At 39.8% G+C, this 72,089-nt stretch overlaps 1 protein-coding gene across 1 annotated transcript; it reads left to right on the plus strand.

Annotated features, from left to right (window-relative positions):
- The first annotated feature begins 8,946 nt into the window (after positions 1 to 8,946).
- On the plus strand, positions 8,947 to 60,453 carry LOC121442719 (fibronectin type III domain containing protein 3C1-like). The gene is made up of 25 exons (XM_041644324.1): positions 8,947 to 9,139; positions 30,094 to 30,170; positions 31,848 to 32,004; positions 32,122 to 32,226; positions 34,727 to 35,422; positions 36,812 to 36,867; positions 37,187 to 37,329; positions 44,699 to 44,758; positions 45,195 to 45,333; positions 45,860 to 45,913; positions 46,643 to 46,764; positions 46,851 to 47,025; positions 48,061 to 48,147; positions 48,529 to 48,667; positions 49,283 to 49,354; positions 50,316 to 50,434; positions 50,556 to 50,661; positions 51,236 to 51,342; positions 51,554 to 51,667; positions 52,659 to 52,808; positions 54,842 to 55,116; positions 55,430 to 55,642; positions 56,090 to 56,256; positions 59,158 to 59,279; positions 60,133 to 60,453. The coding sequence occupies exons 1-25, from the start codon at positions 8,947 to 8,949 to the stop codon at positions 60,451 to 60,453; spliced, it is 3,969 nt and encodes a 1,322-aa protein (XP_041500258.1).
- Positions 60,454 to 72,089: the final 11,636 nt, after the last annotated feature.

Consider the following 72,089-nt stretch of genomic DNA (forward strand, 5'->3'; position numbering starts at 1 on the left):
CAGGCAGGGCTGGTTCAAAATACAAAAATCTATCAAAGTAATCCATCATAGAAATAAACTGAAAGAAAAAAATCATATGATCATTTCATTAGATGCTGAAAAAGCATTTGACAAAATCCAACATCCCTTTATGATAAAAGTATTGGAGAGATTAGGGATACAAGGGTCATACCTAAATATAATAAAAGCTATATACAGCAAGCCGACAGCTAACACCAAATTAAATGGAGAGAAACTCAAAGCCATCCCACTAAAATCAGGAACACGACAAGGTTGTCCACTCTCGCCATACCTCTTCAATATAGTGCTTGAAGTTCTAACAATAGCAATAAGACAACATAAGGGGATCAAGGGGATTCGAATTGGAAAGGAAGAAGTTTAACTTTTGTGATTTGCAGATGATATGATAGTTTACATAAGCGACCCCCAAAACTCCACCAAAGAATTCCTACAGCTGATAAACAGCTTTAGTAATGTGGCAGGATACAACATCAACTCCAAAAAAAAAGTCGCCCACTTATACACAAAGAATATGGAAGCAGACAGGGAAATCAGAGAAGCATCACCTTTCACGATAGCCACAAACAGCATAAAATTTCTTGGGGTAACTCTAACCAAGGAAGTAAAAAGATCTATTTGACAAGAACTTTAAGGCATTGAAGAAAGAAATTGAAGAGGATACCAGAAAATGGAAGGACCTCCCCTGCTCTTGGATTGGGAGGATCAACATAGTAAAAATGGCAATTCCACCAAAGGCTATTTATAGATTCAATGCAATCCCCATCAAGGTCCCATCAAAACTCTTCACAGATCTTAAGAGGACAATAATCAACTTTATATGGAAAAACAAAAAACCCACGATAGCCAAAACAATCCTATACAATAAAGGATCTTCTGGAGGCATTACCATCCCTGACTTCAAACTCTATTACAGAGCTACAGTAATGAAAACAGTGTGGTACTGGCATAAAAACAGAGAAGTCAACCAATGGAATCGTATAGAAGACCTGGATTTTAACCCACAAACCTATGAACACCTCATTTTCGATAAAGGAGCTAAAATTATACAATGGAAGAAAGAAAGCATCTTTAACAAATGGTGCTGGCACAACTGGATGTCAACCTGTAGAAGAATGAAAATAGACCCATATCTATCACCATGCACAAAACTCAAGTCCAAATGAATCAAAGACTTCAATACCAATCTTAACACACTGAACCTGATAGAAGAGAAAGTGGGAAGTACCCTACAACATATGGGCACAGGAGATCATTTCCTATGTATAACCCTAGCAGCACAGACATTAAGGGCAACATTGAATAAATGGGACCTACTAAAACTGAGAAGCTTCTGTAAAGCAAAGGACACTGTCACTAAGACAAAAAGGAAACCTACTTACTGGGAGAAGATCTTCACCAACCCCGCAACAGACAAAAGTCTGATCTCCAAAATATATACAGAACTAAAGAAACTAGACCTTAAAATGCTAATTAACCCAATTAAAAAATGGGGCACTGAACTGAATAGAGAATTCTCAACAGAAGAAATTCAAATGGTTAAAAGACACTTAAGGTCATGCTCAACCTCCTTAGCAATCAGGGAAATGCAAATCAAAACAACTTTGAGATATCATCTTACACCTGTCAGAATGGCTAAAATCAAAAACACCAATGATAGCCTTTGCAGGAGAGGCTGTGGAGGAAAGGGTACCCTCATCCATTGCTGGTGGGAATGCAATCTTGTGCAACCACTGTGGAAGTCAGTGTTTCGGTTTCTCAGGAAATTCGGGATCAACCTACCTCTGGACCCAGCAATACCACTCCTGGGAATATACCCAAGAGATGCGCTATCATATGATAAAAGCATTTGTTCAACTATGTTCATAGCAGTATTATTTGTAATAGCCAGAACCTGGAAACAACCTAGATGCCCTTCAATGGAAGAATGGATGAAGAAAGTATGGATTATATACACACTAGAGTACTACGCTGCGGTAAAAAACAATGACTTCTCGAATTTTGCATGCAAATGGATGGAAATAGAAAACACTATCCTGAGTGAGGTGTCCCAGACCCAAAAAGAGGATCATGGGATGTACTCACTCATAATTGGTTTCTAGCCATAAATAAGGGTCACGGAGTCTACAGTAGGTGAACCTAAAGAAGCTAAATAAGAAGGTGAACCCAAGGAAAAACATATAGTTATCCTCTTGGCTAAGGGAAGTAGACCCAATTGCCGGGGAGAAAATTGGGATCTTGGAGTTGGGGTGGGGTGGGGGTAAGGGGAGATGGGGATAGAAAAAGTAGAAGGGAAGGAGGGGGGGACTTGGGGAAATAGGAGGATTGGGATAAAGGAAGGGTGGATAGGGGAGCACGGAACCACAATTCTTAGTTAAGGGAGCCACATTAGGGTGGGCAAGAGACTTGACCCTAGAGGGGCTCCCAGGTGCCCAAGCTGAGGTTCCCAGTTAGTTCCTTGGGCAGCTGAGGATAGGGAATCTGAAATGACCCTATCCTAGAGCAATACTGACGAATATCTTGCATATCATCATAGAACCTTCATCTGGTGATGGATGGAGATAGAGACAGAGACCCACACTGGAGCACTGGACTGAGCTCACAAGGTCCCAATGAGGAGCAGAAGGAGGGAGAACATGAGCAAAGAAGTCGGGACCACGAGGGGTGCAACATAAGGGGATCAAGGGGATTCGAATTGAAAAGGAAGAAGTTAAACTTTCGTTATTTGCAGATGATATGATAGTCTACATAAGCGACCCCCAAAACTCCACCAAAGGAATTTTACAGCTGATAAACAGCTTTAGTAATGTGGCAGGAAACAAGTTCAACTCCAAAAAATCAATCGCCCTCTTATAAACAAAGGATATGGAAGCAGAGAGGGAAATCAGAAAAGCTTCACCTTTCACGATAGCCACAAACAGCATAAAATTTCTTGGGGTAAATCTAACCAAGGAAGTGAAAGATCTATTTGACAAGAACATTAAGGCATTGAAGAAAGAAATTGAAGAGGATACCAGAAAATGGAAGGATCTCCCTTGCTCTTGGATTGGGAGGATCAACATAGTAAAAATGGCAATTCTCCCAAAGGTTATTTATAGATTCAATGCAATCCCCATCAAGGTCCCATCAAAACTCTTCACAGATCTTGAGAGGACAATAATCAACTTTATATGGAAAAACAAAAAAACCCAAGATAGCCAAAACAATTTTATACAATAAAGGATCATCTGGAGGCATTACAATCCCTGACTACAAACTCTATTACAGAGCTACAGTAATGAAAACAGTGTGGTACTGACATAAAAACAGAGAAGTCGACCAATGGAATAGTATAGAAGACCCGGTTTTTAGCCCACAAACCTATGAACACCTCATTTTCGATAAAGGAGCTAAAAGTATACAATGGAAGAAAGAAAGCATCTTTAACAAATGGTGCTGGCACAACTGGATGTCAACCTGTAGAAGAATGAAAATAGACCCATATCTATCACCATGCACAAAACTCAAGTCCAAATGGATTAAAGACCTCAATACCAATCTTAACACACTGAACCTGATAGAAGAGAAAGTGGGAAGTACCCTACAACATATGGGCACAGGAGATCACTTCCTATGTATAACCCCAGCAGCACAGACATTAAGGGCAACATTGAATAAATGGAACCTACTAAAACTGAGAAGCTTCTGTAAAGCAAAGGACACTGTCACTAAGACAAAAAGGAAACCTACTGACTGGGAGATCTTCACCAACCCTGCAACAGACAAAGGTCTGATCTCCAAAATATATAAAGAACTCAAGAAACTAGACCTTAAAATGCTAATTAACCCAATTAAAAAATGGGGCACTGAACTGAACAGAGAATTCTCAACAGAAGAAATTCAAATGGCCAAAAGATACTTAAGGTCATGCTCAACCTCCTTAGCAATCAGGGAAATGCAAATCAAAAAAAACTTTGAGCTATCATCTAACACCTGTCAGAATGGCTAAAATCAAAAACACCAGTGGTAGCTTTTACTGGAGAGGTTATGGTAAAAGGGGTACCTTTATCCATTGCTGGTGGGAATGCAATCTTGTGCAACCACTGTGGAAGTCAGTGTTTCGGTTTCTCAGGAAATTCGGGATCAACCTACCCCTGGACCCAGCAATACCACTCTTGGGAATATACCCAAGAGATGCCCTATCATATTACAAAAGCATTTGTTCAACTATGTTCATAGCAGCATTATTTGTAATAGCCAGAACCTGGAAACAACCTAGATATCCTTCAATGGAATAATGGAAAAGAAAGTGTGGAATATATACACATTAGAGTACTACTCTGCCATAAAAAACAATGACTTCTCGAATTTTGCATGCAAATGGATAGAAATAGAAAACACTATCCTGAGTGATGTAACCCAGACCCAAAAAGAGGATCATGGGATGTACTCACTCATAATTGGTTTCTAGCCATAAATAAAGGTCACTGAGTCTATAATTTGTGATCCTAAAGAAGCTAAATAAGAATGTGAACCCAAAGAAAAACATATAGTTATTATCCCTGCTGTGGGAAAGAGACAAGATTGCTAGGCAGTGGTTCTATCTTTTATAATCCTTTATAATCCATGTCTACCCGAGTTGATTTACTGGTAAAGAAATAGCACTGTTCTTTCAGAAGTGCACATATGGCCCTATGGTTTGCTTACAGGATAGGGGCATCCTACATGGACACAGCCAGGAATCAGATCTGGTCTGGAAAAGACAGGAGCTGATGCACAACATATTTGAGACTATAATACTTGTTTGAAAAAAAGTGTTAACTGGCAAAGGCTTACTCACAGGTTGGAGGTCCCCATACCTAAATTTATGAGAACCCCAAAGATTAATAAGAGGGAGACCAACTTCTTAGACCAGTGTGTACTCTCAGAGGTTAAGATATAGATTGAGATTTGTGTGTTGGGAGGGAAGAGTGAGATTGTGCGGGAGAGGAAAGCAAGAGTCCATACCTTTGTACATTTAACAGGAAGAAACATGGATGCCTGGGAGCTACAAATCCGAAAGATTACAGTGATGTACGTCAGACAGTGAAAAGGTCAAAGCAGAGTATCCGGAAAAGTGACTCTGAGTGTTCACATTTGGTGTTAAGAGTGAATGTGCCAGAGGGAGATGGACGGTCCATTGGATATGACTGTGACTGAATACCTAGGGGAGAACGATATTCTTGAGGGGACACATACAAGGTTAAGTTGAAGTTAATGGATTTTACAATAATAGGATTTCAGAGAAGTTGGGGGGAAGAATGAGATATCAGTTAGAAAAGGACAGAAGAGAAATAGGGGTGGGAAAGTAGGACATGAGGAAGGAAAGTCAGGACAGAGAGCTCTTTGTTGGAAGCTGAGGGGTCAGGCTTGGGTCTCTGATTGCTTAAAGGTTTGAGAGTTTGGTTCGTCTAAGGAGTGCACCAGACTGAAGAGAGAAAGGTGTGTTGAGTGGCTGGGCTTGGCGGAGCACACCTTTAACTCCAGGGTTCAGGGGGCAGAAGCACGTGGATCTCTATGAGTTGCTTGCCAGCTTGGTCTACACAGTGAGTTCAGGTAAAACCAGGAGTACATAGAGAGACCATGTCTTTAAACAGAGAGTGGAAGTTAATATAGTAGTAGGGAGCAAGCATGGTGAGGGTGAGCTGTAGAACAATGAGAAGAGGCCACCAAGTGTGACTTGGCATGCCAGGCAAAGGGCTTTTGCTATGGCCTCCTGAGAAGATATTGTGAGGATTGTAAGGAGGTAAGACATCTCGGAAAATGTATTACAGTGGCCTGATTTGAGAAATCTTTGCTTCAACTTGAGCCATGACAAAAATATAATCAATTTCATGGTTTTATCTACTGAGAATAGCACAGTTTCCATGTTAAAGTCAAGCAGATAGGGGGCAGGAAAGCCTGATCTGTCACCAGGTACATGTGAACACAGTACCAACATGAAGTGAACAGGCAGGAGTTATGGGTCTCCATGGAACTGCTGGGGAATAAGACAGTCTGTTTGAGGTATACAAGTAAGGAACCTTGTCTGATGGGGAGGGAGAATAGAATGAGCAGAGACAGAATGGGAAGGGTGATGGACAGGATTCAAACACTCCATCTTTTTATTATTGCTATTATTATTATTCATTCATTCATTCATTCATTTATTTATTTATTAAAGATTTCTGTCTCCTCCCTGCCACCACCTCCCATTTCCCTCCCCCTCCCCCAATCAACTCCCCCTCTCTCGTCAGCCCGAAGAGCAGTCAGGGTTCCCTGCCCTGTGGGAAGTCCAAGGACCACCCACTTCCTTCCAGGTCTAGTAAGGTGAACATCCAAACAGCCTAGGCTCCCACAAAGCCAGTACGTGCAGTAGGATCAAATCCCATTGCCATTATTCTTGAGTTCTCAGTAGTCCTCATTGTCTGCTATGTTCAGCGAGTCCGATTTTATCCCATGCTTTTTCAGACCCAGGCCAGCTGGCCTTGGTGAGTTCCCAGTAGAACATCCCCATTGTCTCAGTGTGTGGGTGCACCCCTCGTGGTCCTGAGTTCCTTGCTCGTGCTCTCTCTCCTTCTGCTCCTGATTTGGACCTTGGGGTTTGAGTCAGGTGCTCCAATGTGGGATTCTGTCTCTGTCTCCTTTCATCGCCTGATGAGCGTTAATATCCAGGAGGATGACTATATGTTTTTCTTTGGGTTCACCTTCTTATTTAGCTTCTCTAGGATCGCAAATTATAGGCTCAATGTCCTTTATTTATGGCTAGAAACCAATTATGAGTGAGTACATCCCATGTTTCTATTTTTGGGTCTGGCTTACCTCACTCAGGATAGTGTTTTCTATTTCCGTCCATTTGCATGCAAAATTCAAGAAGTCATTGTTTTTAGCGCTGAGTAGTACTCCAATATGTATATATTCCACACTTTCTTCATCCATTCTTTCGTGGAAGGGCATCTAGGCTGTTTCCAGGTTCTGGCTATTACAAACAATGCTGCTATGAACATAGTTGAACAAATGATTTTGTCATATGATAGGGCATCTCTTGGGTATAGGTATTGCTGGGTCCAGGGGTAGGTTGATCCCAAATTTCCTGAGAAATGGCCACACTGCTTTCCAAAGTGTTTGCACAAATCAAACACTTCATCTTTTCTTCTGGGATGCAGCCTAGGGATACAAAGACGGGGCCTTTGGTGAGGTTCCAAAAGGGATCCTGAAAATCAAACTCTGATTGAATTTCTGCCTCTGAGATGGGGTGGGGTAAGGAGAGAAGTGATGTGTGCGAAGGAAAGAGACAGTGGAGAATATCCTGGTCCTAGACTGCTAGGATAACACAATTATGGGTCACTCAATTCCCAAGGGTGCCAAAGCCTTTGACTGTCTGGTGGCCCTTGTTGTGTGTAATAGCATCACTTTGGATACTTCCAGGAGGCAGAAAAAATGCCTCACACTAATTAAGGTTGTTTTGTTTATTTCCTGCCTGCCAAGACTTCCAAATAATCACACACAAACCATATTATTTAAATCACTGCCTAGCCAATCACTTAAGCACATTGCTACCTAGCTCTTATATTCTAAATTAACCCATTTCCATTGTTTTATATTTTACCATGAGGCTCGTAGCTTACCAGAAAGTTTCCCTGGCAGCTAGCATCTTTCTCCTTTGGCAGCTACATGGCTTTTCACTGCCTCTGCCTAAGATTATATATATATATATATATATATATATATATATATATATATATATAGAGAGAGAGAGAGAGAGAGAGAGAGAGATCCTAATGCCTGGTTAAATTCTGTTAAGCTATTGGCCAAAAATCAGCTTTTTTATTAACCAATAAAAGTAACACTTATACACAAGGACTTCCCACACCAGATGGTAATGGTCTTTGATGTAAAGAAATGGGATTGTCTCCAAATTTAGGAGATTGAATGAATGATGCTATATGCATATAAGAGAGCCATAAAGCAAAGAAAACAAGCCTACAATCACAACCCCAAAGAACTTAGACAACAATGAGGACACTAAGAGAGAATTAATAGATCAGATCTACATGGGAAGTAGAAAAAGACAAGAAATCCTGAGTAAATTGGGAACATGGGGACCTTGCGGGAAAGTTAAGGGGGGAGAAGAGAGGCAGGGAGGAGAGCAGAGAGAAAAATGTAGAGCTCAATAAAAAAGTAAAAAAAAAATAAAAAGAAAGTCATGATAGATGATGATGACAGGGTACCAGGCTGAGAGTAGGACCTGGTGAGTACAGTGAGCTCTGCCTGCTGAGCAGTGCTCTTAGGATGGAGAAAGCTTGCCTCCTCCACTCACTGAGAATAGAAGTAGTTGATATTCATATGATATCACTCAACAATGGGAACACAACAAGGGGAACCCTTGAGGGCCTTAACATCAATCAGCTTATCCAGGGTCACAGAATTGGCAGTAGTATTATGTTAGTGAAGAACCTTAAGGGCCTCATCTACTGTCATGGAATAATTGTGAGGTGTGTGCGGGTCATAAGAAGCATGCTGCATGTGACTGAAAACAGGGTGGTAGGGATACCTGAGGGCAGAGCTGTACAGAGTTTGTAGGGGATAGATACCCCTTGGGACAAGACTTGAGGGAAAGGGAGGAAACAGGCAAGGACAGGAAAAAGAAGATTGATAAAACATAGTTTGAAGGCTGTGGGGAATAACTGTTACCAAAGTTAGAGACGTAAAGAGACAGGGCCTATATACAGCATCAGTTTCTTTACAGAAAGAGTCTACAGGTAGGAACTAATTCGAGCAGTGGGCTAGAAGAACTAAGACCTGATTCAGAGGCTGTGCAGGAGACAATGGTGAAAGGCACATGGTGAAGAAAGCACCCTTGAGATTAAGAGAGTGACGTGAGTTTTTGATGGTGTAGGGGCAGACAGGTAAGAAAGGATGAAATGAGGGATGGGAACCACTGGGTATGTGGGAACCAATGAACAGTTAACCCATCTAATGACCCTGTATGAGGGGGTAGAGAAGGAAGTACAAGAGCAGCTCTTCTATGTCTTGAAAAAGGCTGCTGATGGGAAAAGGGGGGTTTTAGTGAAGTTTGTCCAAAGCACTGGACCCTTAGAATGCCTGTGGGAGGTCAGTCAAGGTAAGTTGTTTTAAGAAATTTGAGTCAGAAGTGAGGGAAAATGTCACAGGACTTGAGGTAGAAGGCAATGGTAAAGAAAGAACCCTTGAGGTCCAAGACTGTGAAATGGTGACCAGTGGGTATTTGAGAAAGGAAGGACTCAGGCTTCAGGATAACTAGGTAGATGGGCTCACAATTTGGAGGAACCCTTGGCTTTCCAGTATATAAGGAAAGGTATACTTTGGAGGAAGTTCTGAAAAATGGTACTATCAGAAACAAGTAAATGAAAGATGATGGGGTTGATATCTATAGCCCAAGAAGGAGGGTTGGTAATGGACCATCAAAATATATTCAGAAGAATTACTGAGAGAGATGTGAGACTAAATGTGGTATTGGGTGATTCTGAACAACTTTATGTCTCAGAGAGTGATATCACCCTAGGAGTCTCAGTTAAGGTCAGGGAATGAATGGGGGTCTCCATCAGGTACAGCCTAGTATAAGAGGACAATTTGAAAGTCTTCAAGTTTATTGAGTAAGTCCCTCCTTGGTAAGCAAAAGGGAGAGGATGGAAAGACAAGAAATAAGTGCATGTAGATAATGTCGTGGAAGAAGAAAGTAAATAAGAGTGTGATGGGTGGAATCCCGTGTTCACGTTTCGTGTCAGCAAAATGAAGAAAACTCTGGTAGTGGTTCCCAGATAGTCAATTAGAACAGACTTAGACAATTGCAGCTGAATCCAAGAGAAGGGACATGGTCTTCTCATATGCCATCACAATTACCCTGTGTTCTGTGGACTCAGATGTTGTCGGGGCAAAGCATCCTGGGTACCTTCATTCATTACTTGACAGCCTCAACACAGAAGAAATCAAACTGGCTTTAAGACAAGTTTATCATTAGTCTTTTCACGCAATTCAGTCTAAAGGGAAACAGGACATCCAAGTCTCTAATTGTATTTCCTGCTGGGAAGAGGCAATAGTCCCAGAAGGAAGGGTTTCAAAAAAAAAGGACAGCTTTGAGGTGTCCTTATGAATTCACTCTGCTAAAAAGAAATTAAATTTGGTTTGTGAACCAAAATTTCTGGATGAATTTAATAAGCAAGGGAGACAGAGAAGAATAATGAGGATGAAAGAAGCAGCAAAGAAAAACAGCCAGGACAAGGAAGATTCATATCCTGTGTTGGGACCTGCAAAAATGTAGTGGCTCTATTCTTTATTCTTTTTTTTTTTATCCATCTCCACCAGAGCAGACTTCCTGATAAAGAAGTAGCACTGTTCTTTCTAAAGTGCACATTTAGCCCTATGGGTGGCCTCCAAAATACTGACATCCTGTGTGGGAGCAGCAGCCAGGAATCAGATCTGATCTTGAAATCCCAGGAGCTTATGTACAACATCTTTGAAACTTTCATATTTTTTAAATGAAGAGTTAGCTGGCAAAGGGTTACTCGCATGTTGAAGGTCTCCAAACCCACTTTCATCAGAACCCCCGAGATTACAAGGAGGAAAATCACCTTCACAGTCTTCAAAGTCCTAACAGGGGTCAAGATACGGATTGAGGTTTGTGATTTGTGAGTCCAGAGGGAAGGGTGTGATTGGGAGGACAAGGATGTTAAGAGTGCAAACCCTTGTACAAGGAACAGGAAGACACATTCATCCCTATGAGCTGAAAATCCTTAAGATTCCAGTGGTGTATGCCAGGTAGTGGAAAGGTCAAAGCAGTATATCTGGAAGAGCTTCCCTGAGTGCCCACATTTGGTGTTAAGAGAGGGTTACCTGAAAGAGTCCAAAGGCTAGGCTTGTGACAGGATACATAGGGGGTGAGGATAGCATGGATGAGACATCTCCAAAGTTAAATTGAAGTTAATGGATTTTAGAAATTGTAGGTAAGAATCAAATATCAGGTGAAGATGGAGTTGGAGAGGGACAGAGGAAGACCAGAGGGTGGAAAAGTAGCACATGGGAAAGAAAAGTCAGGACAGTGACCTCTTCCTTGCAAGCTGAGGCATCAGATTATGATCTCTGATTGATGAAAGCTTTGACAGTTTAGTGGGTGGAAGGATTCACCACACTGAAGAGATGTATTGACTGGCTGGGATTAGGGTAGCGCAAGTTTAATCCCAGCATTGTGGAGGCAGAGGCAGGTAGATCTTTGTGAATTCAGTGGCAGCCTAGTCTACATAGTGAGTCTAGGACAACCACAACTACACTGAGAGGCCGTCTTTTAAGAGAGAGTGGAGGTTCATATACTGGAAGGGATAAAGCACAGTGAGGGTGCAGTTGTAGAGAGAGGAGTAGACACCACCAAGGATGACTTGGCAAGCCAGCAAACGTGCCTTTGGTATGGACACCTGAAGAGATATTGGGGTGATTGTAGGCAGGTAAGACATCTCTGGAAATTAGTCATAGTGGCCTGATTGCAAAAGATTTTGCCTCAACTCTAGCCATCTCATGCATATAAGCAATTACAAAGTTTTTCTGCTGGGTGTAATGAAATTCTGCGCTTGAAAATTGCCAAAATTGAGAAAAGCCAAACAGATATGGGGCAGGAAAGCACTAGCTACCATCAGGGACACATGAACACAGTACCAACATGAGGATAACATGGAGAAGTTATGGGACATCACAGGATTGGGTGGGCAGTAAAACAGTCTAGTTGAAGTAAGCAAGTAAAGAACCCTGTCTGAGGATAGGGAGAGTAGAAACAGCAGGGACAGACTGGGAAGGGGATCAGAGAGTAAGCCTTCAGTCCTCCTTGTCCTCTGGGATGCAGTTGAGGCATACCAAAGTGTATACTTTTGGTGAGTTACACCAGAAGGGCTCCTGAAATTCAAGCTCTTGTTGAATTTCTGCGTGCATGATGGGGTGAGGTTGAGGAGAGAAAAATACTGAGAATTCAAGAACAATTGCAGTGGGTTTTTGATCCTACTGCACGTACTGGCTTTGTGGGAGCCTAGGCAGTTTGAATGCTCACCTTATGAGACCTGGATAGAGGTGGGCAGTCCTTGGGCTTCCCACAGGTCAGGGAACCCTGATTGCTCTTCGAGCAGATGAGGGGGGGGGGGGGACTTGATTGGGGGAGGGGGAGGGAAATGGGAAGCGGTTGTGGGGACGAGGCAGAAATCCTTAATAAATAAATAAATTAAAAAAAAAAGAAATAATGGAGGATTTCCGGGCCAGCGACTACTAGGACAAAATAGCGATGGGTCATTCAATTCCCAAGGATGCCAAGGCCTTTGTTGTCTGATGGCCCTTGCAGTGGAGGATAGCATCCCTTTGGGGAAATATGGATGCTTCATGGAGGGGGAAAATAGCCTCTTGTTGATGGTGGTGATGGCCTTTGGTGTAAAAAAATGTGAATTTCTCCAAATCTAGGACATGGAATGAATGATGCTATGGGTGTATAGAGAAAAAAGTGCAAAGTGTGCCAAACTGAAGGTAGGACACAGGCAGGTTTAGTAAGCTCTGCCTGCTGAGGGGTCCTCTTCAGGATGAGGAAGACTGCTTCCTCCACTCACTGAGAGTGAAAGCAGTTGACATCCTCATAATGCCATTCAACAACTGGAACCCAACAAGGGAGACTTTTTACCATCAATCAACTTATCCAGGGTCCCAGAAACAGGAGTGGTAAAAAACTTCAAGGGAATTGACTACTGTCATGGAGTAATGATGAGGTATACGTGTGTCAGAAGAAGAGTGTTGTCTGTGGCTATGAGCAGAGTGTCAGGGATACTTGAGAGCAGAGCTGTACAACCTTTGTAAGGGAGAGAAATCCAATGTGACAAGGCTGGAGGCAAAGGAGGAAATAGAGGAGAGGACAGGAAAAAACAGATGGATGACAGTTTGACAGCTGTGATGAATAGCAGTTGCTATGAGTTAAGGACAGAAGGCAACAGGTCAAATATATAGCGTCTGTTTGCATAAAGAAACAGGCTACAGGTTGGGACAAATTCCAGAAGTGGGCTAGAAGAACTAAGACCTGATTCAGAGGCTGTGCAGGAGGCCAAGGTGAAAAGCACATGGTGAAGAAGCCCCCTTGAAATTAAAAGAGTTAAGTGAGTTTTTGATGGTGTGGGGGCATATGTGTGAGAAAGGAGGGATGGGGACCACTGGGTGTGTGGGAACAACTGAGGAGTTAACCCATCTGAAGGCCCTGTATGAGGGGGTAGGAGGAAGAACTACAAAACCACTGGTCATGAATATAACTTAATATCAATGGACTCAATTCACCTATAAAAAGGCACAGGTTAAGGAAATGAATGGAAAACAGGATCCAACATTCTGCTGTTTTCAAGAAACACACCTCAACCACAAAGACAGATATTACCTCAGAGTAAAGGGTTGGGAAAAGGTTTTTCAATCAAACGGACCTAAGAAACAAGCAGGTGTGGCTATACTAATATCTAATAAAATTGACATCAAACTAAAATCAATCAGAAGATACGGGGATTGGCACTTTATACTCATAACAGGAGCAATTCATCAGGAGGAAGTCTCAATCCTAAATATCTATGTCCCTAATATAAAAGCACCCACGTACGTAAAAGAAACATTACTAAAACTCAAGGCAGCCATCAAACCGCACACACTAATAGTAGGAGACTTCAACACTCCTCTCTCACCAATGGACAGGTCAATCAGACAGAAACCTAACAGAGAAATAAGAGAACTAATGGAGGTAATGAATCAAATGGACTTAACAGACATCTACAGAAAATTCCACCCAAATAGGAAAGAAAATATCTTCTTTTCAACATCTCATGGAACCTTCTCAAAAACATACTCAGTAACAAAGCAAACTTCTACAGATACAAAAAAAAATTGGTAACTACCTGTGTCTTATCAGCTCGCCATGGAATTAAGTTAGAATTTAACAATAATTCTACCTCCAGAAAACCTACAAATTCATGAAACTGAACAATCAACTAGTGAACCACCCCTGGGTCAGCGAAGAAATAAAGAAAGAAATTAAATTCTTCCTTGAATTTAACGAAAATAAAGACACAACATACTCAAACCTATGGGACACTATGAAAGCAGTGCTAAGAGGAAAGTTCATAGCTCTAAGTGCCCACATTTTAAAAAAAAAATGGAGAAAGCTCACATTAGAGACTTAACAGCACAGCTGAAAGCTCTAGAAAAAAAAAGAAGCAGACTAACCCAAAAGGAGTAGAAGACTGGAAATAATCAAACTAAGGGCTGGAATCAACAAAATAGAAACACAGAAAGCAATCCAAAGAATCAATGAAACAAACAGCTGGTTCTTTGAGAAAGTAAACAAGAATGACAACCTTTATCCAAACTAATCAAAACACAGAGAGAGAACACGCAAATTAACAAGATCAGAAATGAAAGGGGGGACATAACAACAGACACTGAGGAAATTCAGAGAATCATTAGGTCTTACTACAAAAGCCTATATGCCACAAAGTTGAAAAATGTAAAAGAAATGGACTTGTTTTTAGATAAATACCATGTACCTAAATTAAATCAAGACCAGGTGAACAATTTAAATAGACCTATAAGTCATGAGGAAATAGAAGCTGTCATATAAAAAACGTCCCAACCAAAAAAAGCCCACGAGCAGATGGTTTTAATGCAGAATTATACCAGAACTTCCAAGAAGAGCTGATACCTATACTCCATAATGTGTTTCACATAATAGAAACAGAAGAGTCATTGCCAAACTCTTTTTATGAAGCTACAGTTACCCTGATTCCAAAACCACACAAAGACCCAACCAAGAAAGAGAATTACAGACGAATCTCTCTCATGAACATCGATGCAAAAAGTCTCAATAAAATACTGGCAAACTTTGTCTACTTCCAATACCCAGGAGGATAACTGTATGTTTTTCTTTGGGTTCACCTTTTTATTTAGCTTCTCTAGGATCGCAAATTATAGGCTCAATGTCCTCTATTTATGGCTAAAAACCGATTATGAGTGAGTACATCCCATGTTCATCATTTTGGGTCTGGGTTGCCTGACTCAGGATAGTGTTTTCTATTTCCATCCATTTGCATGCAAAATTCAAGAAGTCATTGTTTTTTATCGCTGAGTAGTACTCCCCGCCCCCCAAAAAACTGGCAAACCTAATCCAAGAACATATCAAAAAAATTATCCATTATGATCAAGCAGGCTTTATCCCAGAAATGCAGGGATGGTTCAACATATGCAATTCTATCAATGTAATCCATCATATAAATAAACTGAAAGAAAAAAAAACATGATCATTTCATTAGATGCGGAAAAAGCATTTGACAAAATACAACACCCCTTTATGATAAAGGTCTTGGAGAGATTAGGGATACAAGGGTCATACCTAAATATAATAAAAGCAATATGCAGAAAGCCAGCAGCTAATATAAAATATAAAATTAAATGGAGAGAAACTCAAAGCCATTCTACTAAAATCAGGAACAAGACAAGGCTGTCCACTCTCACCATATCTCTTCAACATAGTGCTTGAAGTTCTAGCAATAGCAATAAGACAACATAAGGAGATCAAGGGGATTCAAATCAGAAAGGAAGAAGTCAAACTTTTGTTATTTGCAGATGATATGATAGTGTACATAAGTGACCCCAAAAACTCTACCAAAGAACTCCTACAGCTGATAAATACCTTCAATGATGTGGCAGAATACAAGATCAACTCAAATATATCAGTAGCCATCCTATACACAAAGGATAGACCAGAGAGGGAAATCAGAGAAACTTCCCCTTTCATGATAGACACAAATGGCATAAAGTACCTTGGGGTAACTCTAACCAAGGAAGTAAAAGATCTGTTTGACAAGAAATTTAAGTCTTTGAAGAAAGAAATTGAAGAAGACACCAGAAAATGGAAGGATCTCTCATGCTCTTGGCTGGGTAAAATCAACATAGTAAAAATGGCAATTCTACCAAAGGCAATCTATAAATTCAACACAATCCCCATCAAAATCCCAACAAAATTCTTCACAGACCTTGAGAGAACAATAATCAACTTTATATGGAAAAGCAAAAAACCCAGGCTAGCCAAAACAATCCTATACAATAAAGGAACTTCTGGAGGCATTACCATCCCTGACATCAAACTCTATTACAGAGCTACAGTAATGAAAACAGCTTGGTATTGGCATAAAAACAGATACATCGACCAATGGAATTGAATCGATGACCTGGATATTAACCCACAAACCTATGAACACCTGACTTTCAACAAAGAAGCTAAAAGTATACAATGGAAGAAAAAAAGCATCTTCAACAAATGGAAGAACTGGATGTCAACCTGTAGAAGAGTGAAAATAGATCAATATCTATCACTATGCACAAAACTCAAGTCCAAATGGATTAAAGACCTCAATTTAAATCCAACCACACAGAACCTCATAGAAGAGAAAGTTGGAAGTAGACTGCAACACATAGGCACAGGAGACTACTTCCTATATATAACCCCAGTAGCAAAGACAATAAGAACAACATTGAATAAAAGGGACCTCCTGAAGCTGAGAAGCTTCTGTAAAGCAAAGGACACCGTCATTAAGACAATAAGGCATCCTACTGAATGGGAGAAGATCTTCACCAACCCCACATCAGACAAAGGTCTGATCTCCAAAATATATAAAGAACTCAAGAAACTACAGTTTAAAATTCTAATTAACCTAGTTTAAAAAAAATGAGGTACTGAATTGAACAGAGAATTCTCAACAGAAGAAGTTCAAATAGACAAAAGACACTTGAGGTCATGTTCAACTTTCTTAGTGATCAAGGAAATGCAAATCAAAACAACTTTGAGATACCATCTTACACCTGTCAGAATGGCTAAAATCAAAAACACTAATGATAGCCTTTGCTGGAGAGGATGTGGTGTAAGGGGAACACTCATCCATTGCTGGTGGGAATACAAACTTGTGCAACCACTTTGGAAATTAGTGTGGCGATTTCTCAGGAAATTGGCAATCAACCTACCTCAGGATCCAGCAACACCACTCTTGGGAACATACCCAAGAGATGCCTAATCATACTGCAAAAGCATTTATTCAACTATGTTCATAGCAGCATTATTTGTAATAGACAGAACCTGGAAACAACCTAGATGCCCCTCAATGGAAGAATGGAAAAGAAAGTGTGGAATATATACACATTAGAGTACTACTCAGCAGAAAAAAAAAACAAGGACATCTTAAATTTTGCATGTAAATAGATGGAAAAAGAAACTGTCCTTGCCCCATTATCACACTGATGATTATCTCAAATATGAACCATAGAATCTTCATCTGGTGACAAATGGAGATAGAGACCGAGACCCTCATCAGAGCAACGGACTGAGCTCCCAAAGTCCAATTGAAGGGCAAAAGGAGGGAGTAGATGAGCAAGGAAGTCAGGACCGTCAGGGGTTGGTCCACCAACTGAGACAGTGTGCCTATTCTTTTTTTATTATTTATTTATTTATTTGTTTATTTATTTATTTTTAATTTATTTATTTATTAAAGATTTCTGTCTCTTCCCCGCCACCGCCTCCCATTTCCCTCCCCCTCCCCCAATTAAGTCCCCTCCCCTCCTCAGCCCAAAGAGCAATCAGGGTTCCCTGCCCTGTGGGAAGTCCAAGGAACCCCCACCTCCATCCAGGTCAGGTAAGTTGAGCATCCAAACTGCCTAGGCTCCCACAAAGCCAGTACGTGCAGTAGGATCAGAAACCCATTGCCATTGTTCTTGAGTTCTCAGTGTGCCTATTCTAATGGGAGCTCACCAAATCCAGGTGGACTGGGACTGAACGAGCATGTGATCAAACCGGACTCTCTGATTGTAACTGACAATGGGGACTGACTGAGAAGCCATTGATAAAGGCACTGGGAGTTGTTTTTATGGCATGTTATAGCTTTTTGGGACCCTAGTCTATATGGATGCACAGCTTCCTAGGCCTAGATGTAGGGGGAGGACCTTGGACTTCCCATAGGGCAGGATTCCCTGCCCTCTCTCAAGCAGGAAAGGGGAGGGAGAAGGGTGAGTGGGGGAGCAGAAGGGGAGTGGGAGGAGGGGAAGAAGTGTAAATTTTTGAAAAATAAAAAAATAAAAATAAAAAAGTACACTGTTCTTTCAGAAGAGCACACATAGCCCTATGGGAGGCCTCCAATATATTGCCATCCTGCATGGGAGCAGCCAGGGATCTGATCTGGTCTGGAAATGCCGGGAGTTGATGTACAACATCTTTGAGACTCTAATACTTGTTTGAAGTGTTAACTGGTGAGGGCTTACTCACAGGTTGGAGGTCCCGATACCCACTTTCATCAGAACCCCAAGATTACTAAGAGGAAGATACCTTCACAGACCACTATGTCCTCTCAGAGGTCAAGGTATAGGTTGAGATTTGTGTGTCAGGAGGGAAGAGTGAGATTAGGAGGCAGAGAAATGTATGAGTGCAAACCCTTGTACTTTTAACAGGAAGAAACATGAATGCCTGGGAGCTACAAATCTAAAAGTTTCCAGAGGTGTAGGTCAAGCAGTGGAAACGTCAAAGCAGGATATCTGGAAGAACTTTCCGAGTGTTCACATTTGGTGTTAAGAGTGAATGAGCCAGAGGGTGAGGAAAGGTCCAAAGGCTAGGACTGTGACAGGGTACAAAGGGGGAATGGTATTCTGGACAGGGACACTTCCAATGTTAAGTTGAAGTTAATGGATTTTACAATAATAGAATTTTAGAGAAATTGTGGGGAAGAATGAAATATCAGTTGGAGATGGAGTTGTAAATGGGCAGAAGTGAAATAAGGGTGGAAAAGTACGACATGAGGAAGGAAAGTCAGGACAGAGCTCTTCCTTGGAAGCTGAGGGATCAGGCTTGGGTCTCTGATTGCTTAAAGGTTTGAGAGTTTGGTTCATCTAAGGAGTTCACCAGACTGAAGAGAAAGAGGTGTGTTGAGTGGCTGGGCTTGGTGGAGCACCACCTTTAATTCCAGGATCAGAACAGAGAGGCAGGTCGATCTCTATGAGTTCAGTGACAGCTTGGTCTACACAGTTAGTTCAAAGACAACCAGGAATGCATCGAGAGAGCATGTCTTTAAAGAGAGAGTGGAGGTTAATACAGAGGAAAAAAGAAAGCATAGTGAGGGAGCAGTTGTAGAGTGAAGACTAGATGTCTCCAAGGGTGACTTGGCAGGCCAAGCAAAGTGCCTTTGCTATGGCCTCCTGGGAAGATGTTGAAAGGTTTGCAGGCTGGTCAGATATCTCTGAAAATTTATTTCACTGCCTGATTGCAGAAATCGTTGCCTCAACTCAAGCCATGCCAAGCACATAATCGATTTCATGGTTTTTCTACTAGGCATAGCACAGTTTCCCTGCTGAAGGAAGCCAAGCAGATACGGGGTCAGAACTGATCTGTCACCGTGGACACATGAAAACCGTACCAACATGAGGAGAACAGGGAGGAGTTACAGGACTTAACAGGACTGGTGGGGAGTAAGACAGTCTGGTTAAGGTATGCAAGTAAGGAGCCCTGTCTGAGGGGGAGGGAGAGTAGCAACAGAACGGACAGAGAAGGGGATCAGACAGGATTCCAAAAGTCCTTCTTTTCTTCTCGATGCAGCCTAGGTGAGGTTCAATAAAGGATCCTGAAAAATCAAAGTCTGATTGAATTTCTGCCTGTGAGATGGGGTGAGGTGAGGAGAGAAATGATGTGTACAAAGGAAAGAGATAGTGGAATATCCTGGTCCTAGACTGCCAGGACAACACAGTGATAGGTCATTCAATTTCCAAAGGTGCCAAAGCCTTGACTGTTTAATGGCATTGCAGTACGTAATAGCATCCCTTTGTGGCAAATGGATGCTTCCAGGAGGAGAAAAGAAGCCTCTCATTGATAATGGTGATGGTTTTGGTGTAAGGAAATGTGATTCTCTTCAGATCTAGAAGATGGAATGAGTGATGCTATAGGTGTATAGAGAGTCATGATAGATGATGACAGCAGTGTTCCAGGCTGTGGTAAGACCCTGATGATTGACTGCAGGAAGCTATGCCTGCTGAGGAGTGGTCTTAGGAAAGAGGAAGTTTGTCTCCTCCACTCACGGAGAATGGAAGCAGTCGAGATTCTCATGATATCACTCAACAATGGGAACACAACAAGGGGGAACCTTGAGGGTTCTAACATCAATCAACTTATCCAGTGTCTCAGAATTGGAAGTGGTATTATGTTGGTAAACAAACTTAAGGGCCTCATCTACCATCAGGGATTAATTGTGAGGTATGTGAGGCTCATAAGAAGCATGCAGTCATGACTGGGAGCAGGGTAGTAGGGATACCTGAGGGCAGAACTGTACTGAGTTTATAGGGGATAGATAGCCCTTGGGACAAGACTGGAGGCAAAAGGAGAAAATAGAGGTGAGGACAGGAAAAAACAAATGGATGAAAAATAGCTTGAAGGCTGTGGGGAATAATAGTTGCCTGAAGTTACAGACTAAATACGCAAGCAATGACACATAGCATCAGTGTGTTTACAGAAGCAGCCTACAGGTTGGGATTAATTCAGTTGTTGACTAGACCTGATTCAGATGCTGTGAAGGAGGCAAAGGAGAAAAACACATGGTGAAGAAGCCCCCATGAGATTAACAGGGTGATATGAGGTTTTGGTGGTATGGAGGCAGACAGGTGAGAAAGGAGGAAATAAGGGGTGGGGACCACAGAGTTTGTGGGAACCAATGAACAGTTAACCCAACTGATGGCCCCATAAGAGGGGATAGGAGGAGGAAGAACAGGAGGAACCCTTCTATGTCTTGAAGAAGGGTGCTGGGGGGGAGAAAAGAGGCTTTGACAAAGTTAGTCCAAAGCAGTGGACTCTAAGAATCCCTGTGAGAGGTTAGTCAAGGTAAGTTATTAGAAGAAATTGAGTCAGTGTCAGGGAAAATATCACAGGACTTGAAGAGGAAGGTAATGGTGAAGAAGAACCATGTGAAGTAGTAACCAGTAGGTATTTGAGAAAGGATGACCTCAGGGCTGAGGACTACTAGAAGGTTGGGCGCACAAGGAGTAGGACCCTTGGGTTTCCAGAATGTAAGGACAGGCATGCTGTGGAGGGAGTTCTCAGAAATAATACTAACAGAAACAAGTTAATGAAACATGATGGCATTGATACCTAGAGCTCTAAGGGGAGAAATGAGTATTTTGTTATCAAAATGTGTTAAGAAAGGTTTGTGAGAGATGAGAGACAACTGGTGATGACGGGTAATTCTGTACAAATTTATGTCTTATACAAGGGTGGTCATGCTAGGAGCCTCAGTTAAGATCAAGGAATAAATGAGGGTCTCCATCATTACAGCGTAGCATGAGAGGACAATTTGAAATGCCCCAAGTTTATAGTGTAATGCCCTCCCTGGTAAGCAAAAGGGAGAGCAGGGAAAGGCAAGAAATGAGTCTATATGGATAAGGTCCTGGAAGAAAATGGTAAATAAGGGTGTGATTGGGGGAATTTCACATTGTCCTTTATTGACTTCAAAAGGAAGGAAACTCCTGTAGTTCTTCCCTGATAGTGAATTACAACAGGATTAATCAATTTCAACTGAATCCAAAAGAAAGAACATGGTTTTGACACATATCATCAAAATTACCCCGTGTTCTGTGGACTCAGATGTTGTGGGGGCAAAGCATCCTGGGTACCTTCATTCATCAGTTGACAGCCTCAAAACAGAAAAAATGGGACTGGTTTCAAGACAACTTGATCATGAGACTTGAAACTCAATTCAGTCTCAGTAGAAAGCCAGAGAAACCAAGTCTCTCATGGTACCTCCTGCTAGGCAAGGGCCATTAGTCCTCGAAAGAGGGGTCTCAAAGAAAAGCATAGTTTTGGGTGTTCTTGAGAGTTCACTGCCCTGGAAGGAACTAAAGTGGTTCTTTAAACTAAAACTTATGGAAGAGGTTCATAAGCAGGAAGGCAGAGGAACACAGGATGATGAGGATAAAAGAGACAGAAAGGAAAACATCTGGGACAATGAAGATGCTAACCCTGAGTGGGGACCTGCAGAAAGGCAGTGGCTCTATTCCTTATCCTTTATGGTCCATCTCTACCAGAGCTGACTTTCTGATAAAGAAATAGAACTGTTCTTTCAGAAGTGCACATAGAGACCTATGGGTGGACTCCAGGATACTGATACCCTGCACAGGAGCAGCAGCTAGGGAACAGATATGGTCTTGAAATGGCAGGAGCTGATATGTAACATCTTTGAGACCCTAATACTTGTTTGAAAAGAGGTGTTAACAGGTGAAGGGTTACTCGCAGGTTGGAGTTCCCCATACCAACTTTCATCAGAACCCCCAAGATTTCAAGGATGATGATCACCTTCACAGTCCAGTATGTATTAACAGATGTCAAGACATGGAAAGAGGTTTGTGTGTCAGGAGGGAAGGTTGAGATTGGGAAAACAAGGAAGTTAAGAGTACAGACCCTTGTACTGTTAACAGAAAGACACATGTGTCCTTGGGAGCTGCAAATCCTAAAGATTCCAGTGGTGTATGCCAGGCAGTGGAAAATGCATAGCAGTATATATGGAAGAGCTTCCCTGAGTGCCCATATTTGGTGTTAGGAGTGAGTGTGCAGAGGGGAGTGGAGGGTCCAAAGGCTAGGGCTGTGAGAGACAGCATATGGGTGGCAGGACAGTATGGAGGGGACAAATCCAAGGATAAGTTGAAAATATCTTAGGGAAAGAATTTAAGAGCCATTATGTGTATAAATTTAATAACAAGAGCAGAAGATTTTAGGGAAGAAAAGGACAGAAGATGAATAGAGGCTGGGGAAAGTAAGACAGAGGAAGACGTCAGAAAGCAAATCTCTTCCTTGGCAGTCAACTGATCTGGATTGTGGTTGGATGTTCAGTTGTTCTAAGTTCTTCAGATCAAACAAGGAAAGGTATGTTAATGCAGTGAGTTGGAGCAAGAGTGGTAAGTGTAAGGTCGCAATGATCAGATTCAAAGTTGCCGAAATCCAAGGAAATGGACGAGATTGGTCAGGAGTTGCATAGGCAGTCTTGGCAGGTCAGGCAAAGGCCTTTTTATTGCTGCCAATGAAGAGACACTGAGGAAGTTATGGAGAGGCAAATCTCTGGAAACTAATTTTGGTGGCCTATTTGCAGAAATCTTTATCTCCATTCCAGCCATCCTCATGCGTCTACTCAGATTCATCAGCTTCCTGTCGGGCATGGTGGAATCGCAATTCTGAAGAGAGCTAGGCAGTGATAGGTCTCAGGAAAGCCTTGGTTACTGGAGGCAAGTGATGTCAGAACCAATGAGATGAGTGGATGGCATCATTAAAGGTTTTCAGGAAATCTGCAGTGAAACAGTCAGGTTTAGGTCAGAACCCAGAATCCTGTCTGAGAGGGAGGGACATGACAAAGGTCAGCGACAGGGTTAGGGAGTAGACAGGAGTGGATGCATCACTCCATATCCTCTAGGATGCAGATGAGGCAGATCAAGGTAGGTCCTGTGCAGGTGGAAGATTATTTAGTAACTGTATTCAGATTCCCAGGGGCAGAGGGGACTTTCTTTATGGAGGACAACTGGTACCAATGGGAGCAATCTTAACATTTGGATGAGATAGGGGTGGTTAGAAGGAGCCAATGTGGACTCTCATATATGGGCTTTAGAGGGCTCACCGAAACAAAAATGAAAACAACATCGCAAGATACAAGAAGCAAGGAGAAGTCTAGTGGGTTAGGAATTGGATTGGGGGTGTGGGAATTAATAAAGGACTACAGCAGGGTCTTAAGAAAGTAAAATAGTGATGTGAAGAAGGAGGATCTTTTGATGGGTTCAAATTAGAAGGAGGTGTGGGCAAAAGGGAGTGCCTATACATTAAACTCAGAAGGACTGGGAATGAGGGGGTTATAGATAACCTCAGGAAATATGATTAATGCTGAGAGCAGGAAAAAAATCCAGTCTTTATGTAATTCGAGAAGCAGGCTAGATTGTTTTGAAGATGCCATTCTCTCTCTCGCACGCGCTCACACACACGCACACTCACTCCTTTCCCAAAGGAAAATAAGGGAATATAAGGACTATAGAAATGTTTAGGGCACAGCTGATCCATTGAGTTATTTGAAAAACTAATTCAGAGCCATTTTCAAATTAAATGGAAGGCCTGTACCCATAAGTGAGAAAGAATTTTGCTTAGTAGCCTAGAGGCACACTGGAAGTAAATTTGTTAGTAGTAGGGAAAGCCTCTACCCAACATTTGAAAGTGTCAACTCCAAGTACTACCAGGAAGTAATTGATATGGCTTTATGGTGTATGAACTTAACCATACATAGATGTTTTTGAAAAGGTGGGAGTCCCAATAGTAGCTCATGAAGAAACTTTATGACAGATGTTACACTGTTTACAGAGATCCTATAAGTATTCTTTCATATGAGGGTGAAATGAACACGTTTACTAAAGGACATTTCAGAAGGGAAAGTGGCCTCTTTTTAGGGCAAAGAAAAGGTTTTTCAGTTGAGGAGGAGGTACTAGGTTGTTAAGATACTAGTAGGCTTCTCAAAGGTTGGCTTTAGTGGATCTGAGCTGTTTCAATGCTATGAAAAGTTTGAAAAGGAGAGAAGAGGAGTCAAAGGGGAAAGACAGTAGGGTACATCCTAGCCCTTGGCCAGCCAGCAGGCCCAGGATTAGGCAGTCTTTGCCCCAAAGTAGAACATTTAGCAATGGGGCTGCTTCAAGGACACAGGACACATTTCCTGGTAATAACAAGGTGTCCTTTGAAGTAAGGAAACACTACACTCTCCACGTTGGAGCGCTTGAATGAATGATGTCATAAGTATATTTAGAGTGAGTATAGACGCTAACTGTGCTATATCTAGCCAGGTTTGCAACCATAATGAGTGCAAAGAACTCAGCCTACTGAAAATTAGCCTGATAAAGGAGAGGGCCTGCCTCTGCCACCAACTGGGGGAAGCAGTCAAGATCATCATGGTACCCCATGGTACCAGTTAAAATAACAATCTCAAATGGTTATCATAGCTAGCATAATAAGGGCCTTCCCTGAGAAAACTACCCTCAATGAACCAATCCAAAGGTCTAAGAATGGGAGGTAGTAAAAAACCTTAATGAGCCCTCCATTGTCCTAGAGTAATTGTGAAGTATTGAGCTACAGGAAAGAAGTTATCTGTATTTGAGAGAAGAGTAGCTAGGGTTGAGTGAAGGGCAGGACTGGAGAGAAACTACAGTTTAGAAAAGCATGGTGTAACAAGACTCGGAGCAAAAGGAAGAAGTGCAGGAGAGTGAAAGATGGCTACTCATGTTGCACACAGGTGAGAGGAGAGAAAAAAAAAGATGTTGAGGGAAAAGTAACTCTGAAAAGTCTAAGGATGAGCAGGATGGCAGTTTCTAGAACATTGTGGCATAAGGGGCCACGTTGATATATACTTCAATTTGTTTAAAGAAATACTGGTTGGGCTTGAAGAACTAAGACCTGGTTAAGATCACTACAGAGGTAAAGGTAAAGAAAGGTCAGGAGGGGTGGGGAGCCCAAAGGCAGAACTTCCTGAGGGCCTGTTTCAGGGTGATAAGACCTCTGAGTGTATCTGGAGTGGAAACCAGGTGACCATGAGATCATCTTTGAATGTAGCATAAAAAGGTTGGGAGAGGCGCACAACGCTGGAGACCTGTAGCAGGAAGTAGTCTCTGAGACTTCAGACTGCAAGAAGGGCTCTCTCAGTCTTAGGAACTGGTATCGAGTACACAACAATTCTACTATGTCATATAGTAGAACGTTGTCGGAAGACGAGAATACTTGGGAGGAGAAAGAGGGAGAATGGGAGCAAGAGAGAGGAGAGAAGACAGAACAGGAACAGAGTGCCCTTGAAGAACTCTTTCCAAGTGGTAGGAGCCATCCCCAAATCTCCGTGGAGAACAATCCAGGTAAGTCTCTGAGAGAAGTTAGACTCCGGGATGATCCATGTGAACGGAGAAAGTTCCAAGATTTGCTAGAGGATAATGGTGAAGAAGGCAACATTGAGCCCAAGACTAAAAACAGAATTGATGCCTGGGCGTCTGTTGGAAAATAGTAGAAGGGCCAGACAGTGGTGTCCAATGCCTTTCATTACAGCACTCAGGAGGCAGAGACAGCTGGATCTCTGTGAGTTTGAGGCCAGCCTGGTCTACAGGGCAAGTTCCAGGACAGGCAGGACTGTTTCACAGAGAAACCCTGTCTCAAAAACACACAAAAAAAAATAAAATAGAATAAAATAAAAAATAAATAGTAGAAGGTTGGGTATATGTGAGTAGATTAAGAACTGTCTAAAGGTTTTGTACAAGGTGATAGGGACATTGGGCTTTCAAACAGCAGGAACAGGCATGTTGTTGTTTGGGAATTTGTGGGCATGAGGATATTCACAAAGAGATAAGAAGTGATGGGTTTAAGTCCCTGACGCCTGGCAGAGGAAAATGGATACTTCAGAACTGAGATAAATCAAGAAGGAAGTCTGAGAGAAATGAGCTCCAGGTAATGGTATTGGGCAAATGTCAGGTGGCCTGTGTCCTATATAATAGGGCTGATTTTAGAGACAAAAACAGGATTGAGGGATGTGAGGGAGTCACCCTCAGGTGCCGTCTAACACAGAAGGATAAATTGAAGATAATTTGAGAGTCAAGAAATACATAGTACTGATGCAAGTTTATGAAGCAAGCCCCCTCCTAATAGAGGAAATTGACAGTGGGGTAAGATGAGAAATGAGTTCATAGGACTCACGTTATAGAAGGAAAAAATGAATAGGGGTATGAAATGTAGAAACTCGGCTTGGGCTTTCATGCTGGTGACAGAAAGAATGCTCTTGTGGCTAGGAGGGCAGTGTAGAGGAGTTAGACAACAGAAGCATTCTCCACTTTATTACCTTGTGCCAACCCTCAGAGAGCAAGGCACTGGGCTCAAGAGCAACTGGTAGAGCTACCGGATGGGAGATGGTTTGGGAGGAAGAATCAGCAGAAGCTCTAAAGGTGGAATCTCCAAGGGAGAATGAAGGGGGTAGACTCTTTCAAGAGAAATTGGGTAGGGGAAAAGGATTGACACAGGAAAAGCCATTGAGGAGGCAGAAAGATTGTACATTGAGAGCTTCCTGCCTCTTTCTGGTTCTCGTCCTAAAATGATCAAGGTCCCTGAGAATTTATCAAGTCAGGTGGCCATTCACCACAGGAAGATGTTGTTCAATTTACATTGGTGCCAGGCCATTTCCTGGGTTTTATTTCACTCTTAATGTCCCAATTAAGAGAGGTTAGACAAACAATACCTTAAAGGGGATGTTGAAGGTGTTTGGAGAAAATTTGGAAACCTATGGTGGTGAGGAGAGCCCAAGATGTTCTGAAGACATTGGACATTGTGTGCCTATTACCTATAGGACATTGTCTGGAGAGGTCATAAAAATAAATGACAGGCATCCCAGTAACAATTCCTTGACCTCTCAATCTGGGCAGTACCCCAGTTCTTTTCCTAGTCACCTTGAGAGAGAATCAGAGAGAAAGGGTCACTGAACAATACAAGTAGAGAGCAAGATGGCTCCACAGTGCCAGAGATGCTAAAGACGCTAAAGAAGAGAATATAAAAGGAAGTGATGGAGAGAAGGGAGGGGATGAAAGAGAGAGGGGGGGGAGAAAAGAGGAGAGGAGAGGAGAGGGGAGGGGAGGGGAGGGGAGGGGAGGAGAGGAGAGGAGAGGAGAAGAGAGGAGAGGAGAGGAGAGGAGAGAAAAGGAGAGGGAGCAAGAGCTATACTACCCAGAGGCCAGAGAGGGTCGGAGAGGGGCTAAAGATTGCAGAGGGTTTGGAGTATCCAGCAGGGAGTAACCCCTTGACCAGGATCCAATAACCTACAAAGTTGGCAACCATCTTTTCAATCTGAGGCCAAAGTTGAAAGAAAGGAGGGAAGTAGCATGGGGGAAAAAAAAACAAACACTCTCCAAGATCTAGACCAGGAACAGCTACCACTGTGAGCTGCTTCCTGGGATACAAAAAGATCCTCACTCTGAAAAGGTAAATTCACAGCTGTGTGGGCAGATAGAAAAGGAAACGGGAGATATTTTGGAAGGGTGAGGAGAGCTGGAAAGAAGGAGTTTGGGATATATATATATATATATATATATATATATATATATATATATATAGTGTGTGTATACATATATATGATCAAAGAAAATATGCTGCAAAAATAGAAATGCAGCAAGAAAATTCTGAAAGAATCACCACTTGAAAGAGAATAATAGTTTTTTTTTAAAAGGAAAGTTATTTATTCTTATTTCATGTAATTTGTGTGGGTTCATTTCTGAATAGACTAGTAAACATCTATTTTGTTAAGAAATAAACATTGTAGCACCAACTTTCATTCATGAGACTGACATTTGTGCTGAGGTTCCTCGGAAGTTATACTCAAAGAGGTCTGTTCGCTCTTGCAGAGGACCCAGGTTTATTTCCCAGTGGCCCACAAAGCGGCCCACAACCATTGTAACTCAGATTCCAGTGGATCCAGACATCCCATGGATCCAGTAGATCTGTTCTGCTCAGGTACCAGGCCAACACATGGCCCGCATACATACATGAAGTTAAACACCCATATACACAAAATAAAACTAAATCATGTTTAAAAGAAGTTAGAGACTAAATGTTTATCTAAGAGAGCTCAAGTCACTGATGTGACATTCTGATTGGTCAGTCTGATTTTGAAAGTGGGGGAATTTCTGTTTTTTATCTTGTCGGGCTTTTTGTCTCTGCACCCGTGTCTCCAGAGTTTCTGAAAATATCATCTGAGAAAAGATTTTAAATGGTTGGTATGTAATGTTCTTCATGAACCCACACAAATTACCATTCAAGGGTCTTAAAACCACATGTATTCTTACAACTAAATACTAATGGCAAAAATTGCAAATAGCCAGGTGGTGGTGCATGCCTTTAATCCCAGCACTTGGGAAGCAGAAACAGGCAGATATCTCTGAGTTGCAGGCCTGCCTAGTCTACAAAGAGAATTCCAGGACAGCAAGGGCTGTGATACAAAGAAACCTTGTCTCAAACAATGAAGAAAACACAGATAACCCAAAGAAAGAAGACACATAAGTATCTGTAATATAATTTTCAGCTGCTATGCAAATGTGTGGTTGAGATAATAAAATTTGTGGTATAGAAGTGCAGCATTGCATGTATAGTTCTGAGCTATTATTTATACTAGGTCATTTCCTAAAACCTGTTCACTTTTTTAGTTTTTGAGATTTCTTTATTTTTATGTTATGTGTATGAGTGTTTTACCTGCATGGATGTCTGTGCACCATGTGTGTGCAATGCTCGTGGACATCAGTAGTGAGCATCAGATTCCCTGGAACTAGAGTTAACCAAAGGCTGTGAGTCATCACGAGGGAGCTGAGAATGAAACCTAGATCCTCTGGAAAATCAGTGAGTGTTCTTACCCACTGATCCATCCCTCCAGTCCAATAGTTCACTTTTGTAATTATTTCCTTTCTTTTGAGATTATACTATAACTACGTCATTCCCCCTATCCTTCCCTCCCTCCAAACTATCCTATATACCCTCCTAGCTCTCTTACAGGCCGCTATCTCATTGACACTTGTTACACAATATATGCCTGTATATTCACTTTAATATTATTGGAAGGAAGCCCTAAAATTAAAAATTCCTTTCATTTTATTAGGCAATATCACTGCAAGAAATTATTTTATGATGCAGAGAAAAACTTTAGGCAATATAACCATGCTAAGTGAGAGAACACTAGCAGAAAGCTGATAGCTCATTTTCATTCATAGTGAGCTTGTCAACATTTTTAGAAGACATAATTTACAAGTCCTCATGATGTTCTTTAATGATGTTCCATTGGTTGAAATGAATTTCTAGTGATTCTTCAATACTTTGGCAATGGGTTTTGTGAATATGCGACAATATCCTTTCAAAGTAGCTATTGTTGAAGCTCAGTGCTGATTTTCACTATGCAAACATAGCTGGATTCTGTAATGGACTTTGTTTAAACTTCATTAATAATTTTCTAGGACCAGAAGACATACCCATGATAGCTCCAAACAGTAATTTGCAACCAATATACCTTCCTCCTGGTTACACATCTCAGGTATGCTAATGCGGTTTTTATTTGGTGTCTAGCACTATATTATCATCTAATATTTTTGCTATGCCAGTGTGTGATAAAAGGTTTTCAGAAATATTTATTTATTTATTTACTGTTGTCATTTCTTTCAATTTTGCTTTTAAATAAATCTTTAACTGTAATTATTTCAAGTGATTGGCTTTAACCAAGCCTCCCTTAGATTGCCTCATAAGCGATATCTCATTGTTTACTGAATTTATATCAAGGCATATCCAATAATCTTCCCTTGCTTTGTAGAGTTTGTTAATTGACCTTAAGTACCATTATAATTCTCACAGTAATGGCTTCTGAAAACGTACAATCGTTGGTCCTTAAAATGACATGGTATTTTCAACTCAGTAGTATTTCATTCTTAAAGGCCTAAGAAAAACTTTTAAAAAAATTCCTCACACAATTATTTGTGCACCTAAAACGAAAAGATGGATAACACTCCTACTGAGAATAAGAAAATATCCAATGGTCTTGAAAATATACACTTGAGAAGATGTCTTGTTATCCTTCCTCAAAGTCTTTGCTTCATGGCTTATTTATTTGTGTATATTGCATGGTGGTGTAGATGCAAAACATGCCAAAGGAGTCAATATAGTGTATTTTAATTCTAAACAAAATTACTTGTAAGAAATTGCCTAATCAGAGGGGAGGAGGTGAAAATTTGTAATAATAATAATAAATTGCCTAATCAAAATACGAGAGCACCTGTGCTTACATTCAGCATTTTACTTCGAATACTTCAATAAGTAAATTCTTTAATTTATCAGACAGATTTATTTTTACAACTTTGGAATGATATATGAATCATATACATAATATTCTATAACTTATAGTGCTGTTTATACTCACAAAGAGGTTTGAAAATGAACACATGCTTATAAATGAGTGACTACAACCTATGAGGATAATGAAGCACTTTAACAATAAGCAAAAAATGGGAAAATAGAAATGATTCTGGTGTGTAGACCTTTGATCACAGCACTTGGGAGGCAGAGGAAGGCAGATCTCTGTGAGTTCAAAACCAGCCTCGTACATAGTGAGGTCCAGGAAAACCAGAGCTTCATAATGAAAGACTGTCTCAAAAGGGAAGGAGAGGATAATTATAAACAAATACAGAAAAGTCTTCAAAGGTATATTGTTAAATAAAAAAGGAAAGTACATAATGGGAATAATACTACTGTGATATAATAAGAAGGAAAAAAAGCGAATTTTAGAAGTATTCTTAATAAATTCACAATAGTTTCCAGTTGTAAAGCATTGAGAAAGTGAGGCTTAGAATGGGTACTTTTGAATTATATGGTACACTTTAAGGTTCTGAAGTGTGCCAGAAATTACTTCCTTTAAACAGAAAGTTACCTGCAGCCAAGCATGGTGGTGCACATCTTTAATCTCAGTACTCAGGAAGCAGAGGCAGGTGGATCTCTGTGAGTTTAAAGTCAGCCTGGTCTATGCAGAAACTTCATAATGAACTCACTGCATAATGAGCTCCTGTCTCAAAAGAAGGCAAGATACATGCGGAAAAAAAGAATGATCTTGCCTTCTTGATTATTGGTCCTTGATGTTATAGCTTGCCAAATTAACAAGATATGGTATAAATCATAAACGTAATGATTTCTGTGGATTTTAATATGATTCTGTCTTGTGTTTTAGGTGGAGGAAGAAATTGTGCCTCAAACACTTGACTACCACATGCCCCTGACTGCTCCTGTGCAGCAGCTCTCACCCTTCATAACACCGCCACCTCTGACATTCCCTCAGGCCTCTCAGCTTATGTATCCCCCAGTTCACGGGGAATTCCCAATACCTTACTCCCAAGAAGCCTCTCAGCTTATGTATCCCCCAGTTCACGGGGAATTTCCAATACCTTACTTCCAAGAAGCCTCTCAGCTTATGTGTCCCCCAGTTCATGGGGAATTCCCAATACCTTACTTCCAAGAAGCTGCTCCGCAGCAGATGCCACCACCTCCAGCACTACCACCACCACCGCTGCGACCACCGCCAGCAACATTTATATACCAGGAGCATCACGGTAATATGTGCTTTCTTTCTTTTGAGATTTTGATTATTTTTAGGTGTACAAAGGGTCTACCTGAAGCCTGTGCACTGTGTGTGTATAGTGCCTGCCAAACCCAGTAGAGGGCATCATATGTCCTGGGACTGGCATTAACAGGCAGTTGTTAGCTACTGTATGGGGGCTGGGAACTGAACCCAGATCACCAGTGCTCTTAACCTTTGTGCCATCTCTCCACCCCAGTATGCACTCTTCTCTTTTCTTTCGTTTTTAATTTTATTTTCAATAACTGTTTTCCATTATATATACCAATCCTACTTCTCACTTCCTCCCCTCCTCCCATTCCTTCCTCTTACCCCAGCCCCACCCTTCATCCACTCCTCAGAGAGGGTAAGGCACGTTGCTTTGAGGAAGGTCCGAGGCCCTCCCTACTATATCTAGCCTGAGCAAGGAAGCTCTCCAAAAAGAATGAGTTCCAAAAAGTCAGCACAAGCAGTAGGAACAAATCCTGACCCCGCTCCCAGTGGCCCCAAAGCCTGCTCTAGCCATAAAACGGTCACCCACATTCAGAGGACCTACTTTCATCCTACGCTGGTTACTTCATCTCTGGCCAAAGTTGGTGAGCTCCCATTAGTTCAGGTAAACTAAATCATGGTCTTGACCTCTTTGCTCATACTCTCACTCCTCCCACTCTTCAACTGGACTTGGGGAGCTCATCCCACTGCTCCACTATGTCTCTCAGCCTCTGCTTCCATCATTTCCTGGATGAAGGCTCTATGGTGACATTTAAGATAGTATCAGTCTGACTACAGGACAAGGCCAGTTAAGGAACCCTCTCCATTATTGCTTAGGGTCTTATCTGGGGTCATACTTGTGGATTCTTGGGAATTTCTCTAGGTCCAGATTTCTTGCTAGCCCCATAATGGCTCCCTCAATCAAGATATCTCTTTCCTTGCTCTCCATCTCTGTCCTCCCATCTTGTCTGCCCCATTCCCTCAAGTTCTCCTCGCATTCTATCCTCCTCCTTCCCTTCTTCCCTCCCTTCTACCCCACCTCCAGGCTCCCAATTTTTCCAGGATACTTTGTCTATTTCCCCTTACCAGGGTGATTTATATGTTTCACATAGGTTCTCCTTGTTATTTATTTTTTCTGGGGTCAAGGACTATAAGCTTGATATCATTTGCTTTACAGCAAGAATCCACTTATGGGTGAGTACATACCTTGCTCATCTCTCTGGGTCTGGGTTAACTCGCTCAGGATGGTTTTTCTAGCTCCATCCTTTTGCATGAAAATTCCAAGGTGGCATTTTTTTAAACACTGAGTACTACTCCATTGTGTAAATGTATCACATTTTCTTTATCCATGTTTCGGTTGAGGGGCATCTAGGTTTTTTTCAGGTTCTGGCTATTACAAATAATGTTGTTATTAACACTGTTGAGCAAATGTCCATGTAGTATGATTGAGCATCCTTTGGGCATATGACTAACAGTGATATTGCTGGGTCCTAAGGTAGGTTGATTCCCAATTTTCTAGAAACTGCCATACTGATTTCCCAAGCAGCAGTACCACACGAAACTAGACATGGTGGTGTTTGTGTACAAGGTCAGCATCCTGGAGGTAGAAAGCAGGAGGATTAGAAGTTAAAGGTCATCTATACTGGAGTTTGAGGCTTGCCTAGGAAATGTGATTTTTGTCTCAAAAACATGAGGAGGCAGAAGTGGGTAAGGAGGAGGAAGGAAAAAAGAAGGAGTATCTCAATAATAGAGAAGAGCATGAGAGAGGAAAGAAATGGGAAGGTAAGGAGGTAAATATTGGCAAAGTACATCATATAGTTGTATTAAAATGTTTTCATGGAATCCATCAGTACACTATAATGAATAGGTGTCATTTGAAACAGAAAATTTTATAAAAGTGGAAAAATATGAAGAATTTTCAGTTTCTTAAAAGCAAACAGATTTGGACAGTTATTAAAGTTGAAAATAGTAGAAAATAATAGCATTTCCTTCAATGATTATATATCATGCATATATCTTAGGGCTAATGATAATCCATAGACCAAATGTTTATAATGCCTAAAGTTTATGGTCTTAGGTAATATACTCATGAATCTTTATTTTTATTAACATTTGTTTTGCTTCTATATAGCATGGATTTGTGGTACATATTTTTCTATAAATTCAGATTGAAAAATTATTAAAAATCCCTGACTATTAATGCTATCTATTGGAAATACAAAAGGACCTGGAGAATTGTCACCACAATCATAAGATCTGAAGATTTGAAAGTGAAGTTATTATCTACAAAAATACCGTATTTGCTCATATTTTTCCATGCCTATCAGTTTATCATAAAAACATATACATAAAACATATACATAAAAACTGAATATTTGGATTGAAGCAAAGTAAAAAAAATAAGTAAAGCATGATTTATCGGTGTTCTTTTGATGTTTAAGTGGAAGAAAGAACTTGAAAGAATATGGTTATTATGATTACTGAACATTATCACATCTTTTCAGAACCCTGTCGTCATGGAAGAGCACGTCATGACAAATTTCATAAAAGAAATGTTAAAATGTCAAAGAAGAAAATGAGAGATCGCCGATTTGGTGAACAGAAGACTAGCTCCATGTTTAATAACACTCCTTTACCTCTAAACAAAAGTAATGACATGTCTGGTACTTCTAGTCCTCTTTGTCCTTACACTGTGGTGGATACTCCTCTAGGCATTAACTCTGATAACAATACTTCAAGCACTTGCACCATTGACAATACTCCAAAAATCTACATTGCCGACACTCTTCCAGACATTAACACTACTGACACAATCACTAGTTCCTCTGAACGTACCCCTAGCACTTCTACCTCAAACGCTACTCTTGGCTCTGACATCATTAATAGTGCTCCAGGTCCTTCCAGAATTGCTCAGGATCCAGTCACCTCTGATGGAACTCAAAAGTCATCAAATACCGTGAGTACTCCAAGCTATATTTCTGAGAGTGATCGCAACATTTTCATCTCTGAAAACACTCATCTCCCCTCTTCAATTAATAATGTGTTCAGACCTTCTGGTGCTGCCAGCATTTCCAATAATACCAGGGCTTACACTGAAGATAATCATGGAAAGAGAGAGAATAATGTGGAAGGTGAAGACAATAAGCAGATATCAGATGAAAAACAAAGGAAGAATCAGTCGACAAATGCAGTACTAAAAGGTAAACCCAGGAATCTACTACTGTTGTCATTGAGTATTCAAGTCAACTATTTTGGGCTCTCACTGCATTTTTAAATATATTTCTACCATACATACTTATTTATTTAGTCTGTGTATGTATGTGAACAAGGGAGGATTAGAGGACCCAGGAATGAAGCTTTGTTGTCAATGAGCAGTGAATACTCAAGTCAAATATGTTGGACTCTCAATGCATTTTTAAATAAATTTCTATTAGATATCATTATTTATTTACCTCGTGTATGTATGTGAATGAGGGATATCAGAGGTAACACATAGGAGTTTATTTTCTTCTTTCAACGATGCAGGTCCCTGGACCAAATCCAGGTCATAAAGCTTGGTGGAAAGCACCATTATTCTCTAATGTCACCTTGGCAGCCCATTTTAAATATTAACATTCTATTGTCTGCTTCTGCTTCCTCTGAACCTGATGATACGTGTACCTCCATGGTTTTATAATTTTTTTTAATTTATTATTAGCTGACAAATAATAACCACACATTTATAAAGTACAGTGTGATGCACAAACATGTAATCTATAAATATAAAGTAGAACTAGTAAGTAAAGCTAACTAACCCCAATCAGGAATTTTATGTTACAACATTTGAAATGCATGTGTTTTATATTGCAATATACCTTACATTAACTAGAATCATCCTGCCATGTAATAGCTCTCAGAAATCTATTTCTCTCATATGAAAGTTTCTTCCCTTTGTTTAGCATCTACCCATTCTCTAACTTCAACCCCATTCCTGCTAATATTTCCTTCATTCTACAAAATTCTCCATATAAGTGAGATCATGCTGTATTTATTTTTTGGACTTGACTTATCTCGTTTAGTATAATGTCATTTGGGTTTGTATATGTTGTAGCAAATAACAGAACTTTCATTCTTCTTTTGAAGACCAATTAGTGTAAGCAAAATCGTAATTAGGCTGCCTCTTAAAATCATAAAAAATGTGAGAAAGCGTCTAGGTGCAGCGATTGTATAGTATGCAAAAGGCCCTGGATTACATTCCCATCAACATACATATACACACACAAAAACACATAGTATAAAAGGCATCTTCTTGCAAAATTTGCATATCCTTGAATGCTTTTCTGGTTGTCTTCTAATGAAACATTGCAAATTTCAATCCTACTTAGTCTGTCTGATTTTACTTAAATTGAGGAATGTTGTAATATCCTGCTGAGTTTAACACATATTTTGATCAGATTCTTGTTTTAGTGTTTAATGTAAGTTGTCATTAGGTCTTTGTAATTTTCATTGTGCTAAGGTATTTGAAAGGTGATAATAGACCTAACTTTTTTATCCTGTTTTTGCCAAAATATTATTATTATTGTTTGAGTTGGGATTTTTCTTAATTTTAGAAAATAATACAGAATACAGAGCACAGCCCTGCTGCTCCAACCTTGAAAAGCCTGTGGTAAGTAACTAAACTGAAGATTTTGTGTTCTTTTTACCTTTTCTCTCTTGACCCTGCACATTCACTCTGATGTTTTCTTTAATAGACGATTCATTTTAAGTATTTACTGTGTTAAATTTTCATAATCTCCTTCAGCAATCCAATAATAACGAGTGCAGCACTATTAAACACAAAATTAATGGCTAATTATTTAACCTGAGTATTTCAGCACCTAATATGAGTGATACACCTAATATCAATTAAGACTGAAGAAAAAGACTGTATTCAAAATTACACATCATGATTTTTAAGTATATTCCTTGCATTTCTATCATTTTAGATTTCTAATATCCAAACAAGATCTGCTACTGTTTCATGGAATCTGGACCGTACTGAAAAATGTGATCATATTAATTCTCCTGTGACATTTGAACTGGCACTATCTAGCGATGGTAAAAATGAAATCTACAAAAGCATGTATAAGTAAGTCTTTTTAATTACTTTGTGTTATTCACTTCAAGTATATTGTATAAGCATATAATCATTGTGCCCCAACTTATACCTTGGCTAAATTCTTCGTTTTTTTCCTAGATTCTTCCATTAGACAGGGTTAGTTTTTAGTTTAGTTTTTTCTAATAGTTGGTTTTCAAAAAATCAAAAACGCTCATTAGATTGAAGATGTTATTTAAATATCAGATCATCCATTTTCATCTACAAGCTTCCAGGTAGACAAATTTGAACTTTAGGAGGATAAAAAAGTGAACCTCCAATTCCTCCTCATTTTTCAATTGCTACAATTTAGAAAGAAAGAGCTCCACGTGATGCTGTCGTTGGGTAAACAAGTGAGATAGTTTACATGGCAGTGAAAATTCAAGCCCTGGATTCTTAATTAAGTTCTGGGAGCTGGTTATAAAAAGGAGTCTGTTAAAATAGCAAGAAAAATTGAGGGGTGTGGCTCAGAAGATTGATCCAGGACTATAGAGAATACATTAGAAGATAACATGTGCACAACCAGATGTTCTAAACAGCAGTCAGCCTGAATGAAGATGCAACAGACAGAAACAAGGAAGGAAAGACATTCAGATAGAGAGAAAGGGACATTCTTATATCCATTTTTCACCTTAGGCAGTAAGAAAGCAAGACATGGTGTACAATACTTTGAAAATCATATTAGACAATTTGATTTTCTAAAACTCTTTTTGGCCAGATACTCAAAGTAAAAAAGGGAATTTCTGTAAAGTTCCATTAATTTGATAATTATCATGTAAAATTGTGAGATTTAAGAATCACAACCCACAATCCTCTATACTGGGTAAGAGACAGAGAAATGCAAAATTAACTTGCATGGAAATCTATTTCTGGCATGTCATGCACTTTACACACATCACTAATTCAGTACAACATCACTTCATGATAAAGGTCTTGAAGAGAGCAGGAACACAAGGAACATACCTAAACATAATAAACACAATATACTGCAAGCCAACAGCTAACACCAAATATATGTGGAGGTTGCTCATTTGTTCCTGGATGCCCAGACCCAAAATAATAACACAGAAACTATATTAATTACAACATGTTTTGGCCAGTAACTTAGGCATATTGCTAGCTAACTCTTATATGTTAAATTAACCCAAATTTTCCATTTTTTATACTTTACCTCAAGGCTCATGGTTTATCAGTAAGGTTCTGTGGCCTCTGTCTCTTTCGGCACCTCCATGGCATCTCTCTGACTCCACATTGTTGTCTCATCTAACTCGGCTTAGAATTCCCACATTACTCTATTCTGCATTGCAAAAGCCACAAATCAGATTCTTTATTAAGCAATGATAATAAAACATATTCACAGCATACAGAGAGGAATCCCACATCACCTCCCCTTTTCTATCTAAATTAAAAGGAATGTTTTAACTTTAACATAGTAAAATTACATACAACAAAACAACTATCAAGTAAGAATTACAATTACAATATTTATATATACTTTATCTTTTATCATAACTAAGGAAAATTATAATTCTATCTATTCTTCAACTCCATCAAAGACTACAGAAGGATATAATGTTACCTAAATTAACAGGAAGTGCATTGTAAGCAATTTACAAAACCGTAGAATTGACAGAGACATCTCGCTGCCCCGAAAGCCACCCAAAGTTCATTGTAAAATTGGGACATCATCTTCAGCCTACAGATCTGACTGACTTTTCTACGAAGCAGGAAATTTCACAGACAGATCTGCCTCTATTGGCAATTTGTCAGTAACTTTCTTCTGTATCCTACAGAATATCTGGCAGACTCTTTCATGAAGCAGGAACGCTGAAGGACTGTCTCACCTTCTTTAGTCAACTTCAGCAATCATTTTTCAGCAGGTCCTGCATGTCCAGTTTATATAGAAAACCATCAAGCAGGCAAGAGCAGTTTCTTGCCGAAATGGTTAGCCTAGTCACATTAAAGCAATTTCCATAATGAGTTTCTTCAATGCCCATCAACCTCTATGGAGAATTGGTGCTTCCAGAAGCAGACATGTCTCACTGTAGAGAAGAGTCTCAGGTCTTAAAACATTTTCAATACCATATTCTGTAATTCTTTGAAAGATTTACCTATCTATCTGAAATATATCTCTGTACATCTAGAAAACCTAACTAACATGACTAAAAGTTTGTTTATTATAAATGACTATCTCTTAATCTGTATTTCTTAACAATATGTTTCATTTTAAAATAGTTGCACAAACACAATACCTTAAACAAGAGCAGAAATATTCACATAACCAAATTGACCTTAAATTTGTATCAATAATCCAGAGTCCATATCAATGTAAAGTATTCATCTCTATGTTGTATCCCCCTTTAAATGAAAACAAAAGTTTATAAACAATATTTCAGAATTTAAGCATAGTTCTTACCAAACTGCTTCCTGCTTTTTGCTGAGCAAAGTATTTGGGGGGAGGGGTTTCATTGATACTTATTCCATCAATCCACATTAGTCTGGAAGGAATATACAGGTTCTCAATTAACCTCTGTGGAAACAAAAGCAGAACCTCTTTTCCAAAGGAACTTATCCTTCAACCCAAATTTAGAGTCAAGATATCTATTAAATATATATGTTGGCTTAGCTAAGCGGCCCGAACAATGAAATGTCTTTCTGTGCTTAGCTCATTCACAGTCAAAAAACTCAAAGAAAACACAATAGCATACATAATCCAGACTTTTTGTGTATTTTCCATCTTTATGTGACCTTTTTTACTCTATTGCTTTTAAATATTTACTCTCTTTACTCCTTTAATCTATATCTGTCTGAACTCTTTTATATTAATTCTTTTTATAACTGTCTATACTCTTTGTTCTCTCTTTCCCAAGCCTATGTACACTTTTGTAATTAGTTAATTAATTAATTTTAAAAAGAAAACCAGCAATATTTTTACATTTTACATACCAATCCCAGTTTCTACTCCCTGGATTCCTCCCCTTACATGCACCTAAAACCTCTACCCCACCCACCATCCACTCCTCATAGAGGGTAAGGCACATTGCTTTGAGTAAAATCCAAGGCCTTCCTTCCTATATCTAGACTGAACAAGGTATCCATCTAAAGAGAATGCGATCTCAAAAAGCCAGTACAAGCAGTAAGGATAAATCCTGGTGCCACTTCTAGTGACCCTACAGTCTACCCCAGCCATACAACTGTCACCCACATTCAGAGTAACTATTTTGGACCTAAGCTGTTTCTTTCCCTGTCTGGCTGGAGTTGGTGAGCTCCCATTACCTCAGGTAAACTATTTCAGTTAGGTATATCCATCATAGTCTTGACTTATTTGCTCATATTTTTGCTCCTCCCACTCTTTAACTGGAATTTGGGAGCTCAGTCCAGTGCTCAGATGCAGGTCTCCACCTCTGTTTAGTTTCTGGATGAAGGTCTATGGTGATATTTAAGATATTCATCAGTCTGACTACAGGGAAAGGCCAGCTCAAGCATCTTCTCTTCTATTGCTTAGGGTCTTAACTGGTGTCATCCTTGTGAATTCCTGGGAATTTCTCTAGTTCCAGGTTTCTTGCTAGCCCCATAATGGCTCCCTCAATCAAAATAACTTTTTCCTTGCTCTCATCTCTGTCCTTCGTCCATCTCAACTATCCCCTTTCCTCAAGTTCTCCTCCCCCTCCCCTTCTCCACTAGTCTTCCCCTTCCATCCACCCTACTCCCCCCACCACCACACTCCCAATTTTCTCAGGCGATCTTGTCTGCTTCCCCTTTCCAGGTGGATCTATGTATGTTTTTCTTAGGGTTCACCTTGTTACTTAGCTGCTCTAGGATCATGAACTATAAAATCAATATCCTTTGCTTTACAGCTAGTATCCACTTATGATTGAGTACATACATATTCATATTTTGGGTCTGGGTTACCTCATTCAGTATAATGTTTTTTAGTTCCATCCATTTGTATTCAAAATTCAAGATGCAATTTTTTTACCACTGAATAGTGCTCTAATGTGTAAATCTGCCACATTTTTTTATCCATTCTTCGGTTGAGGGGCATATAGGTTGTTGCCAGGTTCTGGCTATTATAAATAATTCTGTTATGAAAATAGTTGAATAAGTACTTGTACTATGATTGAGCATCTTTTAGCCCAGGAGTGATTTTGCTGGGTCTTGAGGTAGGCTGATTCCAAATTTTCTGAGAAACCGCTATACTGATTTCCAAAGTGGTTGTGCAAGTTTGCATTCCCACCACCAATGGAGGAGTGTTCCCCTTACTCCACATCCTCTCCAGTGTAAATTATCATTGGTGTTTTTGATCTTAGCCATTCTGAATGGTATAAGATGGTATCTCAGAGCTGTTTTGATTTGAATGTCCCTGATGGCTAAGGATGCTGACCTTTCCTTAAGTGTCTTTTGGCAATTTGAGATTCTTCTGTTGAGAATTCTCTGTTTAGTTTTGTAGCCCATTTTTTTAATTGCATTATTCAGAATTTTGTTATCTAATTTCTTGAGTTCTTTATATATTTTGGATGTCAGTCCTCTGTCTGATGTGGGTTTCCCATTCAGTAGGCTACCTTTTTGTCTTATTGACTGTTTTTTTTGCTTAACAAAAGGTTTTCAGTTTCACGATATTCCATTTATGTACTGTTGCTCTAAGTGTCTGGGTTACTGAGGTTATATTTAGGAAGCAGTCTCCTGTGTCCATGCATTGAAGGCTACTTCCCACTTTCTCTTCTATTAGGTTCAGTGTGGTTGGATTTATATGGAGGTATTTAATCCATTTGGACTTGAGTTTTGTGCATGGGAATAGATATGGATCTATTTGCATTCTTCTACATGCTGACTGACATCCAATTATGCCAGCACCATTTTTTGAAGATACTTTCTTTTTTCCATTGTATATTTTTAGCTTCTTTGTCAAAAATCAGGAGTACATAGATGAGTGGATTAATATCTGCATCTTCAATTCGATTCCATTGATCAACCTCTCTGCTTTTTATGCCAGTACCAAGCTGTTTTCATTACTGTCACTCTATAATAGAGTTTCATGTCAGGGATGGTGATACCTCCAGAAATTCCTTTATTGTAAAGGATTGTTTTGACTATCCTGGGTTTCTTGGTTTTTCATATAAACTTAAGTATTGTTCTTTCAAGGTCTGTGAAGAATTGTGTTGGGATTTTGATGGGGATTGCATTGAATATATAGATTGCTATTGGTAGGATTGCCGTTTTTATTATGTTGATCCTGCCTTCCCAAGAGCATGGGTGACCTTTCCATTTTCTGGTATCTTCTTTAATTTCCTTCTCCAAAGACTTAAAGTTTTTCTCAAACATGACTTTCCCTTCTTTGGTTAGGGTTACCCTGAAGATATTTTATGTTATTTGTGGCTTTTGTAAAAGGTGATGATTCTCTAGTTTCTTTCACAACTTCTTTATCATTTGCATATGGCATGGCTACTGATATTTTTTAGTTGATCTTGTATTCTATAACATTACTAAAGAGATTTATCAGCTGTAGAAGTTCCCTAGTAGAATTTTTGGGGTCACGTATGTATACTATCATATCATCTGCAAATAGTGAGAGATTGACTTCTTCCATTCCAATTGGTAGCCCCTTGATCTCCTTTTGTTGTATTATTGTTCTAGCCTGAACTTCAAGAACTATGTTGAATAGATATGGAGACAGTGGTGGCCTTGTCTTGTTCCTGATTTTAGTGGAATCAATTTGACTTTCTCGCCATTTAATTTGATATTGGCTGTCGGCTTGCTGTATATTGCTTTCATTATGTTTAGATATGTTCCTTATATCCGTAATCTCTCCAAGACATTAATCATAAAGGGGTGGTGGATTTTGTCAAATGCTTTTTCAGCATCTAATGAGATGATTATATGGATTTTTTCTTTCAGTTTATTTATATGAACGATTACACTGACAGATTTTCATATGTTGAACCATCCCTGCTACTCTGGGATAAAGCCAACTTGATCATGGTGGATGATTTTTTGATGTGTTCTTGCATATGCTTTTTCAGTATTTTATTAAGTATTTATTAAATTTATTTATATGGTGCTCTATCTGCATGTACAACTGAAGGCCAGAAGAAGGCACAGATCCCATTACAGATGGCTGTGACCCACCAAGTGGTTGCTGGGAATTGAACTCAGGACCTCTGGAAGAACAGCCAATGCTCTTAAGCCCCTGACCAGTATTTTATTGAGTATTTTTGCATCAATGTTCATGAGTGAGATTGATCTGATATTTTCTTTCTTGGTTGAGTCTTTGTGCAGTATTGGTATCAGGGTAACTGTAGCCTCATAAAGAGTTTGGCAATGTTCCTTCTGTTTCTATTATATGGAACACTTTAAGAAGTATAGCTATTAGCTCTTATTTGAACTTCTGGAAGAATTCTGCACTGAAACTGTCCAGCCTTAGGCTTTTTTTCATTGGCAGGATTTTGATGACAGCTTCTATTTTCTTGTAGGTAATAAGTATATTTAAATTGTCTACCTGGCCTTCATTTAATTTTGGTATGTGGTACTTATCCAGAAAATTGTCCATTTCTTTTTAATTTTCCAATTTTGTGGAGTATATGCTTTTATAGTATGACCTAATGATTTTCTGAATTTCCTCAATATTTGTTGTTGTGTCCCCTTTTCATTTATTATTTCTGTTAATTTGGATGCTTTCTTGCTGTGGATTTGTACCACATGTTGGGCACCATTTTGTAGGTGGAGGATGCTCATTTGTTCCCAGACACTCAGATGTGAAATAATAACACAGAAAGTATATTAATTATAACACTGCTTGGCCATTCACTTAGCTAGCTCTTATATCTTAAATTAAACCATTTCTGTTATTTTATATTTTAACATGAGGCTTGTGGTTTACTGATAAGGTTCCAGGGATTTAGTCTCCTTCAGCAGCTACATAGCTTCTCTCTGACTACACATTCTTCTCTCCTCTATCTCTGGTAGGAATTCCCACCTTGTTCTATTCAGCACTGCAATAGGCCCAAAGCAGATTCTTTAGTAACCAATAGTAATAAAACAGATTCACAGCATACAGAGGGGAATCCCACATCTCTAAACAGACAGAAAGTCAAAGAGATACCACTGAAAACAGGAATAAGACAAGGTTGTCCACTGTCTCCATATCTATTCAGTATAGTACTTGAGGTTCTACCTAGAGCAATAAGAAAACAAAAGGAGCCTACTAGTGACGTTATTTTGTACACATATAATGTGGTTCAAAATTATCCAAACTTCAAGGAAAACTGTGGTTCTTTATCAGTTATTCAGGTATTATGAGACTAGGACTGCTTATTAGCTGTTAAATATAGGTGAGATCCCATGTAAACAAAGATTATCTTCACAGTGATAATGAAGTTACAGTGGATCTACATGATCTCCAGCCCTGCACAGTCTACTTTTTAAGGTAAGAAGTCTGTCTTATACAACCTGCAACCAGCCTGTAAGCCAACCAAGACTCCTTAACCTTTGAGAGTTTAGTACTTAAAATTCCTGAAGTCAGCCTGTTTTTATTTTTTTTTTACCAGCAAAATGCCCCTTCCTTTTAGGTTCAAACAACCCCACCTCCAAACTCATGTAAGAAACCCTAGTTTAATTCATTAGGTTACCCTGAAAAGAAAGGGCATGAAGATAGAAAGTAGGGGACTATTGGGAGTTAGAAGGGAGCAAAAGAGAATAATGGGAAAAGAGGGGGTATGATCTTCTATGAAATTGAGAAAATGTGAGCCGTTACTATTTATAAAGAATATATGCTAACAACAGAACAATAAAACCTGTGTCTAGAAACACAATCCTGCGACTCAGTACTTGAAAGCTTATGACAATTGTTGTTACCCTTTCAGAGTTACAACCATAAGAGACACAGAGCACAGAAATGTGTCTGAAGTGGTTAGTTTCACAACACGTGGCTGTGAACCAGACCCTCCACTTGCACCAAAACTAATTAGGAGAACCAAGAACAGCCTGAACCTGCAGTGGAAAGTAAGGATTTTACTAACAAAAGTATCTCATTGTGACTTTAAAACACTCTCCGGAATCCTGAACTTTAAAGATGGATTATGCATGCTTAATCAAACTTACTTCTCTAATGCTTCTCTTCACAATGCTCTTTCTCTTCACTCTGAGAGGTCCTGCCAAGCAAATTGAGAAATGTCAATAGAATTTAGATAATTAATAAAAAATGAACTGCCCTTTCCAGCACAGAAATTTTGGGGGTAGTCATCACAGTTATCAATAAATATATCTCTTCTTTTTCTTAAGTGTCAGTTTTAATTTCTTTCCTTTAATTCAGTGTGAAAACAGAAATTATAGAATCAGTGTGTGCATTGTAGACTGTAAAACATGTGTTCTAACCTAAAATCTGAATTGTCATAAAAGCAAGTATCCAAAAAATTGCAGTAATTTATACCACATTAAATGCATACACAATGTATATAATACACAACACATATACATATGTATTATATAAAAAGAACTTATCATAATTTTATTATTCTGATCTATGCAGGATTCCAAAGATAATGGATCCAAAATAAGCAGCTTCCTTTTGGAGTGGGATGAGGTATGCACACTTATTTTGATTTTATTTTTATTAAAATAATTTTTCATATAATATACACAAATTACTATTTCCCCTCCCTCAACTCCAGGTCCCCTGTGCATCCCCCATTCAAATCCACACATTTTGTCATTCTCCTTAGAAAATAGGCATCTAAAACAAGAAAGAAGAAAATAATAATAAGCTATATAAAAACAAGGAAACCTGAATAGGACAAAAGAAACATGAACAGAAAAAAAGAGCCAGAGAAAAAGCAGATAAACACATATAGACATAGAGACCCATGTTCACACACCAAGAAATCTCATAAGAATCAAATACCATAATATCTAAGGAAAAGACTTATAGATATTTTTAAATGGCCAGACAAAGCATTATGAGTCACTAAAAAAAATCTTAAAAAAATACTATTTGAGTTCATTTTGCCTTGGTCAACTACTGTTAGGAATGGATCCTGCCCTTAAGCGTGGTTTGGATACCCAGTGAGACTCCATGGGAGAAAATGAATTTTTCCTTTGCAAGCACTTTTCAACTGGAGATAACTTCCAGATAAAGGATGAGAGCTTGTGTCCATTTTCCCCTCTCAGTGCAGGGACCCCATCAGGCTAAAACCTCTTGCACAGATATCATGGAAAATCATTCACCTGATTGTGAATGATTAAGGTTATGATGAGTATGTGCTATTAAGTGCACTATTTTAAAATATTCTAATATTTTGTGTGCATTGTCAAGGGTAAAGGTGAAGAGTTCAAAATTTGCTACAGTGGTCCCATGAAACAGCACAAGATCTTTAAACTGACTGCTTCTACGAAGTATGCATTCAGATTAGCTGCCAAAAATCACTTCGGCTCCAGGTACACTGAATTATTTTCACTATTGAAAAATGTACAGTGCCATGAGATCCTGAAACTGGTGTTTCCACTTTTACATATCCTTTTAGTAATTACAGTGAAATAGCCGTCTTCCACACATCAGGAAACACACCTCCGGCACCGCTGCCTCCTAAGTTGAAAGAAGCAGGAGTCTATCGTTTGTGGTTGGAATGGTGTGCCCCAACAAACCCAAACCCAAATGACACTCTTACTTATGTCCTCGAGATGGAGGAACCAAGATCTGTAAGTGTCCTGTTTGGGGGCTATGATCTTTAGCCTCATCTCTCAATACCTTTTTATACTCACTTCTCACTTGGAGGGGGGAACAACCTTGAGTCCCTGTGTTCTGAATGGGCTCAGTGCAGAGCAACTGTTGGGCAAGTCTGCATAGGTTGCTCAACCTCAACTAGCTCAAGGCAACAGCAGCATCTCTGCACTCTGCTCGTTCTATTCAAAGACATCTGTTAGCATTTTCAGCTCCAGCCCTGTTCTGGCTGACTCTCTGTGGTCACAGATATCTTTCAGCACCTTTACACAATTCTGCCAAGCTGTCCACCTTCATCTCAGTTTCCTCATGTGGGTGGGCAACTATTTCATTCCATTTGGAGCTTTCAAATCTGTGTCAAAGAGCCGGTCAATTTAAACAGGAGCCACAAATTACTATGTACAAGCCACAAAATGTTAAATGGAAGAGATAACACTGAGACGTGTTCTGGGTCATAACTAATAGGCAACTTGCTCTTACATGTGCTATATCACTATGTTGTGATAAATGGAACATTTAAAACTAAAATTTATCTCCATTGTCTATTAAAACTAACTTCTCTCACACAATACATCCCTTTACAACACCACTCCTACTAGATTCACCCCAACACACACACACACACACACACACACACACACACACACACCTCCCAGAACTGCTACTCCTTCATTTCCCTTCAAAAATGAGCAGGAATCCAAGAGACAACAAGCAAACACAGTCAAACAAGATATAATATGACAAGGCAAAAGCCCTCATATCAGAGCTGGACAAGCCAACCCAATAGGAGGGGAAAACTCTCAAACACAGGCAAAAGAGTCAGAGATACACCCACTCCCACTATTAGGAGTCCCAAGAAAGCATCAAGCTAACAGCTGTAACATATATGTAGAGGACCCTTTGGGGTTCAGAAAGTCTAAGGTACTTTCTCAAGAGCATTAAGGTAAATAGTAAGTTGAAGCTAGAGCTTGAACCTAAGTTTCATTCCTAAACTCCCTGTCCTTCATTTTCAGGGATTTGGTTTTAAACCTAAATACAGTGGAAAAGATCTCTCCTGCATTGTAGAAAATCTTCAGAGAAATACTACATACAAGTTTTGGGTATGTGTCATACTATAATAACTGGTGTTGTGTTTTCATATAAGACTAAACTCTTGCCGGGCGATGGTGGTGCACGCCTTTAATCCCAGCTCTCGGGAGGCAGAGGCAGGCGGATCTCTGTGAGTTCGAGACCAACCTGGTCTACAGAGCTAGTTCCAGGACAGGCTCCAAAGCCACAGAGAAACCCTGTCTTGAAAAAAAAAAAGAAAAAGAAAAAAAAAGACTAAACTCTTTGCTGTAATAAATGGTGGCTTTTTCTTTGAAATGAAACTTTGCTTTACATTTAATTCTTGGAAATGCTCACCCAGCTGCACATTACACATTATCAAAGCAGACGTTTATTGCCAATGTCCAACAAAATGTTTTCTTTTACACAAACAGATTTTTGCCAGCAATCTGGAAGGAAGAAGCAACCCCAGCAGAGAAGTAAAATATTCTACTTGTCCAGACAATCCTGAATACCCAAAGAAACCATATGTAGTGGGAGAAATTCAAGCACACCAAGTAAAAATTGGATGGGGTAAATAATTCTTCTATGTCTAAAATTTGTTCTCTCCATAATTACTATTGAAAAGAAATCTTTCTGCAATTGCTCTAATCTTAATAAAATATTGTCATATGCATGTGAAATACTCTGCCATATAAATGAGTTATCTAAACCCTATTATTATTTTGCTAATTTGCTATTGAATTTCCTATAGGTAGTTTAATTATTCACACATGAACTAACTTTTGAACTTCATATGGATCCTTAAATAACCATCTTCCAAGTAAAATTTTAGACAACATAGGTACAATAGAAAGAAGTCTGTGTCACAGATAAATGTCAGCTTAACCAAAAGTTATATTTAAACACATTTATGGCCTCGACTAGATAAATTAAAGTTATTCCCATATTCTTTTCATTTTAGTTTCTTGCCAAGAACTTTGAAATACTATCTAAATACTTGATGAGTGATATCAAATGTATGTAACTTGTACTAGATTTGAAGATTATAACTAGTATATAGATATAAATACAACAATGTGTCATGTTTATATTTTTCTCTGTGAGAAGTTACAATTCATGAGAAAAATGTTAGTGAAAGACTTGCAAGAGTTTTCTAGATCACTTAAAATTTGTTTCTCTTTTTAGACTCCCTCAAAGACAATGGTGGGATGCACATTTCAAGTTACAGTTTAGAAGTCAGTGAAAATTCAGACGGTGGTAAGGAAACACGAATTTTAAAAGATTTTATTTCTAAATAATTGGATACTCATTTAGAAGGTATAAAAAATAGCACAGCGTTCCATAGTAAAACGGTGACTTAGCCTCACCTAATAGTAGTGTCTTATGTAACCATAGTGCACAGAAACAGTAAATCAATATAATTACACACCTATAAAACCAAACCATAATTGGAGTCCTTTGAGTTTTGATAAGAAGTGATTACTTCCCAATAGAACCAAGCTGGCCTAGGTCTGAAAAAACATGGGATAAATCCGGACTAGCTGAACATAGCGGACAATGAGGAATACTGAGAATTCAAGAACAATTGCAGTGGGTTTTTGATCCTACTGCACGTACTGGCTTTGTGGGAGCCTAGGCAGTTTGGATGCTCACCTTACGAGACCTGGATAGAGGTGGGCAGTCCTTGGGCTTCCCACAGGTCAGGGAACCCTGATTGCTCTTCGAGCAGATGAGGGAGGGGGAATTGATCGGGGGAGGGGGAGGGAAATGGGAAGCGGTTGTGGGGACGAGGCAGAAATCCTTAATAAATAAATAAATTTAAAAAAAAAAGGAAAAAAAAAAAGAAGTGATTACTTACTGATCTGTTAAAACTTTTGTTTAAGTCTACTTAGAATAAAATAATTTATCATAAAAAGATTATTATATTTTGCTGGAAAGTGATAGTGCACACGTTTAATCCCAGCATATAGGAGGGAGAGGCAGGCAGAGCTCTATGAGTTGGAGACCAGCCTGATCTACAGAGTGAGTTCCAGGATAGCCAAGGATACACAGACAAACCCTCTCTTGAAATCTCAACCCAAAAAGCTTGTTGGTCATGTTATGTTACACAATGGTTGTTTCTTAGCATATATCATGCATACATTAATTGTCGTGAGGACTTATAAAATTTAAAAGTGACCTATGAACAAATTGAGCCAAATTGCTCTTCTTCCTGCAGCAAATTTCTGGAAGATAATCTACAATGGCACTCTCCAGGAATTTCTGTACGATGGCCTCCAACCAGGCACCACATATAAACTGAGAGTCTTTTGCACTTCACCTGTAGGCCAAAGCCAGGTAAGAAATCAGAAAGGGGAGAGTTCTCAAACTGAGGGTTGAAATAAACTGTTATATTACTGAATGTTTTCTAAAGCTGATCTCCAATTTAGTAAAATAGTACAATATTCTCTATCTCTAGCCTTCTAACATATTGACAATTCAGACACCCACTCTACCTCCTGCATCTTGTAGCCCACTGCCCTCAAACAGTAAAACCAAGTGCAAGGACACAAACCTTCTCCTTGGTAAGTGAGGCTTCCTTACATGATTGACAACTGTACCTAAGCTTCTTGTCCTGTGACTTTTGCTTTGAGTGCCTGTGTTAATATCATCAGGCAAAGTTTCCTTTTAGTCTGAATTGAATGATTCTTAGCAAACCAAGGCTTGGCAATGGAAACCAAGCTTTTCTTTTGTTGTTTTTTGTTTTTTGTTTTTTCGAGACAGGGTTTCTCTGTAGCTTTGGAGCCTGTCCTGGAACTAGCTCTTGTAGACCAGGCTGGCCTCGAACTCACAGAGATCTGCCTGCCTCTGCCTCCCGAGTGCTGAGATTAAAGGCGTGCGCCATCATCACCTGGCGGAAACCTAGCTTTTTAATGCCTAAGTCAAATTATGAGGTTAATTGAAACTATAAGCTTGACGTCTATAAGCATTTTAATAGAGAAATCTTAACTTCAAGAACCATTCCTAAAAACTAGAGACTTGGAATGGAGCTAAAGGATAGTGTATGTGTTTAGCATAAACAAGAATGGACTCAAACACTAGTACATAAATAACTAATTTGGGGAGGGGAGAACTGAGTGCATTTTACATATTTTATAGACAATCATTCCATTAATGGGAACTTGGAAACAGTTGTGTGTGGCAAAAAAACAAAAGGCCCCTGGAATGACAGAAAGGAGTATCCAGACACTGAAACAAAATGTACAGTAAGTAAATGACTTCCTGAAGAACCCACAGTTTCTGGCCAAAATCATAAAATAGGAGAAGAGAAGTTGCACTGCCCAGGTGACCCACCTGAACTTCAGTTCACTTTGAGTGAATACATGCTTGCACTGTACTTGCCGTCCAGGTAAGGAGTGACCACGCCTGCAAAGTCATACATGGGTTTGTTTATTTGTATGTTTGTTTAATTTGTAGCTTGGATCTACTTCAATGAAGTGTGAAACTGTACCAGCCCGGCACCCTCCTTCTCAGTGTGGTACACCTGTGCTAAGCTGCAAGGGTCCAACCTGTGTTGCTGTCAGTTGGGAGGTATTTCACTAATTCAACTTCTTATTAATTGTGCTGATACACAAACATGCTAATGGGTTAGAACATTTCTAGGGAAAACTTGAAACCTCTCATGAATCATAGAGTAGAATTAGGATCCCGTAACCCTCAGAGCTTGGTTTCTAGAACATACCTAAAACTTGATACCCGTAATATCAGGAAGACTACAAAACTGATATTCTGCTCTTCAGATATCAACTATAAAAGCAGGGATCAAAATGGGTTACTAATTGAGGTTTTAAAGCTAATGCAAGAGACAGCTAAGGTAAATCATTTTATAAAAGTTTAACTTTCTGTGCTGCTGAGGACTGAAGCTGGGACTGATTCATGCATGCTAGGCAAGCGCGCTACTTCTGAACAATATCCCCAGCCCAGAACTTGCTATTCTTTGAAGAACATCATTGAAAAATCTTCTGGTACCATTTCTAACCTGTAACTGCAAGCTGGTACATAAGGTATATTAAAGATTTAAAAATATGCTTTTAACAACCCATGTGAATGTCTTACCAAACTACTTACGTTCTTAAGGTTGAACATTAACCTAATTATTTAGGCGAATAGGTTCATTTGGGTTGTTCTTTTTTCCCCAGTCTCAAGCATTGGTTTATTTTTTAACATTGACAGAAAGGCTTAGTCTGTTAATAATGTGTGACAACACTGATTTTTAACTTATGTAGGCCAGTTCACCAGGGCATGTGATCAGTGGTTTATCATACTAACCAATGGCAATGTTAAACAATATTAATATATTCGTTTTCATTCATCTCAGTTGTGAAATCAGCGTGTTCTTTTTCTTACTCTAACTTGTGCCTTTGAATGTGGTTCTAGTGTCCAGCCTGTGTTTGTTCCTATCCATCTCTATCCTGTTTCACTTGATGGATTACAAGCTTCATGTGTTATTTTGCTCCATAATATCTCATATAGTGACCACTTAGAAAAAGGATTGAATTTCTGTGTGCATTTCGTCTTTCAGATTCCTAAATGCAATGGTGCTGAAATCACTGCTTACCGACTGCAGTGGGGACAAGATGAAGATTCCATGCACTTGATTTACACTGGCCCTTGTATGCAGTACGAAGTCAAAGGCCTTATTCCAGCAACCACATATTTTTGCAGAGTACAGGTAGAGTTGACATTTTCTTCACTATAAAGAAGGCAATAGCTATTAAAGTGCACTTCCCATATATATATAGAATACTAGTGTCATTTCCAGTGTAAAGACCAGAGTAAAGTCAAGAAGGGAAGGATTTCTAAGAATATTGCTTATCTTTGACTACAGCATTTAGTGTACCTTCCATTCCCACTTGATCTGTCATATTTCCATTATATTTCTGTGGGTTTTCAGATCTCTCTTAACTTAGCAATTATCTAAATTGCTTATTTAAAACACTGACTTGAGTCAGGGCTGTTGTACATGCATATATTCCCACAATTTTAGAAAATGAAGAGGAGGATTGCCACAGGTTTGAGGTAAGAATGGGACATGAGGAAGGGAACTCAGATAGCGTCCTCTCCCTTGGAAGCTGAACTCTTACTTGGAAGTTGAGGGATCAGGCTTTGGTCTTGATTGCTTACAGGTTTGACAGTTTGGTTGGTCTCAGGAGTTCACCAGACTGAAGAGAAAGGATATGTTGAGTGGCTGGGCTTAACGGAGCACACCTTTAATCCCAGCATTCTGGAGGCAGAAGCAGGTGGATCTCTGTGAGTTCAGTGCCCAACATGAAAAGAATAGGGAGGAGTTAGGGGACTTCACAGGATTTCTGGGTTCTAATACAGTCTGGTTAAGGTATGCAAGTAAGGACCCCGTTCTGAGGGAGAGGGAGAGTAGCAAGACAAGGGTCAGACTGGGAAGGGGTAAGAGAGGATGCCTTCAGTCCTCATTGTCCTTCAGAATGCAGATGAGGCATACCAAGCTGCATCTTTAATGAGATTCCAGAAAGGGCTGAGAGGATAATGATATTTGGTGGGAAGGTGTTCTGGGAATAAGGCAGTCTGTCTCCAGGGACAAAGGATGATATGTCTGAGTCTCCATAGACCCACAGGGGAAAATGGGTATTTGAGTATTGGAATATACTGCAAAAGTGTCTTTGAGGGAGGTATGCACTAGTTAGTGGTGTCAGGTAATTATCTGGACAACATTTGTCCCACACTATGTGGTCTGTCTGATCAAAGATGTAGAAAACAAGACAAGGACACATTTATTTTAGTTAAAGCCGAGGGCGCTTCTCAGAAAACAATTATAGAGCAAACTTCCCTTATACAGTCTAGGGTTTTTATAGGGCTTGTGGAAGAGGCTATTCAGTGGGCAAAGTGCAGAATGGCCTGATCATTTAGATGGGATGGTGTTCTCAAACTAGAATGTGTGGGAATGGTATTAGTGGCTTTGCCTTTGAAAAATTGTAAACTGTCAATTGCTTGACAGAAGGGGTTAATAAGGCTGACAAGGATGAAAACAATAAAGGGCCTGGAGTGATCAGTGTAAGAGGCCATGGGTTCATCTGCACAAGAAAGGAATGGACACAAATCACTGATTTCTGGAATACAACAGCATTATATTTACAAACTCAGAACACTTTTATACATGAACACTAGAAGTGAAACTGGTCCTCAAAAATCACAAAGCACTGAAACCTACGTGATGTGTAGCCCTGTAGTTATGAAAGAACTTGTGTCTATATAATAAAGACAATTAGAATTTCCAGCAGAATTATTCAACGAGTTTAAAGAGAAATTAGCAGTGAGTTTACATATTTCTTTCTAGAATGAAACAATTAAACACTAAGTAAAAGCATAAACCACCAGGCACATACATGTAGTATCAACTACTTGAGTCTGAAATGCTAGGATCCCTTAAGTCCAGAGGTTTCGGTCCAACCTGAGCAACATAACAAGTACCTGTCCCTTAACAATAAATAAATAAAAGTGATAAGAAAAATGAAGAAAAGCTTAGTGTCATAGTTGATGAGTCTTGTGGGGGGGGGTTAATTATCTAAAATTAGAAACGCAGACTGCAAGTTTCAGAATGTATTTCTCCAATGTAGAACCAAATTGTTAGAATATGAGTTTATGATGCACTGTTTCGTTATGCAACAAAATGGCTCATGCACAGAAAATCATCAAAATGAATTGCTAACAAATGTTGCATGTGTTTGTCAGGCTGTCAATATAGTTGGGGTTGGAATGTTTGGAGGAACTGGAAAAGTAACTACACCGGGAACTGTACCCGCCAAAGTTCCAATGTTACAAGAAGTTGAAGACAAAGTTCCTGCCAAACTATCTTCATCTTGCATAGCTATCCGATGGGAGGAGCCAGACTGCCATGGCTCTCCAATCAGTGGATATAACATCGAGTATGGAGATAAAAAAATCTTGACTGTTGATAGAGTAACAGAGTATGTTCTGAAAAATCTACAGCCTAATACTACATACGGGTAAGTCACTCATATCTTATTTTGGGAAGGTGGAAAGAATGTTGAGAATGTTGAGCAGATCTGCTTTTGTGTATTTAATACACTTCAGATTTCTTTTGAAAAGAGTTCTGGCTCATTGGTGAAATTTCATATTAGTAAGAAACATTTCTGCCTCTCCTCAATAGTTTTCAATATTAGTTCTACTTTGGAAACTTGTCTTGTAATCAGTATAATAGTCATTCTATATAGAGATAGAGTGGGTTAGCTTATATGAAGAAAAGTATTTCCTCTATTAAATATAAATTCATATATTTTCATTTATTTTTACCACTAGAATCAGAATTCAAGCTATTAATCATTACGGACTAAGCCCTTTTAGCCCATCAATAAGAAGCAAAACCAAACCAATACTACCCGCACCTCCACAGCTTGATTGTGTGGTCCAAGGACACCAGAGTCTCAGACTCAAATGGGGGAATGCATCACGGAAAAAATCACATGCCAACTCTATAAGCTACAACTTACTAATGGAGGATCAACCTGGCAGGTAACCTATTTACCATTTAAAGTCTATTGTAATTAGAACACTTTGAACTGCTATATCTTGCCAGCCATTCTCTATCTCTCTGGGTCTCTGTCTCTCTCTCTCTGTCTCTCTCCCTCTCTCTCTCACACACACACACTGAAATCTGTAGTTTCAGTGAACGAAGTCGAAATGAAAACAACACCAATACTTTTAGTCCTTGTCCAAGGATAAGCTGTGTATTTTCCCTTCTTACTAACCACTTTTCCTTTACCTAGTGCAATGTAAGTACCAGAGAACAGAAGTTTTGGAAGAAAGAGAGAAAGCCTGCCACCCTGACAGTATTAATCTTGTGACTTGATTTCTTTCTTGCCTTTTTCTTTGTTTTCTCTTTCTGGCTTGTTTTGACTTTCTTGGGTTCAACTGCTGATTATAACATTGCTTCCCTAATCTTTATCTTTTTCCTCTCAGATTTTCTGTCATTTACCATGGGCCTGATCTGACTCACAAAGTGCAAAAATTGAGTGAATATACACAATACAAGTTTAAAATCCAGGCATGTAATGAAGCTGGTGAGGGACCACAGTCTGATGTCTACACTTTCACTACAACAAAAACCCCACCTGGTGCTCTTAAAGGTAAATGATGCATGCAGACACTGAACATTTTCTTAGAGCTTCCTCAGCACACACATATAAGCAGTAATTAGAAAATGCTAAGTCAAGAGAGGCAGCAAGGCTCAGAAGCACAAATGCCACATGCACTCTCTCATGGAAATTCTGACTTCTAAATTTTATATAAATGTATTTAGGTGAGAGTCAGTATGGGTAGAGGTGAGGAAAGTAGAAATCATAAGACTAGGGGAGACTCTAAGGAAAGGGGTAGAAAGGACATGAAACACATATGACATTAAAGTAGAAGGGGATTGAGGAGGTTGAGGAGTACAAGTAGTAAGACGGAGCAGGAAACTGAGATGCACAGCTGATGGAGAACCTAAACAAACTCAAAACGTTTGAAAACGCCATAAGAAAATCTCTTTCTTTCTTTGCTGATTTAAAAATTAAATGAAGTGTCAAGGCTTATAGGTTAAGAGCCCCAGCTCCACTTGCTAAGCACCTGGGTTCAATTCCCAGCACCGATACGGCAACTCACAACTGTCTGTAACTCCATTTCTGGGTATCTGGCTCCCTTGTATGGTAATACCTGTAGGCAAAACATGAATGCACATAAAATAATAATGAATAAATTATAAAAAACTGTAGGGCAGTGGTCATTCACACCTTTAATGCCAGCACTCAGCGGGACAGAAGCAGGTGGATCACTGTGAATTCGAGGCCAACCTGGGCAACAGAGCTAGTTCCAGGACAGGCTCCAAAGCTACAGAGACCCAGTCTCATGAAACAGAAAAAAAATTGTAAAAATAAAATTAAATTAAATCTTGGGTCTAGAGAGATGGTTCAGTCATTAGGAGCCCTGCATGCTCTTCCAGAGGACCCGGGATCAATTCCCAGTGCCTACATGGCATCTCATAGCCATCTGTAGCTACAGTTCCAGGGGATCTAGTGCCCACTTCTGTCCTCCACAGGCACCAGGCACACATAGTGAAGACATACATATATGTAAGCAAAACATCCCCACACATAAAATAGGTAAATAATTTAAAATTTAAATTAAATCCTAAAATTAGCAGCAGTGATTTTTAAAATACACTAATAAAATATCAGGAAAGTAGTTCTTAATGGTGTACTTAAGGAGCAATGAAAAGATTTATCAAGACTTCAAACCTGGTGGTGGGGGCACACACCTTTAATCTCAGCACTTGGGAGGTAGAGCCATGCAAGTATTTGCATTCAAGGCCAGCCTGGTCTAATGAGTGAGTTCCAAGACAGCCAAAACTGTTGTACTGAGAAACTCTCTCAAAAAGAAAATTTAAAAAGGATTACTAAAACTGCTGCCATCAATATTTTTCAAATATCTTAGAGATCAGCACTGTAGGTTTTAAGAGTAAGACATGGAGCTGAAGAGAGGCCTCAAAGGTTAAGAGCACTGGTTGCTCTTGCATAGGACCCAGGTTATGTTCCCAGCACCCATTTGGTGGTTTACAATCATCTGTAAATCCAGTTCCAGAAAATCCATTTCCCTCTCACACCTCTGTGAGCACCCAGCATACACATTGGTGCCCATGCCAATATGCAGGCGAAAAACAGGCTCCTGGTTTCCAAAATGGTGTGCTGCCCACATTGTGACATCCACTCATTGTTACACATTATATTTTCATAAATGGATTGTTATAAGTATTCAGGCCCAAAACTATACTAGGTGTTGGGGATCTTATTGTAGCACTGAGCCTTTCTTAGGGTGGGCTTGAAGCACAAAAACCATGTACTGGGTTGACATACTTCAGTTAACAAGAACAGTTAGCCAGAGGTGAAACTATAAAAGCCAAAAAGCAAAGTTAGGACATTTAGAGACTTTTCCAGAACTATGGACTTTAAACTCAGTTGTTCTAAGGTCTGGGGCATGTTACAATCAGAAGCTAAGTGTTATGTATCAACTAACCATGAATCCAAGTTGGCAGGTCCCAGAACCTCAGGTTTGAGGATTATTTTTCCCTCTCCCAGGTGTGATGGTCGGTTGATTCGATCTTTCCACAAGAACTCTATCACTATTAATTTTCATTTATTTTATGTGAATTGGTGTTTTGCTTGCAAGTATGCCTGAAGATGGCAGATCCCCTGGAACTGGAATAACAGATACTTGTGAGCTGCCATATAGGTGCTGGGAATCGAACCTGGGTCCTCTGGAAGAGAAGCCCATGCTCTTAATTGTTGAGCCATCTCTCTAGTTCCCAAGTTCAATCACTAATATGAAATCATTCTTCTCCAGTGGAATGCTAACTGAAACACATTCAAATTAAATTAATTCTGAATAAAAGACAATAATGCTTTCTTCTTTTCCTGACTAATGTCCCTATATGTTTAAGCCCCATTTTCTTAAAATGTAGAGACTAACAACATGAAGCGAATAGTGTGCTCCTTCCGACCTCACACAGTTGTTGCACTCCTAAAATGTAATTACTTGTCCTTATGAAAATGTTTTTAAATGTAAAATATACCACATGAACACAATGCAGATTATTATAAAAGGAGAAACCAAAATTTAAATTAATATAAATAGAAAATATAAGAATGCATTATTAATATATAACTTCATCAAGGTTTTGCTACAATAATGATGACTGATGGTATAACAAAAGTAATTTCAATAATAAATATTGTTCTGTTGGGTGTGGTAATGTACACCTTTAATGCCAGAACAAAGCTAGTCTGATCTTCATAGGAAATTCCAGGCCAGCCACAGCTACATAGGAAAACCATCTCTCAAAATACAACATAAATATCTTTCTTAAAGATAGTTACATGTTTCTCATATTAGGTCTACATGTGCTTGTAACGACTGTGTGGTTTAAGTCATTTTGATGTATTCGGCATCATGTAGAAAAAACCAGAACATTCTAAAATGCAATTTTCCTTTTCCAGCCCCTAAATTACATCCACTGAATAGCAACATTTGTGAAATCAAATGGGATTCCTTGGAGCCAATTAAAGGTGATCCCATTGTTTACTCTCTTCAAGTCTTCACTGGAAAGAAAGTTGAACAGGTATATTCTTTCACATTTAGCCTCTAATATTCTGCCAGACACGATAGCTCCTCATTGTAGCCTCAGCACTTGATGGGTAAACACAGGAGGATGAAGGTATTCTTTGGTTACATAGCAAGTCTGAGGGTATCCTGGGCTCTACGGGGTCTTGTGTTTTATATATGGGGGATGGGCATTACAGGAGGATGAGGATACTCTTTGGTTACATAGCAAAGCTGAGGGTATCCTGGGCTCTACAAGATCTTGTATTCTTGAAATAAAAAGTATGCTGGGGGATGGGCATGCATCTTTAATCCCAGCACTTGGGAGTCAGAAGAAGGCAGATCTCTGAGTTCTAGGTCAGCTTGGTCTACAGACTGAGTTTCAGGACAACAAGGACTACACAGAGAAACCGTGTCTCAAAAAAATATTGTAGTTCTATGTCTAGATGAGGTTAGAGCTTTTAGAGGGTGGTATGTTATGTTTAAGGGTGTTTAAAGTAACTAAATTTTACCCCAAAGTTTAATGTCATCTGTAATATTTATATACATAATCTAGCTTATTCATTTAATTAGATCATCACCATTGAATTATGTAGTATTTTTTAATTCCACAGAGCACAATCCATGTTCAAGTCCAGACATGAAATAATTAATTCTCAACAGTTGTAGGGTTTTCTTATGCTTTATTGAACATAATTAACTAATAAATACTAAATACTCCCAGAACATTAGAGACATTGAGTAAAATTTTACACTTGTTGTGAATATGTTCATAAAATTAAAGAATTTTTGGTTTCCTTGTAATAAACACTATACAATATAGTTTTAATTGGAAAAAAACTGCAATTTTCATTTGATTTCTTTTCCTTTAGATTTACAAAGGACCAAATACCACCTTTTCCTTTTCCAACTATCTTGCAAATTCAAAATATTGCTTCAAGGTCTGTGCCGGACGCCAATATGAAAATTCTGATGGCATACAAGAGCTCTGGGGGCCATATAGCTCTAGCTCACTTTTGTCAACTTATAAGCCTCAGTCTGGGTGTGGCAAAGGCAGTGGAAGGAAAAGAAGAAGCAAGCACAATAACAAGATAGAAATGAGTGATAACACCTTTGTTCTGTCCCTTCTGACTGGATTTGTACTTATTGCCATTTTGTGTGCTGTTTCAATTCAACAGTTCCTGATCAATTAGTCTATTCTTTTAGAAATTAGGAAAGCACACTACATCAAATTTAGAAAACCTTAGATACATCTTCACTCACACTTAAAAAATAATGCTTATTGAGAGAAACTAGTAAGAGATTAAAAAAAAAACTCTGCTCACTATTTAAGAACTTATAATGTGGCAGTAAAAGAGAATTTTTAGGAAAATTGATGTACCTTGAATTCCATCATTTTGTCAAAAAAATTTACATTGTTGTGCAAAACTACAAACTTTTGTAAAACTATTTCCTCCCTTAAATTTTCAAGCCAATCTTTTCCAAAAATTTTGAGACTATGAGGTAACATCATTGTTCTGGAATGTCATTTGGAAGAAAATACTAAAATCACTTCTACTTGTCCAGTTAAATATCCATATGAAGAAATAAAAAGTACCTACCAAACTTTGTGCTATCATTTGTTCAAAAAATGTATTCAGCAATTGGTTTCTACCCTGATAGTTTGAGTCCTAGCTGGAGTTCTCTAAAGAACAGAACTGATAGAATGAACACATATACTAATGGAGGATGCATTAGACTGCCTGGCAGTATAGACGGCCTCCGAATAGTCCATCAATGGCCGTCTCATGACAGAAAGGCCAAGAATCACTAGCTGTTTCACTCACGAGGCTGGATGTCTTCGCAGTCCCAGTGAGGAGCTGGAACCCAGATGATTCCTGGAGAGCTGCTGCTTTTTAGACTACATTAGAATCCTGAAGAAGTTGGATTTTGGGCCGGGCGATGGTGGCACATGCCTTTAATCCCAGCACTTGGGAGGCAGAAGCAGGCGGATCTCTGTGAGTTCGAGACCAGCCTGGTCTACAAGACCTAGTTCCAGGACAGGCTCTAAAGCCACAGAGAAACCCTGTCTCGAAGAACCAAAAAAAAAAAGTTGGACTTAATGCTGGGCATAGCAATAGGATAGAAAAACTTGCCATGGAGAGTGAGGGAAAGCAGGCGAAAAGAAATGTTTCTTCTTCTGTGTCCTTTGATATGGCCTACCACCAGAAGGTGTGGCCCTGATTTATGGTGGGTCTTTCTGATTCAAATAATCTAATTAAGAAAATCACTCAGAGGAGTTCCCAGGAGTGTGGATTTAGTTGAGACTTCATGTAGTCAGGTTGACAACCAAGATTAGCCATCATGCTTTGAAAGTGAGGAAATAGTACTTTATACCTCTTTGCTGTAATAGGAAATTAGGGAAAATGGAAATGACGTAAAGAACTATTCTATACCACTGTAAGCTCCTTAAAATACATCCCTCTCATTGGTATTGTCAAGCATTGTGTATATACACAATCATCTGTATTCACATATACACAGCATACTATAACATTGTATACATACACAATCATCTAGATGCACGTGTACACAGCAAATCATAGTTGTTTTCTCTCACAATAGGTGGAGACACATCCATTTCTAGTCACACCTCAGTTCCCACAGTTCATGCTCTGGGGGTTTTTCTGAAAATCTGTCAAGAAACTTAATATGCTCACTGTCTTAGTTAGGGTTTCTATAGCTTTGAAGAGATGTCATAACCACAGCAACTCTTATAAAGGAAAACACTTAATTATGGTGGTGGCTTAGAGTTCAGAGGTTCAGTTCATTATTAACATGGTGAGATGAGGCAGCATGCAAGAGGACATGGTGTTGAAGAAGAGGCTGAGAGTCAATGCATCTTGATCCAAAGGCAACTGGAAGTAAACCAAGACTGGGAGTGGCTAAAGCATATATGAGATCTCAAAGCCCAGCTTCACAGTGACACTTCGTCCAGCAAGGCCATACGTCCTAATAGAGCCACGCACTTTGTAGGGCATTTGCTTTCAAGCTACCACACTCACTGAAAATGTTTAAATGCTATCTCATATTTCTGTGGGTTTAAAAACAATACTTAAATTCAATATGAAGATACCTACCACTGACAATTTTGTCATATTCTATGACATATCCTTTTACTGGGCACTGATAAGTGATATAAATGATAATATAAAATTTCCAGTACATTTTGATAAACATTGGCTCAGTCTTGCTTCTCTGTATGCACTGTGACTGCCTTCATGTAACAGGTAATATTTTGTTTCCACTAAATAAATAACTATTGGTCCATAAAACAATTACAGAAAACCAAGTTCTACCTACATTCTACTTGATTTCCTTAATCCTTGTGATAGATTAGACATTAGAGAAGAAAAAATATTAAACAGTATTTCAGTACTGTCTATAGTAAATGCCCATTGATTAAGAAATTGTTGCTGATATAATAGGTACAACATTGAGCATTACTCAGTCATAAAGAAACATAAACATGCCATTTGTAGCAAAACTGTCAAAACAGGACGACAGTCTGTTAATTGAAATAAGTCAGAAACAGAAAGAGAAATCTGTTGCTCTTATTCAGAAACCGGAAGAAGTCAGATTGTAGAGCACTGGGGATTAGGAAGAAGAGAAGAAGGAAGGATAAAGGTTGGTTAAATGGTTCATACTGATCCACAGCATAGTGATCTAAACAATAGAATGTTATGAAGAATTGTAAGAGAGGCTCAAAAACTGAAAGTATATAAAAGGCCGACAAGGAGGCTCAAAACATAAGTGTCATACAGATAATTACATAGCTTTATCAGTGTATGCTGCATATATTTGTTAAAACATCACACAGTGCCTCATATATACATATAATTATTATTATATATACATACATATAATTATTAAGTGTTAATAAAGTGAATTAGCAATTGAAAATATTCCAATGAAGCAGTGAGATGCATTACAGGGTTGTCAGAAAGATGGCAACTAACTGAGTGAAATGGTCCAGTGATCATCTCCTCTGCAGACACCAATTTAAACAATGATCCATGAACCTATCTGTGTACATAGGCTCCCAGGAGATCAGGAAAAGTCTCAATGTTTCTGGTCCATAAAAGAAACAGTGAAGGGAGCAGAAAGGAAAGAGTTGCCTATGGTGTGCCTTCCTCTCCTCCATGGAGTTCAGCTGAAGACACCTCCCACTTGGGAAAGAGAATTAAATCCAGACTGTAGACTTGAAACCCAATGCCAAGCAGGGGCCCCCTAACCCCTGGTCTCAGGCTGAGCATCTGGCCCCTCCCTAGCATAGTAACTGAGGAACCATGTGCACCAGCCAACTCTCAACCTCAGACAGAAGAGCAGCAAGAGCATCCCATCGACTGAGGTGCAGGGAAAGAATGTGAGGATAAAACTTGTTCTTAGAATTCAGTGTCTGGGCCAATACACTGAGACCTGGTACCTGACAGAGCCCAAATACCCTCTCTTAGAACAAAATTTATAGATGGAACTGTTAAGTTATGCCCGGCATTTGGAGTCAACATCAGCTACAACCTAGCATGAGAGAATAATTTGAAAGGCTCCTACTTTATGGAGTAAGAACGTCCCTGGTAAGCAAAAGGGAGAGAAGGGAAAGACAAGAAATGAGTGCATGTGGATAAGGTCATGGAAGAAGAGAGTAAATAAGAGTGTGATGGTTGGAATCCCATGTTCGCCTTTCATGTCAGCACAAGGAAGAAAACCCCTGTAGTTATTCCCTGATAGTCAATTAGAACACTTAGTCATTTGCAACTGAATCCAAAAGAAATGACATGGTCTTGTCACATATCATCACAATCACCCTCAGATAATAAGGGCTAAAGCATCCTGGATACCTTCATTCATAGGTTGACAGCCTCAGCACAAAAGAAATGGGTCTGGTTTCAAGACAAGGTGATCATGAGTCACTTGTCACTCAATTCAGTCTCATTGAGAAGACAGAGAAATCAAGTTTCTATTGGTACTTCCTGCTAGGAAGGGGCAATAGACTTAGAAAGAAGGGTGTCAAAAAATTGGACATATTTGAGGTGTGCTTCTGAGTTTACTCTGCTAAAAGAAATTAAATTGTTCCTGTAAACCAAAACTTCTAAAAAAGGTTAGTAAGCAAGGGAAGCAGAGGTGAATATTCAGGATGAAAGAGATGGCAAAGCCAAACAGCCAAGACAGAGATGCCAACTATGAGTTGGGGTGCTGCAGAAGAGCAGTGGTTCTATCCCTTATCCTTTATGGTCCATGTCTATCATAGTTGACTTGATGATTTAAAAAAAAGTAGTACTGTTCTTTCTGAAGTGCCCAATTGGCCCTGTGGTTTACCTCCAGGATACTAACATCCTGGACGGCAGCAGCCAAGAATCAGATCTGCTCTGGAAATGACAGGAGCTGATGCACAACATATTTGAGACTCTTAATACTTGTTTGAAAAGAAGTGTTAACTGGTGAAGGCTTACTCACAGGTTGGAGGTCCCCATACCCAATTTTATGAGAACCCCAAAGATTAATAAGAGGAAGACCAATTTCACAGACCACTATGTCCTCTCAGAGGTTAAGTTATAGATTGAGATTTGTGTGTTGGGAGGGAAGAGTGAGATTGTGAGGGAGAGGAAAGCAAGAGTCCATACCTTTGTACATTTAACAGGAAGAAACATGGATGCCTGGGAGCTACAAATCCCAAAGATTCCAGTGATGTACGTCAGACAGTGAAAAGGTCAAAGCAGAGTATCTGGAAAGGTGACCCTGAGTGTTCACATTTGGTGTTGAGTAAATGTGTCAGAGGGAGATGGAAGGTCCAAAGGCTACGACTGTGACAGGATACAACGGGTGGGGGGGGTAGGATATTCTGTAGGGGACACTTCCAAGGTTAAGTTGGAGTTAATGAATTTTAGACAAATAGGATTTCAGAGAATTTGTGAAGAAGAATCAAATATCAGTTGGAGATGGAGTTGGAAAAGGACAGAAGAGAAATAGGGGTGGAAAAGTAAGACCTGAGGAAGGAAAGTCAGGACAGAGAGCTCTTTGTTGGAAGCTGAGGGATCAGGCTTGGGTCTCTGATTGCTTAAAGGTTTGAGAGTTTGGTTCGTCTAAGGAGTGCACCAGACTGAAGAGAGAAAGGTGTGTTGAGTGGAAGTGTTTGGCGGAGCACACCTTTAACTCCAGGGTTCAGGGGGCAGAAGCACGTGGATCTCTATGAGTTGTTTGCCAGCTTGGTCTACACAGTGAGTTCAGGTAAAACCAGGAGTACATAGAGAGACCATGTCTTTAAACAGAGAGTGGAAGTTAATATAGTAGTAGGGAGCAAGCATGGTGAGGGTGAGCTGTAGAACAATGAGAAGAGGCCACCAAGTGTGACTTGGCATGCCAGGCAAAGGGCCTTTGCTATGGCCTCCTGAGAAGATGTTGTGAGAATTGTAAGGAGGTAAGACATCTCGAAAAATGTATTACAGTGGCCTGATTTGAGAAATCTTTGCTTCAACTTGAGCCATGACAAAAACATAATCAATCTCATGGTTTTTCTACTGGGCATAGCACAGATTCCCTGTTGGAGGAAGCCTAGCAGATAGGGGGCAGGAAAGCCTGATCTGTCACCAGGTACATGTGAACACAGTACAAACATGAGGTGAACAGGGAGTAGTTACGGGCTTTTATGGGATTCGTGGATAGTAAGACAGTCTGTTTGAGGTATACAAGTAAGGACCCCTGTCTGCAGGCAGGGCAGAGTAGAAAGATCAGGAACAGAATAGGAAGGGGGTCACACAGGATTCCATCAGTCCATCTTTTCTTCTGGGATTCAGCCTATGGATACAAAGATGGGTCTTTTGGTGATGTTCCAGAAAGAGTCCTGAAAATCAAGCCCTGATTGAATTTCTGCCTGTGTGAAAGGGTGAGGTGAGGAGAGAAGTGCTATGTGCAAAAGAAAGAGATAGTGGAAAATACCCTGGCCCCAGACTGCTAGGATAACACAGCAATGAGTCATACAGTTTCCAAGGGTACCTAAGTCTTTGCCTGTCTGATGGCCTTGGCAGTGTATAATAGCATCCTGTTGGAGCAAATAGATACTTTCAAGAGGAGGAAAAAAAACCTGTCATTGATGATGGTTGTTGTGGGAGGCTGCTTGTTCATTTCCCAGCTGCCCAGACTCCCAAATAATCACACAGGAAGTATATTATTTAAATCACTGCTTGGCCAATCACTAAATCACATTGCTAGCTAGCTCTTATATCTTAAATTAACCCATTAGCATTATTTTATATTTTACCATGAGGATTGTGGCCCACCAACAAGGTCCCGGGTGGTGAGCATCTTTCTCCTCTGGGGGCTACATGGCTTCATGCTGACTCTGCCTATTCTCTCTCTCTCTCTCTCTCTCTCTCTCTCTCTCTCTCTCTCTTTCTCTCTCTCTTTCTCTCCCTCCCTCCCTCTGTTTCTCTCTAAATTCTGTTGAAACATTGTCCAAAAGTAGCTTCTTTATTAACCAATGAATGCAACACATATACAGGACTTCCCACACCAGATGATGATGATCTTTGATGGAAAGAAATGTGATTGTCTCCAAATTTAGGAGATGGAATGAAAGATGCTATATGTATATAAGAGAGTCATGAGAAAAAATGTCTGCAGGGTTCCAGGCTGAGGGTAGGACCCTGTGAGTGCAATAAGCTCTGCCTGCTGAGAAATGATCTTAGGAAGGAGGAAGTTTGCCTCCTCCACTTATGGAGAATGGAAGCAGATGAAATTCTCTTCTCACGATATCACTCAAAAATGGAAACCCAACAAGGGGGAACCATGAGAGGTTTACCATCAATCAACTTATCCAGGGTCACAGAATTGGCAATGGTATTGTGTTGGTGAAGAACCTTAAGGACCTATTCTACCGTCATGGATTAATTAGGGGGGTGCAAGTCATAAGAAGCATGCTGTCTGTGACTGGAAACAGGGTGGTAGGGATACCTGAGGGCAGAACTGTACTGACTTTGTAGCAGACAGAAAGCTGTTGGGACAAGACTGGAGGCAAAAGGAAGAAACAGAGGCAAGGACAGGAAAAAAACAGAGTGATAAAAGATAGTTTTAAACCTGTGGGGAATAACAGTTGCCTGAAGTTAGAGACGTAAGGAGACAGGGCTTATATACAGCATCAGTGCGTTTACAGAAACAGGCTACATGTTGGAGCTAATTACAGAAGTTGGCTAGAAGAACTAAGACCTGATCCAGATTCTGTGCAGGAGGCAAATGTGAGAAGAACATGGTGAAGAAACTTTGGAGTGAGAGCCCCTTGTTGGTGCCCTTGCTGCTCAGCCACTCAGATCCAAAATAATCACATAGAAACTATTATTTAAAACACTGCTTAGCCCATTAGCTCTACGTTCTTATTGTCTAACACATATCTTAATTTAAGCCATTTCTAGTATTCTGTGGATTGCCACGTGGCTGTGGCTTACCAGGTAAAGTTCCAGTGTCCGTTTTCTGTGGGGCTACATGGCTTCTTTCTGACACCACCTTCCTTCTCCTAGCATTCAGTTTAGTTTTCTGTGCCTAGCTCTATTCTTTTGACCTATCACAGGCCAAGACAGTTTCTTTATTAACCAGTAGTATTCACAGCATAGCGAGGAGAATCCCACATCACCTCCCCTTTTGTTTAGATAAAAAAAGAAGGTTTTAACTTTAACATAGTAACATTACATATAACAAAACAGGTCTCTGTGTATGGCAGCAGGAATCTGGTGTGGGACAATGATCTGTATTCTGTCAGTTATATTTTAAATAAACACTGATTGGCCAGTAGCAAGGCAGGAAGTATTGGCAAAAGAACCAGACAGAAAGTAGAGGCGGGTCAATGAGAACAGGAGAATTCTGGGAAGAAGAAAGCTTGGTCCACAGTCCTGACCCAGCCACAGAAGAAGCAGGATGTGACTACATCACCTAATAAGGTACCAAGCTACGTAGCTAACTTAGACAAGAATAATGGGCTAATATAAGTTATAAGAGGCCAATCAGTTTATAGTTAATGTAGACCTCTGTGTGATTTCTTTGGGACTTAATAATTGCAGGAACTGGGCAGGACAGAAAACCTCAGACAACAGGAATCTGCCATGCTCTCCTGCCTGTGCACTCCTAGCAGTCCTGATCCCACCACCTCCTCAGGTGGGGTGGTAGGAGGGGCCCTGAGCTGTGGGCATGGTCTCAGCTACTTTCCCAAGCAGGCATAAAAGCACCTGGTCCCACAAACCACATTCAAGTGCTCCATAGCAGAACTTCCCAAAAGAGCCAGAGTCATTTATTCTGGAAAACCAGGAAGCCAAAACTTCAAAACCATGGCTTTTTTTTCTGCTATTGTTGAATCAGGAAAACTTCTCTTAAAAGAGCCACAGCATGCTGCCAGCAAGCAAAACCCATTGGAGAAAATAAATGCAACTAAAGGTTTTTTTGGTGTCTAGAATTCCTTTTCAAGTCCTCTCAGATTTTACGTGGATTTTAGCTGGCCATGTGGGCACCAATTTGTTGAAGAAAGAGCTACTCATTGGTTTCCAGCTGCTCAGCAGCTCAGATCCAAACTAATCACACAGAAACTATATTATTTAAATCACTTCTTGGTCCATTAGCTCTACCTTCTTATTAGCTAACATTTATATCTTAATTTTACACATTTCTAGTAATCTGTATATTCCCACATGGCTGTGGCTTACCAGCTAACATTCTGGCATCCATCTTTGGCAGGGCTACATGGCTTCTTTTTGACACCGCCTTCCTTCTTCCAGCATTCAGTTTAGTTTTCCCCACCTAGCTTTATTCTTTTGGCCTATCACAGGCCAAGACAGTTACTTTATTAACCAATGGTATTCAAGGCATATAGAAGGGAATCCCACATTAATGAAAGCACTCTTAAGATTAAGAGAGTGAAGTGATTTTTTGATGCAGCAGAAGCAGACAGGTGAGAAAGAAGGAAATAAGGGATGGGGCATTAATATGTGGGAACCAATGAACAGTTAACCCAACTAAAGGCCCTGTATGAAGGGGTAGGAGCATGAAGTACAGGAGCAGCTCTTCTATGTCTTGGAGAAGGGTGCTGTGGGAGAAGGGGGACTTTGGTAATGTTAGTCCAAAACAGTGGACTCTAAGAATCCTGGGGGATGTCAGTCAAGTTAAGTTGATGGAAGAAATTTGAGTCAGAAGTCAGGCAAAATGCCACAGGACTTGAGCTTGAAGGCAATTGTGAAGAAATAACTCCAAAGGTCCAAGACTGTGAAGAAATGACCAGTGGTTATTTGAGAAAGGAGGGACTCGGGATTGAGGAGTACTAGGTCTCACAATTAGTAGAAATGCTTGACTTTCCAGATTGTAAGGATAGGCTTGCTTTGGAGGGAGTTCTCAGAAAAGATACTAATAGAAAAAAAAGTAATGGAACATGATTGGGTTAATTCCCATAATCCTAAAGGAGCAGGATGGGTATTAGGCTATCAAAATATATTCAGTAGGGTTACTGAGAAAGATGTGAGAATGAATGTGGTAATGTGTAATTCTGGACAACTTTATGTCTCATACAATAGTGTCACCATAGGAGTCTCAGTTAAGGTCAACGAATGAATGGGGGTCAACATCAGCTACAACCCAGTATGAGAAGATATTTTGAAAGGCTCCTGTTTATGAAGTAATAACCTTCCTTGTAAGCAAAAGGGAGAGAAGGGAAAGACAAGAAATGAGTGCATGTGGATAAGGTCATAGAAGAAGAGAGTAAATAAGTGTGTGATGGTCGGAATCCCATGTTCGCCTTTCATGTCAGCACAAGGAAGGAAACTCCTGTAGTTGTTCCCTGACAGTCAATTTGTCAATTGCAACTGGACCCAAAAGAAAGGACATGGTCTTGTTATATACCATCACAAGCACCCTGTGTTCTATGAGCTCAGATGATAAGGGGTAAAGCATCCTGGGTAACTTTATTCATCAGTTGACAGCCTCAGCACAGAAGAAATAGGACTGCTTTCAAGACAAGTTGATCATGAAACTTGTCACTCAATTCAGTCTTAGTGGGAAGACAGGGAAACCAAGTCTCTCATGGTACTTCCTACTATGAAGGGGTGACAGAATGAAGGGTGTCAAAGAAGTGGACATATTCAAGATGTTCTTGTGAGTTCACTCTGCTAAAAGAAATGAAATTGTTTGTGTGAACCAAAACTTCTGGAAAAGGTTAGTAAGCAAGGGAAGCAGAGGAGGAGGATGAAAGAGGCAGCAAAGGGAAACATCCAGACCAAGGAAGATGCAAATCCTGAGTTGTGGGTTTGCAAAATGGAAGTGTCTCTATTTTTTATTCTTTGTACTCCATCTTTACCAGAGCAGACTTACTGATAAGAAATAGAACTATTCTTTCAGAAGTGCACATATAGCCCTATGGGTGGCTTCCAGGATATGACATCCTGTATGGGACCAGCAGCCAAGAATCATAATCTGCTCTAAAACTGCCAGCAGCTGATGCACAACATCTTTGAGATTCTAATATTTTTGAGTGAATTTTTAACTGGTGAAGGATTACTCACAAGTTGGAAGTTCCCAAACCATCACCTTTACAGTCAATTATGCCCTAATGTGTGGGACAATTATCTGTATTCTGTCAATTACATTTTAAATAAACCTTGTTGGACAGTAGCCAGACAAGAAGTATAGGTGGGACAACCAGACAGGAAGTAAAGGTGGGTCAAAGAGAACAGGAGAATGCTGTGAAGAGGACGCAGACCTTTCCCAGCCACAGAAGAAGGAAGATGTAACTGTCTCACTGAATAAGGTACCAAGCCATGTGGCTAACATAGATAAGAATAATGGGCTAATATAAGTTATAAGAGTTAATAAGAACACTGAGCTAATGGGCCAATCAGTTTATAACTAATGTAGACCTTTGTGTGATTTCTTTGGGACTTAATGATTGTGGGAACTGGACAGGACAGAAATCCCCAACAACTCAACCAACACTAATGAGGTTAAGATATGGATTGAGGTTTGTGTGTCAGGAGGGAAGAGTGAGATTGGGAGGATGAGGAAGTTAAGAGTACACACCCTTGTACAATGAAAAGAAAGACACGTTCAACCCTGTGAGCTGACAATCTTTCAGATTCCAGTGGTATATGCCAGGCAGTGAAAAGGTCAAACCAGGGTATCTGGAAGAGCTTCCCTGAGTGTCCACATTTGGTGTTAAGAGAGAGTGTCCTAGAGGGAGTCCAAATCCTGGAGAGGACACTTCTAAGGTTAAATTGAAGTTAATGGATTTTAGAAAATTACGATTTCAGAGAAATCATAGATAAGAATCAAATATCAGTTGGACAGGGAGTTGGAAAGGGACAGAGGAAGACCAGAGGTGGGAAAAGTAACACATGGGAAAGGAAGGGCAGGGCAGTGACCTCTTCCTTGCAAGCTGAGGCATCAGATTATGATCTCTGATTGATGAAAGGTTTGACAGTTTGGTGGGTAGGACAGTTTCACCACACTAAAGAGAAAGAAGTGTGTTGATTGGTTGGGATTGAGGGAGCACAAGTTTAATCCAAGCATTCTGGAGGCAGAGGCAGGTGAATCTCTGAGAGTTCAGTGGAGGCCTAGTCTACATAGTGAGTCTAGGACAGCCACAACTACATTGAGAGACCCTGTCTTTTAAGAGAGAGTGGAAGTTGATATAGTGGAAAGGAGAAAGCATAGTGAGAGTGCAGTTGTAAAAAGGGGAGTAGATGCTACCAAAGACGACTTGGCAGGCCAGCAAAAGTGCCTTTGGTATGGACTCCTGAAGAGATGTTGAGGGGGTTGTAGCAGGTAAGAC

This window comes from Microtus oregoni, unplaced genomic scaffold (assembly GCF_018167655.1).
Source record: "Microtus oregoni isolate MIOR12 unplaced genomic scaffold, Mior012 000094F_ref0000399, whole genome shotgun sequence".
Lineage (NCBI taxonomy): Eukaryota > Metazoa > Chordata > Mammalia > Rodentia > Cricetidae > Microtus > Microtus oregoni.

Excerpts from the sequence above, each read along its gene's own strand:
- LOC121442719 (XM_041644324.1), top strand. The coding sequence starts at position 8,947 with ATGGGAACCACTGGGTATGTGGGAACCAATGAACAGTTAACCCATCTA. Across the intron at positions 30,171-31,847 it reads CTCCTGGTTACACATCTCAG|GTGGAGGAAGAAATTGTGCC; the intron begins GTATGCTAATGC and ends CTTGTGTTTTAG. Across the intron at positions 52,809-54,841 it reads CATATTTTTGCAGAGTACAG|GCTGTCAATATAGTTGGGGT; the intron begins GTAGAGTTGACA and ends TGTGTTTGTCAG.